The sequence below is a fragment of the Phyllobates terribilis genome, unplaced genomic scaffold (assembly GCF_046119375.1).
Source record: "Phyllobates terribilis strain yellow unplaced genomic scaffold, ASM4611937v1 Scaffold_56__1_contigs__length_8794411, whole genome shotgun sequence".
In the NCBI taxonomy this organism is placed as follows: Eukaryota; Metazoa; Chordata; class Amphibia; order Anura; family Dendrobatidae; genus Phyllobates; species Phyllobates terribilis.
In genome coordinates this window covers 6,884,800-6,956,888 of record NW_027362816.1, presented here as the reverse complement: position 1 = coordinate 6,956,888, position 72,089 = coordinate 6,884,800, and positions in this window count along the sequence as shown.

The following is a 72,089-nucleotide window of genomic DNA, read 5'->3' as shown; positions in this document are numbered from 1 at the left end:
AAAAAAAATTTCTATTCTTATTAATCTGTTCTCCTCTCCTTTTTTAAGAGGTCTCAGAGTCCTGCCAATATATTGCTTTGAACATGGGCACTGAATTAAATCTATAACTCCTTCACTTTCACACCTTAAAATGCACCCAACAAAAAAATGCAAGTGTATTTCTGCAATTGTCCCATCTTTAATGTAACGGCAGTTCACACATTCATTCCTAGTGCTGTATATGGGAATCACTGACATTTCTACAGTATGTTATATTTTATCTTGATTATCAATATTTCTTGCACGGGGTCCCCATGGTATCATATTACTGATTGTAATTTTTTTATGTGTAATAAATGATTATTAATAGGGGGATTTATATGTGCCTGTAATTATTTTTCTTCAATAAACATAAAGCTAGAATCGCTACAGAATGTGCCTCTGCCATATACTAGTCTGTAGAGTTTGAATACTCGTGCAAGAAGCATTTATCAGGTTTGAATTTTATGAGAAAGTTTGCAGATATATAATGAATATGTGTAAATCAATCTGTACCACTAGGTAAAAATCCTTACATCAAGGAGACCAAGTAGACAAAAGTGAGCACTTCAAGTTAGTGTGTATAAAAAACAAATGATTTTACTGAACAATATCATAGACATTACCAAACACATACATAAAATAAAAACAGATGCCTCTTGTTTGAGGGATGGTAAGAAATGCCAACCCAGTATGCATGAATATTATCTCCTGGTGCACCCCACAAAATAGCATAGAACAACCTAGCAGAGATAGTCACTGCAGAGTAACCTATACCATTACATAATCCAACGATTCCAAGGATTGAAACTATCCAAAGTGCATGTGCATGTCAAAGAAGGAAATTGTTCATTAATTGGGGTGGTCCAGTGGTTAAACAAAAACAAAATAAACCCTGCTTCAAAGTCATCAATCAAGAGATAAATACATAATAAACCCTTAAAGTGCATGTGTATGGAGAATTATAATGCTCAGAATTATAATACACCAATGTCTGGAAATGACAGGGCTACTACAGAGCATGTATATAACTTAGTGTTCACAGAAGCAAAAGAGTCGAGGTGAAAAGCAGTTTATATGCTTGTTAGAAACTCACAACATGTATGGCTATACATGCAATACCGCACGCCTGGAAAACATGGACTGCCTCTGATGTACAAAAGCCCTGCTAGATGCAATCAAAAATAGGTAAAATGCAGTGGTGTACCACTAATGGAGGCAGACCACACGACTGCTATGGGGCCCGTGAGCTGGGGGGCCCCATAGCAGTCCAGGGGCGGACATATCGCTGCTGGTGCAGCTGTGCCGGGGGGCCCGCCGGTGCAGCGTCTCCCTGCTCGTGGCGGGCAGGGAGCGATCCCTGCATCCCCGCTGCTGACAGGACAGAATGGCAGCGGAGCTGCAGAGATCCATCCTCTGCTTCCTGCCCGCCGCTTCCTCCCTTACACAGGCACGCGCTCCTTGATGACATCATCATGCAGCGCGGGCCTGTGTGAGGGAGGAAATTGCAGCGGCCTGCGGGGGCAGAGAGGTAAGTGTTTTTTTTTTTGTTTTTTTTTACTGAAACGCTGGTGAGATCAATAATGGGGCTGATGGAGCTGGAGAGCGCAATAAGGGGGCTGATGGGGCTGGGTAGAGCAATGGTGGGGCTGGTGCGGCTGGGGATAACAATGGTGGGGCTGGGAAGAGCAGTGATGATGCAGCTTGCGGGGGAACGGGCAGAGGGGTAAGTGTTTTTTTTTTTATTTTTACTGAAACGCTGGGGAGAGCAATAATGGTTATGACTGGGCTGGAGAGAGCAAAAGTGGGGCTGATGGGGCTGGTGAGAGCAATGGTAGGGCTGATGGGGCTGGGGAGAGCAATGGTGGGGCTGGGGAGAGCAATGGTGGGGCTGATGGGGCTGGGGAGAGCGCTGATGGGTCTGGGGAGAGCAATGGTGGGGCTGGGAAGAGCAGTGATGGGACTGATGGGGCGGGGAGAGCAATGATGGGGATTAGTAGACCAATGACGGGGATGGGGAGAGCAATGGTGGGGCTGGTGCGGCTGGGGATAACAATGGTGGGGCTGGGAAGAGCAGTGATGATGCAGCTTGCGGGGGAACGGGCAGAGGGGTAAGTGTTTTTTTTTTAATTTTTACTGAAACGCTGGGGAGAGCAATAATGGTTATGACTGGGCTGGAGAGAGCAAAAGTGGGGCTGATGGGGCTGGTGAGAGCAATGGTAGGGCTGATGGGGCTGGGGAGAGCAATGGTGGGGCTGGGGAGAGCAATGGTGGGGCTGATGGGGCTGGGGAGAGCGCTGATGGGTCTGGGGAGAGCAATGGTGGGGCTGGGAAGAGCAGTGATGGGACTGATGGGGCGGGGAGAGCAATGATGGGGATTAGTAGACCAATGACGGGGATGGGGAGAGCAATGATGGGTTGCTGGGAGAGAGCAATGATGGAGGTGCTGGGAGAGTAATGACGGGGGTTGCTGGGAGAGAACAATGATAGGGGTGCTCGGAGAGAGCAATGACGGGGTGCAGGGAGAGAACAATGACGGGGGTGCTGGGAGAGAGCAATGACGGGGGTGCTGGGAGAGAGCAATGATGGGGGTGCTGGGAGAGAGCAATGATAGTGGTGCTGGGACAGAGCAATAATGGGGGTGCTCGGAGAGCGCAATGACGGGGATGCTGGGAGACAACAATGATGGGGTGCAGGGAGAGAGCAATGACGGGGGTGCAGGGAGAGAGCAATGACGGGGGTGCTGGGAGAGAGCAATTACAAGGGTGCTGGGAGAGCAATGACTGGGGTGCTGGGACAGAGCAATGTTGGGGGTGTTGGGAGAGAGCAATGATGGAGGTGCTGGGACAGAGCAATGATGGGGGCGCTTGTATATTTTCCGTGTGCACATAGCCTTACAGTTAATTGGGGAGAGTCACAGAGACTGAATAATTTATATTATTGGCAGGTGGAGATTATAGTTAATGGGGGGCACAGTGCTGCTTATCACTTTATATTTTGATTACTAAGTGGCTACCCCTAGTATATTAATGGGGGATAACAGACCTGTATTCAGGGGCGCAGTGCAGGAGAGACACATGTATATATACAATATATGTGACCTTGTTATTATCTAGGCGGGAGATCATCATGACAAGACGAATCGTGACTGGGAGATGTCGACATGAAGGTCTGACCAGATGGAGAAGAAGCAGCAGAAACCGACTCTGATCAGGCGAGACGTCAGCGGTAAGTGCCTGGATGTAAATATTATTCTGTATCTGCGCTGTATGACTTGGAGTGATAATGTTACATGTAAAATCCCTTAGGCTGCATTCTCACATTTGTGTAAAATGTCAGATTTTTTTATCGGATGGTCCACGGACTTGTAGAGTTTTATAGATCACGGATCACGGATCTGAGAATGAGATCTGTGAGGATCAGAGAATGTCCTGTTCTGATCCGATTTTGAGGATTACAATAGGACATGCTCAATGCGTCTGTAAAACAGGGTAGCACACTGACACTGCACACAAATGCAGGAATATAGCCGTATTATGTATACCACAGTCCCTTTGTACATAGTGTAATCACTTATTATGTATAGCATACGCCCTTAGTATATAGTGTACTCGCTTATTATGTATAGCGCCGTCCTTAGTTATATAGTTTCATCTTTTATTATATATAACACCCTCCCTTTTTACCTACCATCCTCTCTAGTTCTAGAGCTCACAATTGGGGGATCATACTGTGTTGGGGTCAGCAAACTTTGCCCTGGTAGTTGAGGTGAGGTACAGTAGGGTCATTATACTGCGCATGTGGAGGAATTCACCATGGGGGTATCATACTGTGTTTGGGGGACACTTTTGTTGGTATCACACTTCATGGGACAATGAAAGAGGGGTCTAGGACGTCAGCAGGAGGAAAATTACTATGTAAAGGCTGGAAGGTTGTGTGATCTGCTCTTCTGTGACACCGACAATTATTTACATTTTTTTGGGGGGGGGGGGCCCAATTTGAACTTCTGCTATGGGGCCCCATGAATCCTATGTACGCCCCTGGTAAAATGTATTGCTAATAGCATTGTGCCACTTACACAGTGGAGTGTGAGACAGGGTTTGTCCTGCATCCCTCTTCCCCGACGCGCATTTTGTCCACACTTCCTCAGGGCCGTGTCAGAGGAGAGGGACGCTGGACCTTTTAAGTGATCACTGTACCAATGGTTGACGGAGGCTAGATATCACATGATTTAAACCTTCAGTGTTGTGAAGGATATGACGTGACACATCGTAGGATTTTTTACCTTGTACATTGATTTACAGTTGTCCCTGTGACACTATGTTTGTTTTCAATCATTTTTATTAATATTTTATAACAGTTCAAGGGGTAGGGATATGGTTAGGGAATAGAGGAATATATGGGGGACGGGAGAGTAATGGATAAGTGTGGGAAAATGGATAAGGGGAAGGAGAACTCAAAATTGAATAAACAGTAGAATATATAGTATTACAACAAGTAAATTAAGATGAAAATCAAAATTTGGTTATAGAACAACTTAGTCGTAATATAATAGATATCCAATTAAATCTAATAAGTATATGTATTAATAATTTAAGTAACAATCAGGAATATATTTCAGGCCACTTTGTTCATTTTTTGAAATATTTGTTAAGGTTATTATTAGAGTTTGCAAATCAGTATTCATATAATTTATGTAGAGCCATTTTTTCTTTAATAACTGAAAAGATAGGTACATCCGTTTTTTTCCAGTAAGATGCAATGGCATTTTTAACTACCATATTTTTCGGACTATAAGAGGGACTGGACCATAAGACGCACCTAGGTTTTAAAGGAGGAAAATAGGAAGAAAAAATGTAAGCAAAAAATGTGGTCCTGATGCCCTGTTATGGGGGAGGGGGTCTGCTGCTGACACTGGCATTGGGGTAATGTCCCTCAATTCTGTTAATATCCTCTATCCTGGTATGTATGGCCTCTCCTTCCTGGTATAAGTGGCCCCCATCCCATCCTGGTATGCATGGCACCCCTTTATCCCCCATCCTGGTATGCATGGCACCCCTTTATACACCATCCTGGTATGCATGACACCCCTTGAGCCCCCATCCTGGTATGCATGGCAACCCTTGAGCCCCCATCCTGGTATGCATGGCACCCCTTGAGCCCCCATCCTGGTATGCATGGCACCCTCTGAACCCCCATCCTGGTATGCATCTTGCCCCGCTTCAAGTGGACCGGGTGAGAGGCCCGAATCTATGAATGTAAAAGTGAACAGCTCTTCAGAGTGTCCATGTGTGGGATCAGTTGTCTCTGGGCGCTTGGCATGGTGGGAGGAAGGAGGATCAGGGTGAGGAATATGCGGTCCAGACTCACGGCTACTGAGACTTGACCGTGTGGAAGACAGGGTGGTGGTGGCGGCTAAGTGACTGGAAGCATTATCCGCTATCCAACCAACAACCTTTTGACACTGCTCTGGGTTCAATAGTGGTGTGCTGCGGTCCCCTAGCAGTTGGGACAGTAAGGTCGGGCGAGAAGATGTGGGTGTTTGTTGTGGCACAATTTCAGCTTGCCCACAGCCTTGTCCTCGGCCTCTGCATGCACCATCACCATCACGTCCAGTTCCCCGTCCCTTGCCACGTGCCTTGCCCATTTGTCTTGTCCTCGGCAGAGATGAGGGGGTTGGAGGGGGCAGTGGTGGGCAGAGGAAGGAGTTAAAAGTATTAAATAACCATTTGGACTTGAAAAATAAGGACAGGGTCGGACTGGCCTGGCGGAATGCCGGTGAAATGCCAGGTGGGCCCCACAGAAGGAGAGGAAAAAAAACTTTTTTTGTAAGGACATGGGCCTTTTAAAAGTGCGGGTGGCAGGAGAACGCGCATGCAGACCTGACCCGCCGTGATGACCATGGCCGGCGTCACCGCCACTAGGCGCACCCAAGTAAGTGTTGGGGCCCCGGGGTTGAGGGACACCGGCATGCTACTGGGCCTATGAGTCGGGGGAGGGAGAGCCCCCTACGGAGAGGGGGAGCGCCCCCTTCAGGAGGGAGAGCCCCCGCCCCCACCTCTCCTCCTCAAATACTTACCTATCCTCCTCGTTCCCTGCAGCTCCAGTGATGTTAGCGTCTTCTGATTCTGACGTCTCAGGGCAGAGGGCGAGGTGACATCACTACCGCACTCTGCTCTGAGCACTGCAGAGTCAGAAGACGACGTGCTGAGTACACCAAACCTGCAGGGAACGGGAGAGGTATTTGATTTTTTTTATGTATGCAGCATCATGGGGGCCCATATACTGTATGGAGCAGCATCATGTGGGCCCATATACTGTATGGAGCAGCATCATGGAGGCCCATATACTGTATGGAGCAGCATCATGGAGGCCCATATACTGTATGGAGCAGCATCATGGGGGCCCATATACTGTATGGACCAGCATCATGGGGGCCCATATACTGTATGAAGCAGCAGCATGGAGGCCCATATACTGTATGCAGCAGCATCATGGAGGCCCATATACTGTATGGAGCAGCATCATGGGGGCCCATATACTGTATGTACCAGCATCATGGGGGCCCATATAATGTAAGGAGCAGCATCATGGGGGCCCATATATTGTATGGAGCAGCATCATGGGGGCCAAATACTATATGGAGCAGCATCATGGGGTCCAATATATTGTATAGAGCAGCATCATGGGGGCCCATATACTGTATGGAGCAGCATCATGGAGGCCCATATACTGTATGGACAACAAAGAAAATGACGGCACTTCCACTACAAAAAATAGGTGTGAACAGGTGCTTACTAAGAGCAGCTACCTCCATATATAATGAACAAATAACACTGAGTATATAGATATGAAATATGAAATATGAATAACATAACTGCTGTAGAAAATAGAAATAAATGAAAAATTTTTTGAAAATTTTTTTTTAGCGCATGTAAATATGAAGTATGAAAAATGAATAGCATTACTGCTGTAAATAAATGAGAAATCTTAGCACATAAATTGGCCAATTCATGTGTCCCTGATAGCCGCGGTAAGGCGTTTCTCGATGTCAGGACCTACCAATGTGAATACCTCTCTAAGAGGTACACATAATCAGACAGAGGTCTCTTAGAGAGGTATTCACATTGGTAGGTCCTGACATCGAGAAACGCCTTACCGCGGCTGTCAGGTGCACATGAATTGGCCAATTTATACGCTAAGATTTCTCATTTACTTACAGCAGTAATGCTATTCATTTTTCATACTTCATATTTACATGCGCTAAAAGTAAATTTTCAAAAAATTTTTCATTTATTTCTATTTTCTACAGCAGTTATGTTATTCATATTTCATATTTCATATCTATATACTCAGTGTTACAGTGTGCTACTTTATTTGTTCTTCATATACTGTATGGAGCAGCATCATGTGGGCCAGTATACTGTATGGAACAGCATCATGTGGGCCAGTATACTGTATGGAACAGCATCATGGGGGCCCACATACAGTATGGAGCAGCATCATGGAGGCCCACAAACTGTATGGAGCAGCATCATGGGGGCCGATACAATGTATGGAGCAGCATCATGGGGGTCAATACACTGTATGGAGCAGCATTACATGGGGCCAATATACTGTATGGAGCAGCATTATATGGGGTCAATATACTGTATGGAGCAGCATTACATGGGGCCAATATACTGTATGGAGCAGCATTATATGGGGTCAATATACTGTATGGAGCAGCATCATATGGGGCCAATATACTGTATGGAGCAGCATTACATGGGGCCAATATACTGTATGGAGCAGCATTATATGGGGTCAATATACTGTATGGAGCAGCATCATATGGGGCCAATATACTGTATGGAGCAGCATCATATGGAGACAATATACTGTATGGACCAGCATCATATGGGGCCAATATACTGTATGGAGCAGCATTACATGGGGTCAATATACTGTATGGAGCAGCATCATATGGGGCCAATATACTGTATGGAGCAGCATTACATGGGGCCAATATACTGTATGGAGCAGCATTATATGGGGTCAATATACTGTATGGAGCAGCATTACATGGGGCCAATATACTGTATGGAGCAGCATTATATGGGGTCAATATACTGTATGGAGCAGCATTACATTGGGCCAGTATACTCTATGGAGCAGCATTACATGGGGCCCATAATTCTGTATGGAGGTGGTCACTGTATTACCTGTATATTTCTGTATTACAGCATATATAGGTACTCTGTATATGCTGTAATGTCTCTGGTGATCACTGTATTACCTGTACACCGACACTATATACAGAGCTCCTGTGTATTATGTCACCAGTGGTAATATTAATGTTATTAGTATTGTGTTTTTTATTAATGATCAGTATTGTATTATTCGGTCACTGAGGTGGTAATATATGATCTGGTAATGGTGTGGAGGTATTTGTTCCTTGTACAGTATGTGGTATTATTCGGTCACTATGTGGTAGTAATACATGCTCTGGTCATGGTGTGACAGTATTATTCAGTCACTATGTGGAGGTAATATGTGGTCTGGTCATGGTGTGACTGTATTAATTGCCTGTATGTGGTATTTGGTCAATATGTGGTCTGGTCATGGTGTGGCGGTATTTATCTCTTGTATGTGGTGGTATTGGTCTTGGTATAGTGGATTGTGTTGTGTATGGAAGTCACTTGTTCCCTTTGATATCAATAAGGGGAAGATTCTTGATTTCCAATGGAGATTAAATACTTGGATGTTTAACGCCTCCCTGTCCTGTGGCTATTGCACAGTAGCAAATATGCACTTACAGGGGTTCTACGGTGAAAACAAGTAATCACCTCTCCTAAGGCCATGTTCACATGTTCAGCATATGGTCAGTATTTTACATCAGTATTTGTAAGACAAAACCAGGAGTGGGTGAAAAATGCAGAAGTGGTGACATCTTTCTACTTTACTTTTCCTCTGATTGTTCCTCACAAATACTGATGTAAAATACTGACCAAATGCTGATCGTGTGAACGTGGCCAAAGGATAAATAAGTTATTGAATGCTTTGACCTGGAGAATGTGCAACCTTTATCCCCATTAGTATGGAGCGGCAAGTACGACTCAACCACTGATCCATTTATTCCCTAAGGGGCTGCACTTGGCTTTTTCTGGAAGCCCCCAAAGAGGATGAATGGAGCTACGGTCAGACATACCACATGCCGCTCCATTTTAAAATGGGGATAAAAGTGTCCTGTCAGGGATAAAAGTTCCCCATTCTTTCAATCAGTGCGGTTTGCAATGCATAAGGAGAAAGGATTACCAGCTTCATGAATAGTTCAAAAAATAGGTTTCTTTATTGTGACAAAAGCTCTTTAAAAACAGATTCCATAGTCACATAGTGTAGCCAGGGCAACGCGTTTCGAACGCTAAAGATGCGTTCTTTGTCAAGACTACAGTAATTGTACATCCCAGTTATGGTGGCGCACAGTAGATGTGCAGGAGCCGCCTGTGATTTACAGTCGACGCTCCACTATAACAGGGATAACGGCTAACAGGTATGTGCATATAGCTGTAGGGTGGGCCCCTAGGGTCAATTTCCCCTGTGGGCCCCAGACACCCCAGTGTGACCCTGGATAAGGAAGATACGAGGGTTGTGAAGTAAGCCTGTTTAGCAGAGGCAAGGGCTGATTTGAAAGCGAGTGTTGCTTGTTTGAATGCCGAGAAGTCATCTTGCGAATGTGTTTTCTTCCAATGCCGCTCCATGACCCCAGGGCCGCCATCAGGGCATTACTACCCTTACTACTGTATGGGGCCCAGTGAAAAGAAGCAAGAAGGGGGGGCAGGCACGCTGGCAGCCCGGGGCCCCTCTCTTTGCTTCTTCTTACCGGGCCTCAGGGGTAACAGTTAAATGCCCGATGCACCCGGCAGACGGAAATGGGTGCTTTACCTTTAAGCAGCGGCCAGGTGCATCATGGTCCTGACTCCAATCTCCTGACACACTGCATGCTCATCTTCATTCCTGAGCAGAGCAGCATGTCTCGGAGGCGGTGGCTAGTGTGTGAGTAGCAGGAGGAGGAAGCTGCTGCTGAGTTTGGTGGTGAGTGGGGCCTGGTGGTGCTCAGAGGGGCCTGCTGATGGTGATGAGGGGGCCTGCTGATGGTTATGCGGGGCCTGCTGATGGTTGTGGGGGGCCTGGTGATGGCAGGACCTGCTGCTAGTGATGGGCGGCCTGCTGCTGGTGATGCGGGGGCCTGCTGATTGTGGTGGGGGGGCCTGCTGATGACGGTGGGGGGGCCTGCTAATGGTGATGAGGGGAGGCTGCTGCTTCTGGTGGTGAGGGGAGGCTGCTGCTGGTTCTGAGGGGAGGCTGCTGCTGGTGCTGAGGAGAAGCTGCTGCTGGTGCTGAGGGGAGGCTGGTGCTGAGGGGAGGCTGGTGCTATTGCCAAGGGGAGGCTGCTGCTGCTGGTGGTGAGGGGAGGCTGCTGCTGGTTCTGAGGGGAGGCTGCTGCTGGTGCTGAGGAGAAGCTGCTGCTGGTGCTGAGGGGAGGCTGGTGCTGTTGCCAAGGGGAGGCTGCTGCTGGTGCTGAGGAGAGGCTGCTGGTGCTGAGGGGAGGCTTGTGCTGAGGGGAGGCTGGTGCTGGTGCCAAGGGTAGGCTGCTGCTGGTGCTAAGGAGAGGCTGCTGGTGCTGAGGGGAGGCTTGTGCTGAGGGGAGGCTGGTGCTGGTGCTGAGTAGAGGCTGCTGGTGCTGAGGGGAGGCTTGTGTGGAGGTTGCTGCTGGTGCTGAGGGGAGGCTGCTACTGGTGCCAAGGGGAAACTGCTGCTGGGAGGAGGCTGGTGCTGGTGCCGATGGGAGGCTGGTGCTGGTTCCGAGGGGAGGCTGCTGCTTGTGCCGAGGAGAGGCTGGTGCTGGTGCCGAGGGGAGGCTGGTGCTGGTGTCGAGGGGAGGCTGCTGCTGGTACCGAGGAGAGGCTGCTGCTGGTGCAGAGGAGAGGCTGCTGGTGCTGAGGGGAGGCTTGTGGTGAGGCTGATGCTGGTGCTGAGGGGAGGCTGCTGCTGGTGCTGAGGGGAGACTGTTGCTGGTGGTGAGAGAAGGCTGGAGGTGAGGGAAGGCTGGTGGTGGAGAGGGGAGGTTGCTGCTGGTGATGAGGGGAGGCTGCTGCTGCAGCTGCTGAGGTTAGGCAGCTGCTGGTGCTGAGGAGAGGCTGCTGAGGTGGTGAGGGAAGGCTGCTGATGTTGGTGAGGGGAGACTACTGGTGGTGGTGAGGCGAGGCTGCTGGTGATGAGGGGAGGTTGCTGCTGGTGATGAGGGGAGGCTGCTGCTGGTGATGAGAGGAGGTTGGTGCTGAGTGGTGGCTGGTGCCGAGAAGAGGCTACTGCTGGTGCTGAGGGGAGGCTGATGGGGAGGCTGGTGCTGGTGATGAGGGGAGGCTGGTGATGAGGGGAGGCTGCTGGTGGTTGTGATGAGGGGAGGCTGGTGGTGATGAGGGGAAGCGGCTGGCGGTGGTGAGAGGAGGCTGCAAGTGGTGGTGAGGGGAGTCTGCTGGTGGTGGTGAGGGGAGGCTGCTGCTGGGGGGAGGCTGCTGCTGGTATTGAGGGGAGGCTGCTGGTGGTTCTGAGTTGAGGCTGTTGCTGGTGCTGAGGGGGGCCTGTTTCTGAGGGGAGGCTGCGTCCGGCAGGGTGAGGCTGGTGCTGAGGGAAGGCTGCGACCGGCAGCGAGAGGCTGAGGAGGCGGTGGCGAGGACGACCAGGGCTAGTCGACAAGGATATGCCAATTGCATATCAAGATGATGCCAACCTCTGTGGACAGATAGGAGGAACAAGAGTAGTTGACAAATAGGGTGATCAATAGACCTTGGAATAATAATAACTTCCACAATTGGATGTGTTTAAATAAAATGTTCCTGTGCTGAGATAATCTTATACATGTGCCCCTGCTGTGTACTGTGTAATGGCTGTGTCTGACCGTGCAGGAACATGGTCTGATCACACCACATCTCCTGGGCAGGGGAGGAAGAAAAAGAATATACAGACATTACAGCAGGGGATCACAGCTGATTCTTTCTGTGAGGTAAAACATTTCACTGCCTGTTTTTAAACAATGTTTTACTTCAAAGAAAGAAACAGTTGGGATCCCATGCTGAAATGTCTGTATACTCTTTTGTTTCCTCCCCTTAGCATGAGATGTGGTTGTGGCACCCCAGGGGTCCGGTTGCCACAGTGGCATTGCCTCCCTCACAAGAGTTGATGCCATGCCTGGAAGCAAGCAGGAGTCCCCTAATCAGGTTTTACTAAGCATGCAACACTTTCCTGGCTCCAGACCAGCAAGGGGAGTCCCTCCCCTTGGCAACTGGGATCTGGGGGCGTGGTTAGTGAGACTTAGTGTGTGAGGAGTTGAAGTCAGGACATCGAGGAGAGAGGAGCTGGGGACTGGAGCTGCGCGGCAGCTCACCCCAGAAGAACCAGCACAGAAGAACCGGACACCGGAGTCCGAGGCTGTGGGGCACCGAAGGCCCAGCAGTAGAAACCGGAGGGCAGGAGACTGCAGGTCTCCTGGCCCCATCAGACGCCCAAAGGCTCAGCAGCACCGCAGGGTTCAGCACCGCCACGTGAGAGCGACGCACCAGCAAGGCCCGAGCTGCCTGCCATACGGGTGAGCACAGAAACGTTGCACTCAGGGACGAGGGCCGCGCACAGCTACAAGCAGCAGGGCCAAAGAGTTTAGTGTAAAGGGAAGGCCTCCAATTTCACCTGGCAAGGAGGATTCTTTACTTGCTTCCAGGATGCCCGGACTTCCACTTCTAGCCAGCACCCTAGTCCCGGCTTGTCTAATCACCACCAGTAAAGATAAGAGGAAACTGCCATTGAGTTGTGGATTATTGCTGCGCCATCAACCCCTGCACTACAACGTCCAGCATGACCCATAACATCTACACTGCCCTGGAGCTAAGTTCTACCTGTGGAGAGCCACACTATCCCTGCTGCAGTAACATCAGCTCCAGAGGACCTGCTCCGCAGCGGCGGCTCCCCTAGCCGCATACCACAGGTGGCGTCACAAACTTTATACAATCACCATAAATCCCCTATCAATAACCCCTGGGTCACAGACCGGGTCACCGCTACTGTGACATCCCCCAGCATTTACCGGCCCGGCACCGGGTACCCCACGGCCCAGAGGGCGCGTCATGGTATGATCAGACCGTGTTCTGTACACGGTCAGACACAGCCATTACATTATTCAAAGATCTATTGATTAAAATTAACTTTTGTTCGTGGGAAAACCCCTTTAAGTTCATGTATTAATTTGTCCACCATCTCAGTACATGATTATATGATACAATCATTCCCTCTGCTCCTGAAAGGGGGGAGGGGAGGGAATGATTGATATAAGTGTATACAGTGCATTGTGAAAGTATTTGGTCCCCTTGAACTTTTCTAACTTTTGCCACATTTCTGGCTTCAAACATAAAGATATAAAATTCTATTTTTGGGGGAAGAATCAAAAACAAGTGGGACACAATCGTGAAGTGGAACGAAATTTATTGGAAATGTTAAACTTTTTTAACAAATTAAAAACTGTGGGACTGCTGGCTTGTGGATTTAGACTGGACAACCCCTTTAAGGCTCCTTCAGCCATCAGTGAATATCGGTCTGTGCTCGGACCGCAATGCATGGACTTGCCGCGGGTCTCCTGACCTCAACTCAGCAGCCTCACAGCATGTATGAGGATGCGGGTCAGCATGATTGGTGCCCAGTCCAAGCACTGCAGACTGAGAGCAGAACGATTTCTCACTTCCAGTATTTACACTGTCATAATAATAAAGATGTTTCCCAATCATATACAGTGCATTGTGAAAGTATTTGGCCCCCTTGAACTTTTCTACCTTTTGCCACATTTCTGGCTTCAAACATAAAGATATAAAATTCAAATTTTTTGGAAAGAATCAACAACAAGTGGGACACAATCGTGAAGTGGAACGAAATTTATTGGAAATGTTAAACTTTTTTAACAAATTAAAAACTGAAAAGTGGGGCGTGCAATATTATTCGGCCCTCTTGAGTTAATAATCGCCATCTTTTGCTGCGATTACAGCTGAAAGTCGCTTGGGGTATGTCACTATCAGCTTTGCACATCGAGAGGCTGAAATTCTTGCCCATTCTTCCTTGCAAAACAGTTCGAGCTCATTGAGGTTGGATGGAGGGCGTTTGTGAACAGCAGTTTTCAGCTCTTTCCACAGATTCTCGATTGGATTCAGGTCTGGACTTTGACTTTGCCATTCTAACACCTGGATACGTTTATTTTTGAACCATTTTATTGTAGATTTTGCTTTATGTTTGGGATCATTGTCTTGTTGGAAGATAAATCTCCGTCCCAGTCTCAGGTCTTTTGCAGACTCCAACAGGTTTTCTTCCAGAATGGTCCTGTATTTGGCTCCGTCCATCTTCCCATCAATATTAACCATCTTCCCTGTCCCTGCTGAAGAAAAGCAGGCCCAAACCATGATGCTGCCACCACCATGTTTGACAGTGGGGATAGTGTTTTGAGGGTGATGAGCTGTGTTGCTTTTACGCCAAAGATATCGTTTTGCATTGTGGCCAAAAAGTTTGATAATGGTTTCATCTGACCAGAGCACCTTATTCCACATGTTTGGTGTGTCTCCCAGGTGGCTTGTGGCAAACTTCAAATGAGACTTTTTATGGATATCTTTGAAAAATGGCTTTCTTCTTGCCACTCTTCCATAAAGGCCAGATTTGTGCAGTGTATGACTGATTGTTGTCCTATGGACAGACTCTCCCACCTCAGCTGTAGATCTCTGCAGTTCAACCAGAGTGATCATGGGCCTTTTGGCTGCATCTCTGATCAGTCTTCTCCTTGTTCGAGATGAAAGTTTAGAGGGACGGCTGGGTCTTGATAGATTTGCAGTGGTCTGATAATCCTTCCATTTCAATATGATCGCTTGTACAGTGCTCCTCGAGATGTTAAAAACTTGGGAAATCTTTTTGTATCCAAATCCGGCTTTAAACTTCACCACAACAGTATCTCGGACCTGCCTGGTGTGATCCTTGGTCTTCATGATGCTCTCTGCACTTGAAACAGAACCCTGAGACTATCACAGAGCAGGTGCATTTATACGGAGACTTGATTACACACAGGTGGATTCTATTTATCATTACCAGTCATTTAGGACAACATTGGATCATTCAGAGATCCTCACTGAACTTCTGGACTGAGTTTGCTGCACTGAAAGTAAAGGGGCCGAATAATATTGCACGCCCCACTTTTCAGTTTTTAATTTGTTAAAAAAGTTTAAAATATCCAATAAATTTCGTTCCACTTCACGATTGTGTCCCACTTGTTGTTGATTCTTTCCAAAAAAATTGAATTTTATATCTTTATGTTTGAAGCCAGAAATGTGGCAAAAGGTAGAAAAGTTCAAGGGGGCCAAATACTTTCACAATGCACTGTATATGATTGGGAAACATCTTTATTATTATGACAGTGTAAATACTGGAAGTGAGAAATCGTTCTGCTCTCAGTCTGCAGTGCTTGGACTGGGCACCAATCATGCTGACCCGCATGCTCATACATGCTGTGAGGCTGCTGAGTTGAGGTCAGGAGACCCGCGGCAAGTCCATGCATTGCGGTCCGAGCACAGACCGATATTCACTGATGGCTGAAGGAGCCTTAAAGGGGTTGTCCAGTCTAAATCCACAAGCCAGCAGTCCCTCTGTGTCACTGACTGAAGACTTGTGAATCCACACATCGTAAGCACTGTGAGGATTCGCTGGTGTCAGAGCCAGGAATGGCAATCACTTGGCTTCAAGGATGTGAAATGCAGACTCCCAGCCAGAAGGGGGGGTGTGGAGATAGAGGGAGAACAAACAGGTGGGCAGGTGAATTTAAAGGGTTGGCACTGCCGTGAAGTACCGAGTGGTGGGACTTTATTTGAACAGTCATCCTGTGCTGACAGAGTCCCTTTAAACATAAGTCATACTCACCTTCTGGCGTCTTCATCAATTTTCAGCACTGCTTCGGTCTTGCGGCGCCATCTTGTGAACGCAGCTTCTGACTGACTGGAAGTCAGAAGCTATGTCACAATCTCTCAATGCAAGTCTGAAAGCCTGAACGATGCTCTCATAGACTTGATCTGGTCATGGTGTGACAGTATTTGTCTCTCGTATGTGGTATTATTCAGTCAGTATGTGGTGGTAATATGTGGTGTGGTCACAGTGTGGCAGAAAGTAGAGTTTTTCCAAGAGTGGTCGGTGGGACTGTGGAAGGTTTGAGGAGTGGAGGCGGAGCTGGGGTGAAGCCTGGGTGGAGTTTCAAGGGGGCCCCAAAATTTTGCCAGTATGGGGCACCGAAATTCCTAGCAGCAGCCCTGCACGACCCTGGACACTTGCCAAAGCTTTTTAGTGATGCTATTGTGCCAGTTTTGTCTATTGATTCGTCACACTCTGTCATGCATGAGAGGGGTAACCGAGTCAATAGCTGGTGCTATGCTAGAGTGGCACTGTAGAAGGCAGTGACACTGTCTGTGTCGTGGAGTGAAGATATGGATGTCAGTGGTAGAATAGAATTAGAGAGTGTGTGAGTGTGGAGACATGCAAGGTTTCTTCAAGGGTGTGCTATTTGCTGACATGGGTGACAGGTGAGGAGGACAGAGATGAGAAAGTGTTGGAATAATACATATTAATCTGTATGTGTATTGCAACAACTACTGTGCTGTTTCATATGTTGTGCATATTGTGAGGTTGTTAACAAAGTTTAGTTAAAAAAAAAAAAAAAAACTCCCACAGACAGGATGCCCCCTCCTTCTCTTCCTGTGTTGTTGTTATATATCTGATTTGATTTCCTCATGCTGCAGTAACATCATGCTGTGCCTGTGCTGGATATAAATAAACCTACATTCTGTGTTCTAAACTCTGGATGTCACGCGGATTAATCCTCTGCTAACAGGTTATGGGCCCAGATGTACCAGAGTCCCAGAGTCACAGATCCCCAGAACACAGAGGAAAGAAAAGAAAGAAAGACAGCAAACTGAGAAGAAGCAAAGATGGCCACCAGCAGCAGCTCCATGAAATTTACAGTGCCAAGTCTCACTAACCAGAATTATCAATCCTGGAAATTCAAAGTGAAAATGCTGCTAATAAGAGAAGGTACGTGGAAATACACACAGGAGCCTAAACCTGACCCAGTGCCACAGGAGTGGACAGAGATGGATCAGAAAGCACAAAGTACCATATCACTCAGTATAGATGATGACCAGATTGTGCATGTGTGTAAATGTAATACTGCAAAGGAAATGTGGGAGCAGTTGCAAAAGGTACATGAGAGGATAAATTTAAGCAATAAGCTCTATCTCATGAGAAAGCTGTACCAGTCTAAGCTACAGAAAGGCCAGGATATGCAGGATTACATAAGAAGTGTTCTGGAAGTTGTAGAACGCCTGAGAGTCATTGGGGAAGATCTAAAGGACTTTCATGTGGCCACATTACTGCTTAGTGGCCTTTCAGAGAGGTATGATACGCTTGTAACCGCACTAGATGCGCGTCCAGATGATGAGCTTACACTGGATTATGTCAGGGGGAAGCTCATAAATGAATATAAGCGAAAGGCAGAAGGTGTAAACAGTAGGACATGCAACACAGAATCTGCTTTACAGACACAAAACCTAACTGATAACAGGAAGCACATAAAAGAAACACGTGAATGTTTTGTTTGCAAGAAATCAGGACATTTGAAAGCTGACTGCAGAGTCTGGAAATCTAGAATGAATCAGCTGAAAAAGCAAAGCAGTCATCAAAGGGTTAAAAGTGCTGTATCTGGAGAAAATGATTCTGTGAATACTGAAACTGCATTTACTGTCAGTGCAAATACATCAAAGCATGCATGGTGTATAGACTCTGGAGCAGCTAGTCACATGACTAATAACAGAGACTTCTTTTCTAAGCTTAACCAAAGTAAATCAGAGAAAGTGATTATGGCTAATGGTCAGTACATGACTTCAGAAGGCATAGGAGATGGTTATATTGATTGTCAAATCTCACCAACACAAAGCAGGAAGATCCCAGTAAAGGATGTGCTGTATGTGCCTAGTCTTGAAAGTAATCTACTATCTGTGAAGAAACTCACAAAACAAGGAAATGAAGTTACATTTAAGCATGATAGCTGCATCATCTCAAAGGAAGGTCACACACTAGTAGAGGGAAACATCACAGATGAACTTTATCAGCTGAAATGCAAAGAGTGTGTGTATACAGCGCAACAAGAAGAGCATAAAAACTGTATTCATGTGTGGCATATGCGTCTGGCACACAGAGACCCAGAAGCAATAAGAAAGTTAGTCCAAAAGCAACTAGCTGAGGATATTACAATTGATCTATGTAACCAGACAATGAAGTGTACTAGCTGCATCAAAGGGAAAATGTCTAGGAAAGCTTTTCCTAAGAGAATTAGTACAACAACAGCACAGCCACTAGATTTAATACACACAGATGTCTGTGGTCCAATGAGCACTCTGACCCCAGGGAAGAAGAGATATTTTCTCACATTTATTGATGATCATTCAAGATATACAGTTGTCCACCTGCTTCACAGCAAGAAGGAAGTTCCAGAGAAACTTGAAATATACCTAGCTGAAGTATATAATAAATTTGGAAGAATGTCAAAGATTCTACGTGCAGATAATGGGACTGAATATACAAGTAATGAGACACAGAGCATTTTAAAGAAAAATGGAATCCTATTTCAGACCACTGTACCGTACAACCCAGAGCAAAATGGTGTCGCGGAAAGAAGGAACCGAACACTATGTGAAAGTGGAAGAAGCATGTTATTTGATGCAAATCTGCCCACAGTATATTGGGGTGAAGCAATCATGACAGCTTGCTATCTTCAGAACAGACTACCAGGTAAAGCTACAGACAAAACTCCATTTGAGCAATGGAATAGCAGAAAGCCAAAACTACATCACATAAGAATATTCGGAAGTAAAGCATTTGTACATGTTCCCAAAGAAAAGCGAACTAAGTGGGAATCTCACGCTAAGGAAGGTATCCTGGTAGGCTACAGCGAAACCCAGAAAGGTTATAGGATTCTACACCCAGATAAAATATGTGCAAAATACAAGGACCTAAAAACACAGATGTACTGTCTGTGATATTAGATAGCCAAAATACTTCCATGTATTGTTGCGTCCAAAGATATTTTCTTCATATTTCTTCATATTCCCCTTTTTTTTTTTTTTTTTCATAATTTCACCTTTATTTCCATTTTTATTTTCATAATAATTTTTTGTTTGGGCTTTAAGTGCGCTCTCGACCTGGGCCGTGGCACCACTGTGCGGTTTTGACCTATGAGGTATTTCCAGCTCATGAACCATTGGGGCAGAATATACGCGGTCAGTATATACCGCGGTACATACGGTATGTGCCTGGATGGGTGTCAGCTACTGTATAACTTGGACATTTGCCCTGGCCTGGGGTACTTATGGATGGGAGGGCTTCATGTCACCATCCAACACAAGATGTCAGTTGGTTACCTTGTGTGCCCCTTAATCGTCGCTCCGTAGTGTGCGGTTTTTCCTTGTCTGTGATGCGCACACCGGATGTGACGCTTGCGTGTCACGCCCGGCACCTGCGTTCCACATACCGGATGTCAGCTGACCGGAACCGGAAGTGACACGATCGCGAGTATAGCGCGACTAGGATTTAAAAGAGGACTTATCAGAGTGTCAAATGGCGCTGTCTGGTGAATGAGCTGCGCGATTGTGGGCAGCGTGCATACCGCATGTCTTCTCTTTTTTTCCCCTGATGACTAGCTAAGGCAAAGAAACGCGTCGGGAGCGGTATATTGTGATGGGCTGGTGACCCTATGAGACTTGGTCTGCCCCCATCATATGGAGCTATCTTGAAGTCTGAGAGCAGGAACGGATATCAAAATTGGTGAGGATGTTCCATTTCTATATATAGCAAGGTTAAATGGTTACCATTGATAGGGTTAATGTTTCTGCGTTCTCACATATTGAGACACAATAAGTTGTTATAGTGTCCCGTAGGCTCCATCATTTTCTTTTTGCCACACTTTCTTGGTTGCGTCAGAGATACAATATGCTTATATGACATATATCTATATCTTTGGACGCAACAATACATGGAAGTATTTTGGCTATCTAATATCACAGACAGTACATCTGTGTTTTTAGGTCCTTGTATTTTGCACATATTTTATCTAGTGGTAATAAATGTTAAGTTTTACATTTCTATAGCACTACACCTGCTTGTGTTTACATTTATTTTTTTGTGTAGTTATTTCTAAAACCCCTGCTGCTGCATTTTGATTCTACACCCAGAAACAAACTAGATCACAATAAGTAGAGATGTAGTGATTGATGAGAACTTTGTATCACCCAAGTTTTGTGACATCACGCCAGTAGTCCAGCTGAAGTCACAATTACAAGACAGCAACAAGGAGGATGTAGAGGTCTGGCTGGATTCTTCAACTAATGAAGGAACAACAGAAAAATCAGGTGAATCTGAAATCAGGAGATCGTCAAGATCAAGCAAAGGTATACCAGCTAAACGTCTATCCTACATTGTCAAGACACTACCTGAGTCAGAGCCGCAGTCATGGGATGAAATGCAAGCACTACCTGTCCATGAAAGAACAAAGTGGATCGATGCCGCTAATGAGGAAATCAAATCGCTTCATCAACTCCAAACTTGGAAACTCACCAAGCTACCACAGGGCAAAAAGGCAATCAAGTGCAAGTGGGTCTTCAAAACCAAATATGACTCTGAAGGTAAAGTCCACAGATTCAAAGCAAGGTTGGTCGCAAAAGGATATTTATTCTCAAAAGTATGGCGAAGATTACGATGCTACATTTGCTCCAGTCACTAAACAGACCACGTTCAGAGCTTTGTTAGCTGTAGTTGCTGTACAAAAGATGTATGTCAGACATTTGGATATAAAAACTGCCTTTTTAAATGGTGACATTGAGGAGGACTTATACATGACTCAACCTGAAGGTTATGTAAAAAGAGGTCAAGAGAATCTTGTTTGCAAACTACAAAAATCTCTCTATGGTCTTAAGCAATCAGCAAGAGCATGGAACACCAAGATGAATAAAGTCTTGTTGGAAGACAAAATATACAGATGGAAAGTGGATGTATATTCTCTTATATGTGGACGACGTGATTGTTGTTCATCAAGACGACGCAGAAATTGGAAAAATGACTGAAATTCTGAATCAGCACTTTGAATCAAAAGACCTTGGAAGTGTGACATATTATCTAGGAATCCAAATCCAGAGAGAGGAAGATGGAAGTTTTCTTCTAAACCAAAGTGCAAAAATTAATTTGATTCTGAATCAGTTTAAAATGTCGGAGGTCAAAGGTATATCAACCCCAATGGAACCATCCTACCTGAAGCTGGAAGGAGAAGATGACCTGTTGCCTAACAATGAGAAATATCGTCAGGCAGTGGGGACACTTCTATACATATCAACTATGACTCGACCGGATATCACAACAACAGTTGGAATCCTTTGCAGATATGTGGAAAAACCGCTCCAAAGAGACTGGAATGCTGTTAAGAGACTTCTCCGATATTTGAAAGAAACGCAAGATGTAAATTTAAAACTATCTGCAGCAGGAGATCTAGAACTTACCGGCTATGTAGATGTGGATAGGGCTGGTGATTCGCGTGATCATAAATCCACAAGTGGATACTTGTTTAAAGTTGGAGAAAGTTCAATCTCCTGGTCTAGTAGGAAACAAGTGTCTGTTGCCTTGTCATCTACAGAAGCGGAGTATGTGTCCGCAGCCTATGCAAACCAGGAGGTTGTTTGGCTAAGACAATTGATGTACGATCTTGGCAAACCGACAACTCAGCCGACGGTGATTTATGAGGACAACCAAGGATGCATTAAACTTGCATGCAGTGAAAAAATCAGTGATAGAACCAAGCACATTGACGTCAGACATCATCATCTACGTGATTTGATAGATCGTGGGATAATTCACTTTGTCTATTGTGAAACTGATAAGATGGTAGCTGACATTATGACAAAGCCATTGCCACGAGCTAGGTTAAAAGAATTGAGAACCACAATGGGACTAAGAGGATAAGTAGTTGTTGAGTGGGGGTGTTGGAATAATACATATTAATCTGTATGTGTATTGCAACAACTACTGTGCTGTTTCATATGTTGTGCATATTGTGAGGTTGTTAACAAAGTTTAGTTAAAAAAAACCTCCCACAGACAGGATGCCCCCTCCTTCTCTTCCTGTGTTGTTGTTATATATCTGATTTGATTTCCTCATGCTGCAGTAACACCAGACTCCATGCTGTGCCTATGCTGGATATGAATAAACCTACATTCTGTGTTCTAAACTCTGGATGTCACGCGGATTAATCCTCTGCTAACAGAAAGTGAGTAGATGGTGATGAGGTAGGGGGAGAGGGGAGGTTGTGAAGTTAGATAGGGAGCAGAGACGGGTGAAGATAAGGTCTAATGTATTTCCGTCTGTGTGGGTGGCTGAGGAGGAACATTGAGTAAGTTCAAAAGATAAAGTAAGACACAGGAGTTTGGAGGCTGCTGACTGGAGGGTGTCAGTAGGGATGCTGAAGTCACCCATTATGATAGTGGGAATGTCAGCGGAAAGAAAGTGAAGAAGCCAGGTGGAGAATTAGTCAATATAGGTAGTGGCCGGGCCCGGAGGTCGGTATATGACGGCCACTTGGAGGTAGAATAGATGCGGACAGAGTGGACTTCAAAAGAGAAGATAAGGGAGGTTAGAGGTGGGATTGGATTAAAGGTGCAGTTGGTAGAAAGAAGAAGACCCACTCCTCCGCCATGTATGTTGCCAAGGAGAAGAGTGTGGGCAAAGTGGAGGCCATCATAACACAGCGGAGCAAGGGAGGCAGTGTTGGAGGGTGTCAGCCATGTTTCGGTGAGGCCCAGGAAGGAGAAATTGTGAGAGGTAAGGAGGTCATGAATCACATGGAGCTTATTACAGACAGAGTGGGCATTTCAGAGTGCTCCAGAGAGAGGGAGCAGAGGGGTGGTCGTCAAGGACACAGGTTTTACATAGGAGAGATTGCGGTAATTCATATTAGGATGAGAGCGATAAGAGGGGGAATAAATGGGAAGTATCAGATGTGGGCAGGCTGACATTATGGGGAGGCAAACAAAGCAAATGCCTGGGGCCCCCACTCCCTCAGGGGCCCCCAGTGGGGGCATAATGGTTGCGGTCACACTGGGGGCTGTGTTGGGGGCTCCTTTCCAATTATCAATGAGACAGGAGCTACGTCGTTCCTGCACTCTCAATAGAAACGGCCAGGCAGCGCTCCATCCCCTCCAGCCCCTGCCAGTGACTTTGGTCTGAGACTGAGCTGGGTTTTTTCTGCGCATGTGACAGGATGCTGAAGGAATCAGGTGAGGCGCTGACACGTACAAGTGTGTGAGGCAAAACCTGTGCCTCGTCCCAGCACTGCAGCCTCTGTCTGTTCCCTCTGACTCCCAGCTCATGGTCCGTGACTTGAAGCTTATCTTTTAATGTTCCATGCTATTATGGACAACAGCAAGATATCTTACTGAAAAGTGCAGCCGGCATTCCAGGCTGTGCGGTGGGCTGCCTTTTCTGCAATATATCTTAGTGGAAACTGTCAGACTGATGTCAGCTGAGCTCACCAAGCAGAAAACACTTTGGTAACTAGTAGCTGATGGAGCGGGGATGAGGGAGGCTGGGAGATAGGAGAGTGGGGGGTTGTCAGCAGGCTCGGACAGGCCTGGCGGGGTGCCAGGAAATGTCCCGGTGGGCCCCGGCCCCCTGCAGAGAAGGCAGAGGAGAATTTTAAAAAAAAAAAAGTGGTCGCGGGCCCTTTAAGGGCGCGCGCACACACTCTCACCGCCGCCGCGATGCCCAGAACAGTAGCGGGAGTGGCCTGGGAGCAGGAGAGCCGAAGAGCAGAGCAGGGGCTGTACTGCAGCGTCACATTTAGCAGACAGCGCGCCCTGCACTGCAGTCTTCCGCCTTAGGAGCGCTTCTGTACTGTACAGATTGTGTAATATAGTGTGTGTTTGTATGAATTTTTATGTATATGCTGCCTGCCTGTGTGTGTATATGCCTGTGTGTGTGTGTGTATATATCCCTGTGTATGTGTATATGCCTGTTGTACAGTCATGGCCAAAAGTTTTGAGAATGACACCAAAATTATATTTTCCCATGATCTGCTGGCCTCTGGTTTTTATTAGTGTTTGTCTGATGTTTATATCACATACAGAAATATAATTGCAATCATATTATGAGTACAAATAGGTTATATTGACAGTTAGAATGAGTTAATGCAGCAAGTCAATATTTGCAGTGTTGCCCCTTCTTCTTCAAGACCTCTGTAATTCTCCCTGGCATGCTCTCAATCAACTTTTGGACCAAATCCTGACTGATAGCAGTCCATTCTTGCATAATCAATGCTTGCATTTTGCCAGAATTTGTTGGTTTTTGTTTGTCCACCCGTCTCTTGATGATTGACCACAAGTTCTCAATGGGATTAAGATCTGGGGAGTTTCCAGGCCATGGACCCAAAATCTCTATGTTTTGTTCCATAAGCCATTTTGTTATCACCTTTGCTTTATGGCAAGGTGCTCCATCATGCTGGAAAAGGCATTTTTGGGCGCCAAACTGCTCTTGGACGGTTGGGAGAAGTTGCTCTTGGAGGACATTCTGGTACCATTCTTTATTCATGGCTGTGTTTTTAGGCAAGACTGTGAGTGAGCCGATTCCCTTGGCTGAGAAGCAACCCCACACATGAATGGTTTCAGGATGCTTTACAGTTGGCATGAGACAAGACTGGTGGTAGCGCTCACCTCTTCTTCTCCGAATAAGCTGTTTTCCAGATGTCCCAAACAATCGAAAAGGGGATTCATCAGAGAAAATGACTTTGCCCCAGTCCTCAGCAGTCCACTCCCTGTACCTTTTGCAGAATATCAGTCGGTCCCTGATGTTTTTTCTGGAGAGAAGTGGCTTCTTTGCTGCCCTCCTTGGAACCAGCCCTTGCTCAAAGAGTCTCCGCCTCACAGTGCGTGCAGAAGCACTCACATCAGCCTGCTGCCATTCCTGAGCAAGCTCGGCACTGCTGGTAGTCCGATCCCGCAGCTGAAACAGTTTTAAGATACGGTCCTGGTGCTTGCTGGTCTTTCTTGGGTGCCCTGGAGCCTTTTTGACATGCTTCTCCTTGAAGTTCTTGATGATGCGATAGATTGTTGACTGAGGTGCAATCTTTGTAGCTGCGATACTCTTCCCTGTTAGGCCATTTTTGGGCATTGCAATGATGGCTGCACATGTTTCTTTAGAGATAACCATGGTTAACTGAAGAGAAACAATGATACCAAGAACCAGCCTCCTTTTAAAGTGTCCAGTGATGTCATTCTTACTTAATCATGACTGATTGATCGCCAGCCCTGTCCTCATCAACACCCACACCTGAGTTAATGGATCAATCACTAAAATGATGTTAGCTGCTCCTTTTAAGGCAGGACTGCAATGATGTTAAAATGTGTTTTGGGGGTTAAAGTTCATTTTCTGGGCAAATATTGACTTTGCAAGTACAGTAATTGCTGTTAAGCTGATCAATCTTTGACATTCAGGAGTATATGCAAATTGCCATTACAAAAAATGAAGCAGTAAACTTTGGAAAAATTACTATTTGTCTCATTCTCAATACTTTTGGCCATGACTGTATGTGTATATGCCTGCGTGTGTGTATATTCCTGTGTGTGTGTATATGCCTGCATTTGTGTGTGTATATGCCTGTGTGTGTACAGTGTGTGTATATGCCTGCCTTCATGTGTGTGTGTGTATGCCTGCATGTGTGTACAGTGTGTGTGTATATGCCTGCATGTGTGTGTGTATATATACCTGCATGTGTGTGTATATGCCTGCATGTGTGTGTGTGTATGCCTGCATGTGTGTGTGTGTGTATATGCCTGCTTGTGTGTGTGTATGTATGCCTGCATGTGTGTGTGTGTATATGCCTGCATGTGTGTGTGTGTGTATATGCCTGCATGTATGTGTGTTTGTGTATGCCTGCATGTGTGTGTGTGTATATGCCTGCATATGTGTGTGTGTGTATATGCCTGCTTGTGTGTGTGTGTATGTATGCCTGCATGTGTGTGTGTGTATATGCCTGCATGTGTGTGTGTATATGCCTGCGTGTGTGTGTGTGTATATGCCAGCATGTGTATGTATTTGAGTGCCTGCATGCCTACGTGTATATGTGTCTTCACACGTTTGTGCGTGCTTCCCTGCTTGTCTGCATTTTTGTGTGTGATTGTCTGAGTGTGTCTGTGCATGATTGCGTGTGCATTTCTGTGTGTGCTTGCCTGCGTGTGTACGTGTCCCCATTTCTGTGGGTATGTGTATCTGCGTGTGTATATTAGGGCTCTTTCACATGTCCTGATATTTACGGGACTGGAGATATGTGTCCACCTGTGTGTCATCCGTGTGACACATACCAGTGCTTGGGAATCAGTGTACAGTTAACGCTGTTCCCAAGAGCCGGGTGCTGAGCGCTTGCCCTCATCATGGATCCCTGCCGGCACTGCGATCAGCAGCAGCAGGGTCAATGATGAGAGTAGTAGTCAACTCCCGCCGTGTCCAACTGTAAAAATAGGAATAAAATTAAAAAATCCTTGTACTCACCTCTCCTAAGTGTCACCCGCTGTAATCTGTGCGAGCGCTCACGCCGAAGAGAATGACTTCTGCAGCGAGCGGGCCTCGGAGCTGCACTCAGTGATTGACAGGGCACCGCTTGTTGAGCGCAGCTCCGGGGTCCACTCGCTGCAGGAGTCATTCTCCTCGGCGTGAGTGCTCGCACGGATTACAGCGGGTGACTCTTAGGAGAGGTGAGTATAAGGATTTTTTTTATTTTATTCCTATTTTTACAGTTGGACACTGCTGGAGTAGACTACTACTCTCATCATTGACCCTGCTGCTGCTGATCGCAGCGCCAGCAGGGATCTATGATGAGGGCAGCGCTCAGCACCCAGTGCTTGGGAAGAGCACTAACTGTCATCAGTGTGTGGGACGTTTTGCGGCCTGTGCAGCAGGTAAAAAACAGACGTGTCAGCGTGTTTTGCCCATGGACACCACATGGTCTGTGGAAAGTGGAAACACACTGACGTGTGCACATTCATTTGAATGGGTCTACGTGTACCAGTGTCTGTGGTACATGAGGAAACTGTCACCGCATGTACTGACGTGTGAAAGAGCCCTTAGTATGTGTCTGTGTGCGCTTGTTTTCGTGTGTGTAAGCGCGCTTCTGCATGTCTGTGTGGTCTTCCGATGATTTATTATATTTGGGGAGAGAAATTTTAGGAGACAAAATGGGGAGATGTGTGAAGAAACGGTATGGTGAACTAGAGGAGGGGTGGGAATGAGTGCAGGAACAGAATGGGGAAGGGGGATGTATAAGGAAACAGTATGGAGAGTGGGGGAATAGTGTGAGGAGATAGTATGGAGAGAGAAAAGTGTGATGTGACACAGCACAGAGACTAGGTAGTGAGGGGGAAGGTATAGAGATGCGGCAGTATAGGGGAAACAGTGTGAGGGCACAGAAAGGAGGTAACAGTATGCTGAGGAGGTGGAGTGTGATGAAGGGGCACAGTATAGAGACTGGGTAGTATAGGGGGGACACAGTGTGAGAGGACAGTGTGAAGAGGGGGCCCAGTATGGTAAGGAGAGGACAGTGTGGAGAGCATGTACCCTAACAGTGGTAGAGTGTATGTCATATTTTGTGCAGGGAGCATTGTAAGAGTTAGGTTTATTTAGGGGCTCAGTGTAGATATTTTTATTCAGGAGCATCATAATGACACTGCCATCTTTAAGGGCATCATGTGGGGATGTGCTGCAGAAGACCGGAGAAGATGGAAGTCTGCGGAGACGAGCTGTGGAACTCATCATGGAGTCTGGACAAGAGGAAGAACAGAAAGAGAACGACTCTAATCAGAGAAGCCGTCTCAGGTAAGATACCTGCATGTAAATGTTCATTTGTGATCCTGCCTGTGTCTCATCAGTAATGTGGTTCCTGTATGGTCTGCAGTCTGATGATGACTGATAACTCCCAGTATCTCTATTGTTAATTACATACTGGGAGTTGTAGGTTTATGCGATACAAAGATATATGGGTCTGACCTGACATTACAATTGATGGTGGTTCAGATGATGTATTCGTGTACTGATGTGTATGTGCGCGTCTGCGTGTTTGTGCGCGTCTGCGTATCTGGAATAATATGTATTTTTGTAAGATGCGTGTATGTAACTGTGCATTGTGGTGTGTAATAACATTCATATGCTTGAGGCACCTTTACTAAATCTGTTAGGACTCACTCACATGTGTTAGGGAATTCCATTTGTCTTTCCACATTTAGGAACAGACAAGTGAAATATGCTAACCCTGACAAAACTGTCACCATAGGGATGTGCTTGTATGGACACGGGTTCAGGAGCTGAGCCTGCTCCATACTGGGCAGATGTCGGCTGTGTTACATAGCCGGCGTCTGCCTGTAACAGCAGTGATCAGAGCTCGCCTTGATTGCTGCTGTTTTGAGTATTTAAGTGCCCTTGTCAATCACTGACAGCGGCATTTAGATAGCACAATGGCCGGTGCATGCAGTCACCTGTTCCCTTCAGCCCCCTGTGACGCAGTTGCAGGTTGCTGATGGGTTGCCAGTAGTGCTGAGTGCGCGTGGTCGGATAAGAGACATTACAGTCACCGCGAGCTACAAAGTGCTGCAATAACGTCAGGCACCTTAATTGTGACACTTCCATGGAGCCCAACCTCAGGCTGAGCGTTATTGAATGACTAACATGGCAGCAACACCTGGCAACTAGTGCTGAGTGAGTGTGGTTGGATAAGGTGTGATCCCAGCATGCTCAGGTGTTATCTGAGTATCTTGTAGTGCTCTGCTAATATGCTCGAGTCCCCGGGGTAGCATGTTTTGCGGCGGTAGACAGAAGCAACACATGCAGGGATTACCTAACAAACAGGCAATTCCTGCATGTGTTGCGTCTGTCTACTGCCGCAAAACATGCTACCCCGGGGACTCGAGCATATTAGCAGAGCACTACAAGATACTCAGATAACACTTGAACATGCTGGGATCACACCTTATCCGACCACACTCACTCAGCACTAGTTGCCAGGTGTTGCTGCCATGTTAGTCATTCAATGAAGCTCAGCCTGAGGTTGGGCTCCATAGAAGATGTCACAATCAAGGTGCCGGACGTTATTGCAGCACCCTCACTTTGTAGTTCGTGGTGACTGTAATGTCTCCCTCCTTGCACCGACCCAATAACAGGAAGCGAGTGGCGGCAGGGAGAATAAAATGTAATTTTCTCTGTGTAGCCAATGCTTTTCCAATAAGCCGTCTAACCAGGCTTTACACCCTATTTACCTGCAGATTACCCTTTTATCTGCAGATAAATAGCGTTTTTCAAGGTGACAAGTTACCATTAAAGGGACTCTGGCAGTACGGAATGACTGTTCGAATATAGTCCTGCAACTTGGTGCTCCACAGCGCGGCCAATCATGTAATTATAGAACATTATAGAAAAGCATAACAAGTAATAAAACCGTTTATGGTGGGCTGTAGTGTGGGCCCCTAGAGTCAGTTCCCCTGGTGGGCCCTAGCCACCCCAGTCCGACCCTGGTTGTCAGCCTGCAGAATCACATCAAGTGTGTGATGACAGGGGGAGCATCTGGAGCAGTTCAAATTTGTTGAAGAGGTCCTGTTTACTGTGCTTATTACACAATAAGAAGATTTGATAAGTCCTGGGCGGGAGCTTTAAAGGGAACCTGTCACCAGAAAAAGCACTATTAACCTGCAGATATGGGGTCAATCATCAGGGTAATAGCGTTACTAACCTGCCTGGTGCCTGCACTTAGCTGAACGCTGCGAGGAGAAAATGAACTTCATTCCTTCCAGCAGTGTTCCAGTTTCAGTCACGGGGCGGTGCCGGCGCGGTTTCAGTCACCGGTCTGAAAATACAGAGCAGTGGCTGTAACTGCGCCCCCGGCCCTGACTGACAGTCGCTCTGCATTGGGGCCGGCTGTCAGTCAAGGCCAGGGGCACGGTACTGTAAACTCAGATCGGTGACTGATCCTGTGCCCCCATGACTGAAACTGAACGTTGCTGGAGTGAATAAAGGACATTTTCTCCCCATAGCGTTCTGATATGTGTGGGCACCGGGCAGGTTAGTAACGCTATTAACCTGCAGATTAAGCCTATATCTGCAGATTAATAGCGTTTTTTTCTGGTGACAGGCTCTCTTTACAATACCCAGCTGACTTGACTTGAGCAACCAATAGTTGCTGTAGAGGGTGAGGGGAGGAGCGCAGAACCACTGTGCAGAAAGGAGACCAGCCATTGGCAGCATTTCTCAAAGGTGCACAAAGAAAAGTTTAGTATTTTGTTGTGTCATATTCAACCTCAGGTAATGGATTTAAAGGGGTTGTCAACTACTAGGGAAACCCTCTCAAAGGGTTTATCTAGAATTATATTAATTTTTTACTATGGGCATAAGTGCTGACAGGCAGGTGGTTACTAACTACCTGCCTATTCTACCCAGCGCAGATCTCTCCTAGCACAGAGTGGTCACAGACCATTCCTGACGATCATTCTGAGACTTCCGCTGACGTCACATTGTCGCAACAGCTTCTCTTCCGCTCTGTAGCCAGGGTGTAACTGCTGATGTCATGCTGACAGCCAGCTCCTCGCTGCCTCATTGCGGGGAGCCGTCTCTCAATTAGCATGATGTTGACAGTCACATCCTGGCAACAGAGCAGCCCAAGTTACACCACTGACACCAAACATCTACTGCAAAAACTACATAATAGCTCTGCGTTATCAATACAGTTGTTGGGACTGCTTAAGGATCTTTGATGACACCACAGTCGTAACCATGATATCATCACAGGTCCTGTACTGTGCAGGAGTTTAGAAGAAGTGAAGAGGAAGAGACAGACTGGTAAGTATTGTGCATATATACAGTACAGACCAAAAGTTTGGACACACCTTCTCATTTAAAGATTTTTCTGTATTTTCATGACTATGAAAATTGTACATTCACACTGAAGGCATCAAAACTATGAATTAACACATATGGAATTATATACTTAACAAAAAAGTGTGAAACAACTGAAAATATGTCTTATATTCTAGGTTCTTCAAAGCAGCCACCTTTTGCTTTGATGACTGCTTTGCACACTCTTGGCATTCTCTTGATGAGCTTCAAGAGGTAGTCACCGGAAATGGTCTTCCAACAATCTTGAAGGAGTTCCCAGAGATGCTTAGCACTTGTTGGCCCTTTTGCCTTCACTCTGCGGTCCAGCTCACCCCAAACAATCTCGATTGGGTTCAGGTCTAGTGACTGTGGAGGCTAGGTTATCTGGCGTAGCACCCCATCACTCTCCATCTTGGTCAAATAGCCCTTACACAGCCTGGAGGTGTGTTTGGGGTCATTGTCCTGTTGAAAAATAAGTGATGGTCCAACTAAACGCAAACCGGATGAAAAAGCATGCCGCTGCAAGATGCTGTGGTAGCCATACTGGTTCAGTATGCCTTCAATTTTGAATAAATCCCCAACAGTGTCATCAGCAAAGCACCCCCACACCATCACACCTCCTCCTCCATGCTTCACGGTGGAAACCAGGCATGTAGAGTCCATCCGTTCACCTTTTCTGCGTCGCACAAAGACACGGTGGTTGGAACCAAAGATCTTAAATTTGGACTCATCAGAGCAAAGCACAGATTTCCACTGGTCTAATGTCCATTTCGTCTGTTCTTTAGCCCAAACAAGTCTATTCTGCTTGTTGCCTGTCCTTAGCAGTGGTTTCCTAGCAGCTATTTTACCATGAAGGCCTGCTGCACAAAGTCTCCTCTTAATAGTTGTGGAAACGATGTGTCTGCTGCTAGAACTGTGTGTGGCACTGACCTGGTCTCTAATCTGAGCTGCTGTTAACCTGCGATTTCTGAGGCTGGTGACTCGGATAAACTTATCCTCAGAAGCAGAGGTGACTCTTGGTCTTCCTTTCCTGGGGCGGTCCTCATGTGAGCCAGTTTCTTTGTAGCACTTGATGGTTTTTGCAACTGCACTTGGGGACACTTTCAAAGTTTTCCCAATTTTTCGCACTGACTGACCTTCATTTCTTAAAGTAATGATGGCAACTCGTTTTTCTTTACTTAGCTGCTTTTTTCTTGCCATAATACAAATTCTAACAGTCTATTCAGTAGGATTATCAGCTGTGTATCCACCAGACTTCTGCACAACACAACTGATGGTCCCAACCACAATCATAAGGCAAGAAATCCCACTTATTAAACCTGACAGGGCACACCTGTGAAGTGAAAACCATTGTTGGAAGACCATTTCCAGTGATAACCTCTTGAAGCTCATCAAGAGAATGCCAAGAGTGTGTAAAGCAGTCATCAAAGCAAAAGGTGGCTACTTTGAAGAACCTGGAATATAAGACATATTTTCAGTTGTTTCACACTTTTTGTTAAGTATATAATTCCACATGTGTTAATTCATAGTTTTGATGCCTTCAGTGTGAATGGACAATTTTCATAGTCATGAAAATACAGAAAAATCTTTAAATGAGAAGGTGTTTCCAAACTTTTGGTCTGTACTGTATATATATGTGCTTAATAAATATATATATATATATAAACACAAGTCTATATCTATGTGCTCATATATACAGTGGGGAAAATAAGTATTTGATACATTGCTGATTTTGCAAGTTTTCCCACCTACAAAGAATGAAGAGGTCTGTAATTTTTATCGCGGGTACACTTCAACTGTGAGAGACAGAATATAAAAAGTAATCTAGAAAATCAGACTGTATGATTTTTACATTTTTACATAATTAATTTGTATATTATTGCTTGAAATAAGTATTTGATATAATAGAAAAACTGAACTATGTGTATGTAGCATCCACAGTTATAAATCCCGGCAGCACAAACAAAAGTTAATAAGTGTAAAGATTGGCAATTGCCCAATGAATGAGCAAAATGCTGCTCATTCATCGGGTGATTGGATTGTTTATGGCAGAACAAAAATCATTATTCTCAGCAGCACATCACTAGTAATTGTTCATCACTGTTCATCATGCGCTCATCATTGTTAGTCAGCCTTTCTAAAGACGCCAATATCAAGCACAGAACGACTTGACAATTGCACTCGCTTAACGGCCTGAACTCTGTGCATGTAAATGCAATTGAAATGTTTCTGTGTGATGGTACAATATATGAGCGTTTGGTGCCCCACTTTAAACTTTTGCCCAGGGCCCCACTTTGGCTAAAACCGGCCCTGGATGTGGGGGGAACAGGATTGGAAGATATGTCGCCTGCAGTGAGGAGAAGCAGAGAGAGGTAGAGCAGGTGGGAGAAGGAGAGTGACTGTTTTTTCATGTTTTAGTAGGATAGATCTGAGGTTGAAGAGCAGTATGGCAGATGAGGACAGGTGTGGAGATAAGAGGGAAGGAGAGATAATTATTTGGTTAGAGGGTGCTGAGGTTTGGGGATAGCGAAGGAGACTGAGGATTAGTGGAGCCAAAACTGTGAGCATATGTAAGCATGTTGAAGGAGTAGGAGTAGGTTAAAAGAAAAGCTAGGTACATGTAATAAGCAGTGCTTACTGTTCCCTTCTGGTTTATTCCTGGTATACAGTGGGTATGGAAAGTATTCAGACCCCTTTAAAATTTTCACTCTTTGTTTCATTGCAGCCATTTGGTAAATTCTAAATAGTTCATATTTTACTCATTAGAGTACACTCTGCACCCCATCTTGACTGAAAAAAAACAGAAATATAGAAATTTTTGCAAATTTATTAAAAAGAAAAATTTAAATATCACATGGTCATAAGTATTCAGACCCTTTGCTCAGACACTCATATTAAAGTCACATGCTGTCCATTTCCTTGTAATCCTCCTTGAGATGGTTCTACTCCTTCATTGGAGTCCAGCTGTGTTTAATTAACTGATAAGACTTGATTTGTAAAGGCACACCCCTGTCTATATAAGACCTAACAGCTCACAGTGCTTGTCAGACCAAATGAGAATCAAAGGAACTGCCCAAGGAGCTCAGAGACAAAATTGTGGCAAGGCACAGATCTGGCCAAGGTTACAAAAGAATTTCTGTATTACTCAATGTTCCTAAGGGCACAGTGGCCTCCATAATCCTTAAATGGAAGAAGTTTGGGACCACCAGAAGTCTTCCTAGACCTGGCCATCCAGCCAAACTGAGCAATCATGGGAGAAGAGACTTGGTGAGAGAGGTAAAGAAGAACCCCAAGATCACTGTGGCTGAGCTCCAGAGATGCAGTAGGGAGATGGGAGAAAGTTCCATAAAGTCAACTATCACTGCAGTCCTCCACCAGTCAAGGACTCCCAGACTATGAGAAATAAGATTCTCTGGTTTGATGAGATGAAGATAGAACTTTTTGGTGATAATTCTAAGCAGTATTTGTGGAGAAAACCAGGCACTGCTCATTACCTGCCCAATACAATCCCAACAGTGAAACATGGTGGTGGCAGCATTGCTATGGGGGTGTTTTTCAGCTGCAGGGACAGGATGACTGGTTGCAATTGAAGGAAACATGAATGTGGCCAAGTACAGAGATATCCTGGATGAAAACCTCTTCCAGAGTGCTCTTGACCTCAGACTTGGCCAAAGGTTCACCTTCCAACAAGACAATGACCCTAAGCACACAGCTAAAATAACAAAGGAGGGGTTTGAGAACCACTCTGTGACCATTCTTGACTAGCCCAGTCAGAGCCCTAACCTAAACCCAATTGAGCGTCTCTGGAAAGACCTGAAAATGGCTGTCCACCAACGTTCAGCATCCAACCTGACGGAACTTGAGAGGATCTGCAAGGAAGAATGGCAGAGGATCCCCAAATCCAGGAGTGAAAAACTTGTTGCACCATTCCGAAGAAGACTCATGGCTGTACTAATTCAAAAGGGTGCTTCTACTCAGTACTGAGCAAAGATTCTGAATACTTATGACCATGTGATATTTCAGTTTTTCTTTTTTAATAAACTTGCAAAAATGTCTACATTTCTGTTTTTTTCAGTCAAGATGGTGTGCAGAGTGTACTTTAATGAGTAAAATATGAACTATTTAGAATTTACCAAATGGCTGCAATGAAACAAAGAGTGAAAAATGTAAAGGGGTCTGAATACTTTCCGTACCCACTGTATTACTGCAGCACACTTACAGAGCAACACAGAATTCGTCACCAGACCTGTATCTACACATGTAAACCTACATAAGAGATATCACTAAAGAGAAGTGTGTTGTACCCCTAAGAAGATATCAAAACCAAAAAGAAGGGAATCCTAGTCAAATACCGCTCAATATATATAATGTTAATAAATATGGAGGAGACGGAGACCCAAACGAAAACAAAGGTTTGTTAAATATATAAACCATTTTATTGTACATCAATTATAAATATAATACCAATAATACAACAATACAAGGTAAGGGGGAGAAGTGCAATTAAAAAACAGGGAGGATGGAAACAATCCCTGAATATAAGGATAGAACCAGATAATGAGGAGCTCCTGTGAGATGAAAAATGCTCTAGAGTTCTAGGGGCAAACACAATTAAGGTGGGCTAGTAATTACTGCAAACTGCGAGACTAAGAAATATGATGAATAGTCTATAAAAAACAGGAAAAAATATGAATATACCTGCAAAAGAAGTATACTAACAAGTAGAATATGCAAGCATATAAGCCGGTATAATTAAATAAATTAAATATTAAAACCTCACAGCTAACTGACAATTATATAAGGTATAAATATCAGAGAGTTTAGCTGATCAATTGTGAGTGGCCGTAGTTTTAATAAGAACCCGGAAAAAAGGCTCGATGTTTATAATACGTTTTAACAGTACGCAAAATATAGGTGAAGCAACCCTGATGTTCTACAGCACTAGTGTCTTATAAGTGGCGTGCATTGCAGTCAGTTAAATAAATACATAGTAGAGAGCAGGAAGGCAAAACTTTAAACTTTGCCTGTATAATACCCCTGCAATATCTATATAATAATCAGAAGTTGGTCAAAAGACGAGATGGCCGCAGTAGATGATAATCCCCAATATGGGGTGCAGGTGAAAATAATGAAGCCAATTAACCCTGGTAGATATAATCATAACAAGAGCATAAAGAGATAAACATATGATGGTATCAGGAGAGCCCGAAGATAATCAGTCATAAAGTATGTGCACCAGTACCATGTCTCACGAGAAGCACAGGAGCATCCAGATGGTGTGTGTGAGCCTCGACATGCATTTCACCAACTGCGGCCTCGTCAGGCTCTCCGGACACCGTCATATGTTTATGTCCTTATGCTTTTGTTATGATTATATCTAGCAGTGTTGCTAGATATAATGCTATGATTTAACAAAAAAAAAAACCTGGCCTCCTCCACCCCTTAATAGCCAGCCATCACACACCTTATTTCCCCCGTCGCCCAGTACAGCTCAATGAGTTGTTATGGAGGAGGGGGAAAAGTGTAACTATAGTCACAGGTAAATGTAATTATTTTACATAGCAAAGCAATACAGCTTTAAATGCTATGATTTAAAAAAAAAAATCTGGCCTTCTTCCACCCCTTAATAGCCAGCCATCACACACCTTATTTCTCCGTCGCCCAGGACAGCTCAATGAGTTGATATAGAGGAGGGGGAAAAGTGTAACTATAGTCACCAGTAGTCACCGGTAAATATAATTATTTCACACAGCAAAGCAATATAGCTTTAAATGCTATGATTTAAAAAAAAAAAAAACTGGCCTCCTTCCACCCCTTAATAGCCAGCCATCACACACCTTATTTCCCCGTCGCCCAGGACAGCTCAATGAGTTGTTATAGAGGAGGGGGAAAAGTGTAACTATAGTCACCGGTAGCCACCGGTAAATATAATTATTTCACACAGCAAAGCAATATAGCTTTAAATGCTATGATTTAAAAAAAAAAAAAAAACTGGCCTCCTTCCACCCCTTAATAGCCAGCCATCTCACACCTTATTTCCCCGTCGCCCAGGACAGCTCAATGAGTTGTTATGGAGGAAGGGGAAAATTGTAATTATAGTCACCGGTAGTCACCGGTAAATATAACTAGAATATTTTTTCTCTTATGTACTATATACATAGCGTAACACTATACATATAGTATCATAAGGCTCTTATTGTCAGGGGCATGTAGTGTGCATGGTATTCCCAGGCACACCATAATGCCACACATAACCCTACTGGGCACTTACCTCCCTTGCCTCATCCATCTTTATGGCCATCCTTTTGAACAGGAATATCTTCTGTGTTCTTCTGGGGTCCTGATCCTGGCTTGAGTCCTGACACGCTTATTTCTTGCTTGTCCAGGTCCTGCTTGCCCTTCCGGATCTTCTTATTTTGATGTTCTTCTTGGGGTTTAGGAAGACAGCTTGCTCTGATGATATTAAAGAGCCGGTGGATGGTTTGGGGTTTTCCAGCTGATGTTGGTAAATGAAAACCCCGTGAACAAGGCCTGGTGGTCTGCTGAGAGGGCTGAGTTGTTAGCCTCTGCTGCTTACAGAATTTGAAGATTGAATGGTCTGGAGCCGCGCTGGATGTTACTTGGCTATAAGAGAAAAAGAAAACACAAGAAGGTGATTACATAAGAACAGTATATAGTAAAGTTCAGGAAAGCTAGAGGCTCTCTACATATGTCAACCAATGATCGGCAGATTTTGTCACTATCTGCTGATCATTTAACATGTATGGGGGCTTACAATCTCACCACTGACAAATCAGCGACCTTCACTGTTATTAGTAATCTGACGAATTTGGAAAAAGTGATTAAAGCTATGTGAAACTATTCATAAATGAGTCTGTATAAAACATCTCCTCTAATACTTACTGGCACAGGAACATGTGGGGGACACATTCTAAGGGCTTCCACCGAGTCCCAGTCAATACGCTGGAAAAACCTATGGGCTCTGATGTTACCATGGACTCCGAGGCGCCTGGCAGGATCTTCCCGGAGGAGCTGCAAAAGAAGAAAAAAAAATGTTTATATTTATATAACAGCTTCATAAATAAAATGTAACTAAAATAAATAAATATTATATATATTTATGAAAAAAAAAAGCCTAATATTAGTGTTTTTTTTCTGACATCTTCAATAATACATGACAGGTAATATATACCATCACGTCACCCCTACAAGTGTTTACGTGTTATATTGAACACGTAAACACTTGACCTAACATGAGATTCCACTCCCACCAATGGAGCTGAATATAATAGTAAATTACCGCTAACATCACAATAAATCACACAATAATATAAAAGTAATACAACTTATATCATGTACTGACCTTTTTAATGATGTTCTTCGCCTCCTTGCTGGAAGCGTTGAATAGTCCTCGATGGTATTTGGACCTGCTGGTAATCATGATGTTCAAAATGATGCCAAATGCATACCAGTCTACCCCAGCATTGTACTCCTCCGCAGCCAGCATCTCAGGAGCCATGAAGCCTGGTGTCCCAGCGTATTCGGTGGCTGTCCGGTCTCCATAGATGTTCTCAAGTGCCAGACCGAAGTCGGCAATCTTTATATGGCCCGTCGCAGCCACCAAGATGTTAGAAGGCTTGAGATCTCTGTGAAGAAGACAAATGGATTCTTATCAGTGTCCGCTGTATAATTCTCAGTATTGCTGTGTATAGTTATAGGCATCACTGGTGGTGGAGGATTAGATGTATTTCTAGTTACCGGTGGATGATGCCCTTAGAATGCAGGTGTTGAATTCCACACACAAGTTCTGCGGCGTAGAATCTGGCCGAAAGAAAAGAGGAGAAAATAGTTTTTAGTGAATCAGAAACTCAGAAATATATATTGCCCAAAAGACTAGACAGGCAGGACTTATCAGGATTTTATATTTCTGGTTATTATATACAAGTATTTATATTATTATAATGGTCTAGAAGGGCAGTCGCACATATCGTATTGATTATAAGGCACCTGGACCTGCTCATCCTAAGTATAGGACATCAATGTTAAAGTAGTGGATAACCTCTTTAAGTTCCTTCTTGCCTATAGGGATACACAATTGCTACTATTACAATGTATATTCATATGGTGTTAAAGGATTATCCAGGATCAGAAAAACATGGTGTCTTTCTTTAAAAAATAACGCCACATGACTAATGTGAATGAGGATGAACTGCGATGCCTCACACAACCTGTGGACAGGTGCGGGGCTAGTTTTGGAAATAAAAATTAGAGCTGTATTTTTCTAAGTGTTTCCCTAATAACATCCCTGTGAATGGGAGATATGAATTTACGTGAACGTTAGGGCTAACAATCGAATCAATCTAGTCAGTCTCATTTAGAAAATACATAGCTGTATGGCTTAGACTGTGAATACTGTACCGTGCACTGGGGATGTCAAGACACCCCTTCCTCATCAGGAGATGGTGGAATTCGCCACAGGTGACATACTCCATCCCAAGAAGCACAAGCTCCTGTCAGACAAGACGTAGAAATCAGTCGTATGATAAAGTCATTGTAGCAGTCATACATTTACTAACACTCAATAATCAGTGATTTCTTCTGCGATTTCTTCTGTGATTAATCTCTGTTCCACTTACTCGTGGAGATATAGTTGCATAATAATAGCAGTAATGATACTTTCTTCTTTTACTATGTGTTTATTAGTTATTCTAAGTATATACATATAGAAGATATATCTACATATGTAGAATGTGATGTGCTAAATGTACAGCATTACTTTTCACTGTAATGTTGCCTTCTGCATTTCTCACCATTATGAAGTACTCATTAAGAATGACATCCATAGGGGTGGACAAATGACTTCAGATATTGGGAGCCAGTTGAACCACTCCAAGACTTTCCATAGACTTCAATAGAGAAACCCCAAAAGTTAACCGTCAGCATCATATTTCTAGGCACATTGCCTGGTTCCCAGGGTTTGTCCAGTGTTCCCACAGTAGGTGACAGCTACACATACAAGGAGCAGGACATGAAAATGTTTCCAATGCTGAAATGTTAACAAACACCAGATATAAACGTGGACATATCCTGTGCATATAGATGAGTGCACTTTATTCTTTATCCAATATTAATGAACAGGTCACAATTTTACCTTGGTCTGAAAGGCGAATGTGCCATGAAGAAGGAAGGGGCTGCCAGATGCAAGTTGTAACACACGCCGCTCCACCAACGCGCGCTCCTCTCCTTCAGCTAGCAGGTTCCTCTTTGTGATGACTTTTACAGCAAATTGCTGGCGGGTATATCTATCTTCCGCCAGCACCACCTAGAAAAAAATGGTCATTAGTTGATGATCTTCATTAAAGGTGTTGTCTGGCCTTGGGGTACAAGTCTGCAGACACTTTATGTGAGTGTAGACTCATGAGGATTCTCCAGTGATGGGAGCAGATGGTCATTTATCCGGCCTCACTCAATTCCCTTGTATTGAGCGAGCCTGTGTAAGGGGGTGTTGACTGGACCGTCGCATTCATACCCCTGAAGACACCAATCGTGTTGTATTGTAGTGCAGTTTTCAGTATATATGGTGTAATTACATAGTTACAGCATGTCATATTATGTGAATTGTAATATAGAGTGTGATATGGTCATATGTATAATGTATAGTGTACAGCATAGGATTGCGCAAGATAAGACATAGTTTAGGACTTAGGAGTTGACATAGGTAGGATGAGAATAGTGTAAGAAAGTGTTCATGTTTAGGACTAGCTCATAGTGGGAGGGAAAAGTGCCAGTTAAAGGAGACTGCTTCCTGTTTGTAGAGCGTTCGTGAGTGATATAAGATCAAATTCAAGGGCAGTTGGGGCTGATATCAAGAGTGAGTACATATTGTTCTGGGTGATATGAGGCCTTACAAAAATTCACTGCAGACATTCCTGCAATGTCCGGAGATCAGGGCTCGATTCAGGTGCTATGGCAAGCACCTCACCCCTTTACATACAGAGGAAGATGGACGTGCAATTGTGTATGGGAAATGTAACAGATCTCGGGTGTATTGTGGAACTCAACTGGGAAATCCTGGGGCTGACAGGATCAGTGAACGTAGGGATAGTCCAGTTAGAACGTAAATAAATGCTGAAAATGTTCTGTACTATGGAAATAAGAAATGGAGAATGTTGTGCCCGATACTGTGTATTACAATCTGATGCAATTGAACTGTCGAGTAAACTTCTGTGTGTTGAAACGAACTGAGTGTTCCCTAATCTATGTGCGGCAGCTCCTTAAGTTGAAGACCTGGAGACAGCTGGGGCCTGTGGCCTACAAGTGAGTGTAACGCACCCTACACGCAACAGCACATTTGAACTGGCACACAATTTTTCTGTAAAGTGCCAGGGCGACATGGACAGCTGCACATGTCTCGTCGGCACATGACCACATGTATGCAAATTGCATACCTGCAGTTATGCTCCTGCCCATTCCTGGCACCGGCACTGGAGAACCTCAACAGCACACACACTGCACACTGTGAGGACTCACAAGTCTGTAGTCACATAGTTACTGCAGACTTGTACCCTAAGGCCGAACAACTCATTGAAATAAGTGTGGAGGGGAGCAGGAAAGTGACACCATTGCTATTTCTTTAATAATTATTTTATATTTCTACAGTTTCTTACTAGCTTACATACAGGAGATCTAATAGCTATAAACATGGGCACTAGGAAATAACCCCACTAGAATTACCCATTAAAGCTAGGAGGTTAAAGGATTACTTCAGTCTTAGCCATGCATGATTGAGACAGGAATAACTACAACTCCAGAGCTGGTCGGCATTATTCCTGTGTCAGCCATGAAAAGCTGAGATGAGAATCAATATAAACAGACTTTGTTGGGGTGCAGAGCTCAGCTGTACATAGATGCTGGCATCAAAGACCATGCTGCAAATGTATGCCTATCTATACTAGGGTTATTTTGTGCAGCATATATACTTTATCACATTTGGCGTCTATTACACTTTATATGTGTGTAGGAATTATTTCCACCCAACATACCTTTTTCTAATAGCCTATTATGTATACATTACTTAATATTGCTGCATATTCTTTTGTTATGCACCATGGGGTTTGCCTGTGTTTTTAGCCTTATCTGATTTTCTCTTTTTTCATCAGATTTTATCATGTGTCTAAATTGTACTAATAAAATATATACCTTTTATGCTACCTTGGCTATTGCTCATAGTTTTTTGTATAGGTTATTTCAAGATCGATAAAGATTTAAGCAAAACAAAAGATCATTTTACCCTATGAAAGACCACTTTGCTTGTTTGTCGGGCGAACGTCAGCCTGTTTCTACTGGTTTCCGATAACTGCGCAGTGTGAATGCACCTTAATCTGCAGCACAGACCTGAGACTACATTTGCAGACACTTTGTCCTGATCCTAAACTCCTTTTCACTCCACAGCACCTCTGGTGTCAGGTTTTATGTTGCAGTGATGCCAGGAGTTAGGCTATGTGCCCACGATGCAGAAATGAAGCAGAAAATTTCTGCAGCATTTTTGCATCTCCCTGGCAGAAAAAACGCATGCAGATTGTACATGCAGATTGTGCATGCGTTTTTCCTGCAGAATACATGCGGATCCACATGCGGATTCACATGCGTTTCCGCATGCAGATTGACAAGCGCTTTCCAGGCGATAGCATCACTTGGAAAGTGCTTGACAACTAGGTCACACTGTATAAATCCATGCAAACAGCATGGATTTATACAGTGTGAAACGTAAAAATAAAATAAAATAAAGCTATACTCACCCCCGATGCCCCGGCGTGGCTGCAGCGCTCCTTCCTGTCTAGTTCCCGGCTGCCGGCATATCGTGAGACAGAGCGGTGAAGGGCCTGCGGTCACATGACTGTGACGTCACCGAAGGTCCTTCAGCGATGCCGGCATGCAGAGAAGCCTTCGGAAAGGTGAGTATTAACTTTATTTATTATTTTATTCTTTTTTTACAGGAACAATGGTACCCAGATCTGGATGAGAGTCTTCTCTCCTCCTGAACTGGGTACCATCCGTACATAGAGACGCATAGAATTCACTTGTAGAAATGTACAGACGCACATTCTATGCGTCTCAATGCAAGTCAATAGCGGGGCTTCCGCTGCGCTTCCGCAAAATTAAATGACATGCTGCGGATTTTTGTACGCAGCATAAACGCTGCGGAAAAATCCGCAGCATGTGCATAGAACATGCGGAATCCCCTTGGGGACCATGGGGTGCGGATTACCTAGTGTTTCACAAGCGTTTCCGCTGCGGAAATTCCGCATCATAAACGCTTGAAAAACGCTACGTGGGCACCCAGCCTTATAAGAATTGCAGAAAACACGAGAGGTGAATATATTGTGAAGAGTATGCTTTGGGATATTTGCTGGCTTCTCTGGTAATCAAGGAGCTCTCTCCTTTTCCCAGGAATGTCCTAAAAAATCAGAGAGTTGTCTGTAATAGTATTAGGAGGCTTGTCCTCAATTCCATTTTTGTCCTAACTTCAGGGAGTAGTATGATTAAAAAAATAAAACGATACTACCCTGATAAATCCTTTGCTATTCCAGAGCCTGGCACAGTAGTCCAAACCTGCACTTGTTTACCTTGCTGCAGACAATCACTGGTCTCATTGAGGATGTCTCTATTTATTGGACAAAACCATTGAGACGAGTCATTGGTTAGCAATCAGGAGAATGTATGAGACGTCACCACTGCTGACACGGAATTTTTTGAATTATTACTTTTTAACTGTGGACAATATCTTTAATAAATGTCATTCTCAGTACACACACATATATTTACTCATACTTATGTAGCTACGTACATGCAGATGTACAATGTAGTGCCTTGAAAAAGTATTCACATCCTGTGAACTTTTCCACATTTTTTCAAGTTACATGCAAAAACTTAAATGTATTTTATTGGAATTTTATGTGATATACCAACACAGAGTACAAGTATTTGTGAAGTGTAAAGGAAATGATACATGTTTTTCTGAATATTTTAAAAATGTAAATCTGAAAATTGTGACGTGCATTTGTATTCAGCCCCTCTGAGTAAACACTTTGTAGGACCACCTTTTGCTGCAATTACTGCTGCAAGGTATTTTTCTACCAGCTTTGCACTATAGGTTGAAATTTTTGCCCACTCTTCTTTGCAAACTAGCTGTGAGATTGGATAGAGAGCGTTTGTGAACAACAATTTTTAAGCCTTGCCACAAATTCTCAATGAGATTTATGTCTGGACTTTAACTGGGCTATATAAACACACGAGTATGTTTTTATTTAACCCATCTTATTGTAGCTCTGGAAGTATGTTTAGAGTCGTTGTCCTGCGGGAAGGTGAACCTTCATCTCTGTTTCAAGTTTTTCCAGCCTCTAACAGGTTTTTCCTACAAGATTGTCTTGTATTTAGCTCCATCCATCTTCTAATCAACTCTGACGAGCGTCCCTGTTAAAGAAAAGCATCCCCACAGCATGATGATTCCACCACCATGTTTGACGGTGGGGATGGTGTTTTCAGGGTGATCTGCAGTGTTAGTTTTCCTCCACACTTAGTGTTTTTCATTTAGCAAAAAATTTAAATTATTGGTCTCATCTGACCAGAGCACATTCTTCCACATTCTATGTGGGTGACACAGCTAGCATGGATAAAGGTGGATGAAAGTGCTCTGGTCACATATTTGCATGTAGAGTTTCTACGGCAGCTGTCACTTCTGCATGATGTTGTCTATACAGGTGTCTGGCCCACACTTGCACAGCCAACAGGATCGTGCACCTGTATTGAAAAATAGATGTTGTTATCTGCTGGCCATCCAAGTTTCCAAGGTGCAGGCATGTGGGGAAAACAGCAGCACCTGCAACTTCCTAGTGCAGAAGTTAGAGGCACCAGAAAAATACTTTAACCCACTGTAGACTATCAGAAAACACTATTACACATATATAGGTAGTAACACATTTGGAAACCGCCCTGCATCTGCCTTTGTCAGAAACACCTGAATTTGGGGATCTAAGATGGTTATTAACAGTGTTATTCTCTACTTCATTCATGATCTTATATTGTATAGCAAACAATATACAATCTGGGCTCGTAATGTTATAGGTTCTTACCTTTCCAAAACTCCCCCGGCCAAGCACTTGATGAAAATCTAGTCTCTTGATGTTGTCAGAGATTGTGCTGCCGGGGAGAGATGGCCGCACACCACTGTCTCCTAAAATGGCAAACAGAAATAAGACGAGAAATTAGAAAAAGAATTTACTGTCCATGTATAAAGTGTTGGTTATTTTGTAACCTTAGCAGAGAATTCAGTTTTGGTCAGCATTGGAGTGTTCATCTTTGTAAACATATTGCTTTATGCTGTTAATTGAAAAACAGACTATAATTTACTATTCAGTTTAGCACAAAGGGTTAATTATGTTATTACAAAATGGAGAATCAGTATCATTTATGTGCGGAATAATACTGGTAGCACAGTGATTGTCCTATATTAAGTGTACTGCCTTAGAAAACAATTACAGCTCAACGCTAATATTGTCCTGCAACAGTGTTAAAGGGCCCCTTCCCCTGGGACTGAGAAGTGGGTATACGTTTCGCATGTATAGGCACTCTACCTGAAGCCCTCCATTAGCTCCCCGATGCCTCCTCTGCTGGGATAGGCGTTCCTTTCCTCCTGCTTCCAAGATGACGGTCATAGCAGCATGGAGTACACTGGTAAATCTAAACCTCACCTCTCCTGCCTTTCCTTTCCCATCCCACAGCACAGAAAAGACAGGGAAGATGTGGTTTAGACTTACCAAACTGGTGGCCATCTTGGAGGTAGTAGGAACAGAACACAGATCTAAGCAATGGAGGTAGCGGGAGGCAAAAGAAGGGCGTCAGGAAGGATGACTGTATATTTACAAAGTGTAGTAACTTTTCAGTCTCAGGGTATAAGGTTGCTTTAATATACATTTTTTCCTATACTCAGTCACTAAGTTGCAAAGAGGGGAATTTATTAAATATACATAAAAAAACAAATACATTTTAATCAGATTGATTCTTCCTTGTTCCTCCATATTTTTGCCATTCTGCTAAAACGACTCAACACCGGTATGACATTCACTTCTATATAGTCCACCATCTTATGTGATATATTTAATGCCAAATATTTCAAACTGTTGCCCTCTTGGATAATAAGTATATCACCATCTGTAATTTGGAAATTCTTGTCCAATAATGATATCTGACTTATTCCAATTAATCTTCAATCCAGAAAAAATACCAAATCCATTCACCAATGTAATATCTGTCCTTAGATCTTCCTTTACATTTATTAAAATAATAACAAATCACCTGTGTACATCGCTAATATTTCCTCCTGAGTCCAAAACTGAGAACCCCTTATTCCTTTACAACCTTAGGCTGTGTGCCCACAATGCGTTTTTAATGCGTTTCCGCAGCGTTTTTATAGCTGCTGAAACGCATTAAAAACGCATGGTAGAAGGGCAGCAATGTTCCCCAATGATAATCCGCATGTGCTGTGCACATGCTGCGAAAATTTCCGCTGCGGAAAAAAACGCAGCGCTACCAATTATTTTGCAGAAGTGCTGCGTCTTCGCCGCCATTGACTTGCTTTAGATCACATGGATTACGCATCACTGTATATGTAGATGCGTAATCCACGCGTTCCAATGTGCAGATGGTACCCGGGTGTAGATGAGAGGAGAGTCTCCTCCACACCCAGGTACCATTAAAAAATCTGTAAAAAAAGAATAAAATAAAAAATAACTGTCTACTTACCTTCTGTCGGCCCGCGCTGCGCTCCTACTTGCTTCCCGGCACTTTGCAATGAATTGAAGGACCTGCGCTGACGTCAGAGTCATGTGACGGGTCACGCGATGCTGACGTCGGCAGGTCTTTCAATTCACTGTTGCCGGCAAGGGAGAACGGAGTGTAAAGCAGGACACCGGGGGCCATCGGAGGGTAAGTATACATTTATTTTTTTATTTTTACCACTCTCTCGGGTCACACTATATAAATCCATGCAATTTGCATGAATTTATATAGTGTGACCTAGTTGTCACAAGCACTTTCCAAGTGATGCTAATCGCTTGGAAAGCGCTTGTCAATCCGCATGCGGAAATGTCAGTGAATAAAGCTCCATTTCCGCATGTCCCTGGCAGGAAAACGCATGTACAATCCGCATGTACAATCCGCATGTACAATCCGCATGTACAATCCACATGTACAATCCGCATGCGTTTTTTTCTGCCAGGGAGATGCAGAAACGCTCAGGAAAAAATCCTGAGCATTTCTGCATTGTGGGCACATAGCCTTATATATGGTCAATAAGTAGGGCAAAGAGCAGCTTGGATTAGGAAATCCATGTCTTGTGCCCATAAAAAGGACAAAAAGCTGGGACATAACCCCATGCACCTACTACTTTAGGAGGGCACCATCTAATAACTGGGATCTACCTGCCACATGTCATACAACATCATACGAATTTCAAAAAGAAAAGAAGACATGCACCTAAGCGGTGATCACCTGAAGAAATAATCACGGAATATTTGAATATAAATTACATCAATTTATTACAGTATCTCCTGACACATATATAAGAATACGCACAAAAAAAATTATTTTAAAACACCATTAAAAATAGTGGAGGAATCCACTGCTTGAGGAACCCACTACTTTAAAGACCTTCCCATATTATAATGACAGAAAATACAATAAAGTGCAGTCAAATAGATGAACTCTAACAGGCTATATAGAATATCTATGATGGTCAATATTGCACAAGCCCAAAGTATTCTATATAAATAGAGAATACACAAAAAACAATATGTATATAAAGTGCAACAACAGGTATCTGTGTGAAAATCAATATGGTGTCCCTGTATACAGGGTAATAGGTCTATAGAACAGTATAATTGTAAACTGGCGATTGCCAATAGACCCTTTCACCTCACACTGGAGATGACTACTCCATAACCACTCCATCACATACACTCAATTGTGGCCACCCGTGCTGCCCCAGCAAAAAATAATAGTAGAGCCAATTAAACAATATGATCATAGAAAGCAAATACTCAATCAAATCAGCCTGTAAATGGGAAGGTGCAAATGGGACCTCAGTGCCCAGTGCGTGTCGCCACACACGGTGGCTTCATCAGGGGCATTTAAAGTACATATCCTCGTGTCCCGGTATATATGTAGCCTAGAATCAAAATAATTACCGAGAAAATGTTTAATTTACCTGGAGAGTGCAGTTTATGAAGTCCGAATAAACCCACCTTGGACATTTTTAAAGAAACTGACTCCTGTGACTATCTTAAAAGTGGCTGAGTGAGTACCAACCCAGTCACAATTAGTGGAGAATGTGGGCAAGATTCCAGGAAAACGTGTACCTGCCACAGAGATCGATGGATGTCCTGGGTAAAGGCCGCCAGCCAGCCAGAGATGTCCGGCACCATGAAAGAGCCACTCAAACACCTGCTGCAAAGCCAACAACAGCAGCACCGGCAGCACTTGCAGAGCCAGCAGAGCCTGCAACAGCAGCACCGGGAGCAGCAACAGATGCAGCAAGAGACTAATAAACTTCTGATGCAGCAGATTCAGCAGCAACAACGGCAGATGGAACTTCTAGCGGGGAAAGTTCGCAGCAGAGAGGCCGTCCCTCCCTCAACTCCAGGTAATGATTCACACGTCAGGAAGACGGTAAGAAGAGCATTGCAAAAGATTACTCCGGGTGATGACGTCGAGGTCCTAACGTTCTTTGGGAGGGTGGCGGAGCGGGAGAGATTGCCTCCAGAGCAGTGGGCGGAGGTGCTGGTGCCATATTTAATGGGCCAGCCTCAGAAAGCCCATTATGACTTGTTTGGCCCTGCAGGACGCAAAGGAGTGCGCCAAATTAAAAACAGAAATTTTGGCGCGCTTGGGAGTGACTCTGACTGTTAGGGTGCAACGGGTGCACCACTGGGCCTATTGCAGTGACAAACCTCCCAGGTCCCAAATGTTCGACCTCCTACACTTGGTTCAAAGTGGTTGTAACCTCAATCTTCCTCCCCAGTACAGATGGTGGAAAAGGTCATCATGGACAGGTTCATCCACTCCCTTCCAAAGTCGGTGCAAGCCTGGGTTGCCCAGGGAGATCCCCGTAAAAGCTGCTGAGTGAGTATCAACCCCCTTAAAGGAGTTTATACAAAATTTCTCCATTGCCAAAAACCATATCAATAGGGAATCAGGATTGCTAAGTCTTAGAGTAACATGAATCCTGATAATCCTTGGGATTAATAAGCCTCTTCCCCAAAAAATTCTTCCAGAGGATTGGAAAAGATGTTGTATCACTAGACTTTGACGCACGTCTACATGATTTTCTATTACAGGTAAAGTCAATTACAGTATTAAAATCTCCTACAATCAAAATCGGATATTGCAAGTTTTCACTTTCTTCATAGTGAAGCTCAGATTTATATGGGAGAGGAATACAGGTGTTTGCAATTTCTAACCTTATGTTGTTAATTTTACATTTCAACAGTTTATATATATCTTACTTCTACCCTGTGTAATACATACTTATATTTACACCCCTTTGAACAAGGATAAAGACCCTCGTGAGTAGATATTATGTACAGCATGATATACATGTACTTGACAACCCACTTTTAGCTACTTTCTTGAATCACTATCTGAATGTGTCTTTTGAAGACATATCAGAGACATCAGATCTCTTCTCATCCAAGCAAAGAAATACCATTTCAACTTATCTTAAACCCTTCTAACATTAAATTAGATAACTTTCACCATATTAAAATAATAATTAAGTTAAAATATCCCTCCTCTTCTGATACCTCCCCCACTCCACCTTCCACTTCACCCCTTCAAACCATCTCCCACTCTTAGCTCCCCAACTACACGTTAGGCCGGGTCACACAAGTGTTGATTCTCTCATGTGAGAGAATTGGATCATTTATGCTAATGACACTAGGCTCAAGCTCTGACCAGAGTTTGAGCCGAGTGTCAGTTTACTGGGATCCGTTTCTCTTGTTTGAGACAATCATATTACAGGTGCGGAGAAGATGGAGAACTTCGTTTCTCCAACTTTTCCATCGTCTGTGTCTGCATAAATCAAACTGCACTGGGATGAAATCCAAGTCTGGGCCAAGGTTTTACACGCACCCATAGACTTGTATGGGTGCATGTGATCCGATTTGCTGAGCCACTCTCAGCGTGCTGCAATTGTTTTCCCATGCCGAATCGTCATGAGCAAAAACATTTCAGATCTGCACTGCCCCATAGTATAATATTGGGCTGAGTGCTGTCTGATAAAACATCAGAGAGCACTCTACTATGTCATACAGCAGTGTGAACGAGTTCTTAGAGAACTCCTCAACCAGACATCCACCCACCCTCCAACTAACCTGCCTTAAATAAATGAATCTTCCATAATCAATTGTAAGGGAGAATATCTCTCTATTTACATCTCAAAAACCCTTAGATTAGCCACTGACACAGAATTTAAGAAAACAAATAGTAAGATATTGTATGGTAATTCAATAGTGTATTAAATAATGTTTAAGTGCATTTATAAAATGACCCTAAAAATTCTTTATTAGATGTAGATATTTGAGTCTTAAAAGAAGTAGTAATAAGATCTTATTAATACGTATTTTGTCTCAAACTCTGTTTGCAGTTATGAGGAAATGGAAGGTAAAAGAACAACCTGAATTAAATTAATTGATAAGCGAAAAAAGAGAAAGTGGTCTACGATAATAAAAATCAGACAACTGTTTATGAGCATATCTGGGAAGAATGGACAGGTGTAGAGCAATGCTAGTTATGGGGTGAAGGGTTTTCCTTGTATCCTCCCCTTCAGTTTGGGGGTGCAGGTGGGGTTTGTTTTGATTCAAGGGAGGAGGGATGATGGAATAATATGGAAGGGTTAATATTTGTTCCATTTTGTTTTTCTTAAACAGATGATTGAAGCGTATGGATATTTATTGTATATGAGAGAATATAAATAAATGTTATATGTGAAGTACTATAACTGCATTAAAATAAATGAGATTATTGCAACATATTACTATTTAATAAACTATTTGTAATCTTTAAGAAAAAAAAATAGCAAGGAGGGGAATTTTATATGCATTTGTTGGAAATGTGTTTTTTGAGTATAAATGGTGCAAGATAAAAGATCTTCACCCTGAGGTTTCTGCCCCCATAATCAGTGCAGGACAGCAAATGCTATGCAAAACCATGAATCTGCAACAACAGTAGTGGATTTTCTGTTTCCCATTTTGCTACAATGAATAATAATGGTACATACCCTCAAAATGGTACTTACCACACTAAAGAAATAGAGGCTACATACACATGCATCTCACTAAATTAGAATATTATCAAAAAGTTTATTTATTTCAGTTATTCAATACAAAAAGTGAAACTCACATATTATATAGAGTCATTACAAGCAGAGTGATCTATTTCAAGTGTTTATTTCTGTTAATGTAGATGATTATGGCTAACAGCCAATGAAAACACAAGCGTCATTATCTCAGTAAATTAGAATACTTTATAACAACAGCTTGAAAAATGTTTTTAAAATCTGAAATGTTGGCCTACTGAAATGTATGTTCAGTAAATGCACTCAATACTTGGTCGGGCTCCTCGTGCATCAATTACTGCATCAATGCGGCAATGTGGCATGGAGGCGATCAGCCTGTGGCACTGCTGAGGTGTTATGAAAGCCCAGGTTGCTTTGATAGCAGCCTTCAGCTCGTCTGCATTGTTGGGTCTGGTGTCTCTCATCTTCCTCTTGACAATACCCCATAGATTCTCTATGGGGTTAAGGTCAGGCGAGTTTACTGGCCAATCAAGCACAGTGATACTGTTGGTTTTAAACCAGGTATTGGTACTTTTGGCAGTGTGGACAGGTGCCAAGTCCTGCTGGAGAATGAAATTTCCATCTCCAAAAAGCTTGTTAGCAGAGGGAAGCATGAAGTGCTCTAAAATTTCCTGGTAGACGGCTGCGCTGACTTTGGCCTGGAAAAAACACAATGGACCTACACCAGCAGATGACATGGCTCCCCAAACCATCACTGATTGTGGAAACTTCACACTAGACCTCAAGCAGCTTGGATTGTGGCCTCTCCACTCTTCCTCCAGACTCTGGGACCTTGATTTCCAAATGAAAATTGGAACTCTGGGACCTTGTGGGGTGTGTCAATGACTGCCTTCTGGACATCTGTCAAGTCAGAAGTCTTCCCCATGATTGTGGAGCCTACTGAAACAGACTAAGGGACTTTTTAAACGCTTAGGAAGCCTTTGGAGGTGTTTTTTGTTAATTATTCTAATTTACTGAGACAATGACTTTTGTGTTTTCATTGGCTGTAAGCCATAATCGTCAACATTAACAGAAATAAACACTTGAAATAGAAAGGGTGCTTCTACTCAATACTGAGCCAAGGGTCTGAATTCTTATGACCATGTGATATTTCAGGGTTTTTTTTTTAATAAATTTGCAAAAATTTCTACATTTCTGTTTTTTTTCAGTCAAGATGGGATGCAGAGTGTACGTTAATGAGAAAAAAAATGAAATTTTTAGAATTTACCAAATGGCTGCAATGAAACAAAGAGTGAAAAATTTAAAGGGGTCTGAATACTTTCTGTACCCACTGTATGCCCACATACTGTCCCTCTCCAAAATGAATGAAGGACCCCCCACCACAATTGTGCCCCCTTTGACAATTGTCACCCTCATTATGTGCCCTCACTGTAACATTAGCCCCTTCCTTCCTCATCCACAATGATATAATTAATTTAATCTTTGGCTCCTTGACTTACTATTGGCTGTGCCATCTCTTCTCCTCTGAGGTGTTTGGGTGCCGACAATAGTGTGATGACGTCAGCAGCGTGCCGAGCAGCAGCATGTCGAGGCTGGGACTGACGAGCGCTGTTTTACCCTGGTCCCGATGACAGTGTTCAAATATGTTTGCGTCTGAAACATTTGAATATAAGAAGATGGGAGCTCCATATCCTGGACGGCTCCATGGGCTGCAGCAAAACTTTGGTGGGCTGCATGCGGTACATGAGCTGTTTGTTGTGCAGGTCTGTTCTAAAACAACACTACATTGTATAACACCTGCACCAGATTGTGCAGTTACCTCAGCCCCGAGCCTACCGGTAGTCACAGTCGGACTCCCTATAGAGAAGGTAGAGAGGATTTATTACCATCTCTGGCTTTTCAATTACTGTGATAGATGTTAGAAATGCATTGGGGAAATATTGGCTCATTTTGAAGCAAGACCTAGTCCTTTCCAAATGTACTACACCAGTCCCTTCCACCACCTATAGAAGGGCGATGAACCTGAGGGACTTGCTGGTACATAGTTACCATAAAGATCCGGGACCAGAGAAAGCCTTCAGCTCAAAAGGCCCCAGATGGGGCTTCTATCCATGCAAGAACTGTGCGGCCTGTGTAAATCTGGTGCGGTGTACATCCTTCCCATCAAGTGATGGTCATAAGGAGTTTCAAATCACACAGCATACATCTTGCAATACAGAAGGCGTAATCAACCACGCCTTGTGTCCATGTGGCCTCATCTATGTGGGTCTTACTTTTCGCCAACTGAGAGTGCGTGTGAGGGAGCACGTGCAAGATATTAAGAATGCATCAGAATCTCTTGCCGATACTGTATTGAAGCCTATCCCAAGGCATTTCAAGTTAAAACATGGGTGTGATGCTAGCCTCCTCCAAATTCGGGGTATTGACAGGATATTAATTGACTAGGGGGGGGGGATTGGAGAAAGACCGTTGGTGGATTATGATAATTGATTGCATATGCCCCAAAGGCCTCAACGAGGTCCTCAGTTTTGTCCCTTTCTTGTAATGTGCTATTGTGTTTAGGTTTTACTTATGTTTTATGCTGTTTATAACTTCTCACTTTTTTATTTACATGCAGGGTATCCAGTATTTTTGTACACTCTACTGTGAGACAGATGCTGGACCACCACTCACTTGGAGGATCTTCTTCTCCCTTCCCTCCCTCCCTTTTTCTGCCCCCCTCGGGGACCGGGTGCCTGATCGTCCTTGCGGGCCAGCGCTCCACGCGTCTCCCTTTTTATGGATATGTACTCACCTTTCAGCAGCATCCCGCCCTGCTGCTCTCTCTTTTTCGGACCTGTCTATTTCCTGTGCGGTGTGCCACTAATTGATTCCATCCGCTATAAGCATTTTTTATAAAACATTTTACTCACTATTGTTATTCATCGGCTTTTACTCTTTGTTTATTGTTGCTTTAAATCTGTGATTTTGGATGCACAAAAAAGGGCACTTTAAGATGCACTTCCTGTGTCACACTGACACGTCAGTATTCCTATCACTTGTATATTTTTTATTTTATTTTTTCGATTCCTCTTGCCCATTGTGGCTTATAATTTTCTGATTTTTTTATTGTACATTTTCCATTATACTGATGTCAGTAGCTATGTTACTATATAACACATGTCTATGCTCACTCGTATGTGAAGGGCACACATACATTTGTATTGTGACATTAACTATCTCTTCATACTATTGTTATTTATTATATTTATTTTACCTGTGATTGGTCTCACTAGTAGTGATGGGCGAGCGTGGTTTGTTAACCCTTTCAGCGAGCATGCTCGGGTGCTCGCCCAGTATCTTCAGCGTGCTGAGGTGTTATGTTTGAGTTATTGTGTGTGCATGATTTGCGACTGACAGCTTTAATACATGTGAGGAAAGCCTAACAAACAGGCATTCCTCACATGTGTTAAAGCTGTCAAACAGTCGCAAATCATGCACACACAGTGACTCAAACATGATATTCAAGTACACTGAAGATGCTCGGAAAACACCCGAGCATGCTCATAAATCTCGAGTAACGAACGTGCTCGCTCATCACTACTCACTAGTGTAACACTTTCACGTAACATATGTGGTTTTTCACGTTGCTGTGATTCTGGTTGCCATTGGATGCATCCGACATCTGCACCACATGGGCTTGGTCACGAAATAATAATAAAAAATATTCACACAATTCGTGCACTCTCTGTTTATTATTGTTTCCATGTTTTCATTCACTTGTCACATCTTCATTTTTTCTTCCTTTTCCCTTTCCCTTCCCTCCCCTCTTTTTTACCACCATTAGTTTTGCACATTTATGCACAATTTATAACTTTGTTCTGTTGATACTCATGGTATTCCCATATTCTCTGTACCATATTGAGTACATATTATATTATATTGTCTCATGACTCTCTCTATATATACTCCTTTATATTTAATAATGATACTTTGGGTATTACTTGGTGGACATTATACTTTATACACATATGTTGTATATAATTCTCACAATATGATGTCTATATTTTCCTGATTGTGTGTTTTCATATATTATTTTCCCTCTTTTATCTACATCTTTGTATCTTTGTGTATTTATATATATATATATATATATATATATATATATATATATATATATATATAGTGGTCCAAAAGTAGGTGGACAGAAAATAATAACATTTATTTTGATTTATATATAAAATTATATTTACTAACACAAGCATAACATTGACAATTACATTTTATTCTGAACAATAACACAAAAGCCCTTAAATGTTATCAGCGCAGGGGCTCAAACTGTTTTCCATTACAATTTGCACAGCTTTGAAGTCGCCTCTTGCGCTTCAACAAACTTTTTTGCACAAGTCTCTTTGGGTATTAATTTCTTGAAGTGCATCTCTTATGTCATTTTTCAAGTCACTGACACTTTTTGGTTTTCGACTATAAATTTTGTCCTTGAGTACTCCCCAAAAGAAAAAATCCATTGGGGTCAAGTCTGGTGAACGTACCGGCCAATCAAGTGGGCCTCTTCAGCCAATCCATTTATTAGGAAATGTTTCATCAGGATACTCGCGGATTACTCTTGAATAATGTGGAGGGGCCCCAACTTGTTGGAAATAGACTTTTTTTTTCAAAGAGTCTGTGAGGTATGAAAAGTGGAATCTGATTGGTTGCTAAGGGCAACTGAGCCAGTTTTACTTTACACCATGTTTGATAAATCTCCCCCTTCATAACCTTATTACACTTTCTGTCCACCTACTTTCGGACCACCCTGTATATATATATATATATATATATATATATATATAATATAACCGGGGATGCATCCCTCTGTCTGAAGCCTCGATAGACTGCGCATGCGCGACGCACAGTCTGGCTTCAGACAGAATCATGCATCCAGCCGTTACAGGTAAGAGGAGGTGTATGGCGCCGGAGATCGCGGTATGCGTAGACACTGAACGCATACCGCGTTCTCCGGCGCCATACTTGCATACTTACCTGACCGGGAGGAGCGTTGCCACGGCACCTCTCTTCTGGCCGGAGACCGGGGGCAGGAGTGAGGCGTCGGATCGGCGCATGCACATAGCGCTATCCTTTGCCATTTTACTGAAGACACATTTACAGTGTGTCTTCAGCAAAATGGCGCCGGACAGCGCAGTGCCCCGGCGCTGCTCTCCTCCCCCGGCCTCCGGCAGAAGAGGACGCAGCAGCGCTGGAGCACAGAGAACAAAGGTGAGTATAACTCTTTATTTTTTTTTGTATGTGTGTACAGTGTGAAATGGATGAGGGGGCCACACATATCAGGATTGTGGGGTGAGGGGACCATGCATATACCAGGATTGTGGGGTGAGGGGTATCACGCATACCAGGATTGGGGATGAGGGGAGCCACGCATACCGGGATTGGGGATGAGGGGTGCCACGCATACCGGGATTGGGGATGAGGGGTGTCACGCATACCGGGATTGGGGATGAGGGGTGCCACGCATACCGGGATTGGGGATGAGGGTTGCCACGCATACCGGGATTGGGAATGAGGGGTGCCACGCATGCCGGGATTGGGGATGAGGGGTGCCACGCATACCGGGATTCGGATGAGGGGCCATGCATACCAGGATAGGGATGAGGAGTGCCATGCATGCCAGGATAGGATGGTGCGGATAGGATGGGGGCAGCACAAATACCAGGAGGGGGGCAGCACATACCACACATACCAGCATGGGAGACCATATACCAATAAAAATGCTCGCCACCTGGGCATAGAACGGCTTCAATAGCTAGTATATATATATACATAGAAAGTCATGATTAACTTACACCAGGTATGGGCCGGTAATGTTCTCCGCAATTTCTTTCTCTCCCTCTAAGTATGTCTGCATCTCTTGGCATCCTGATGATTGTGCACATTCTGCCAGCCGGCAAGAAGCACCTGGTTGCCATGAATACGTGTCCCTATGACGCGGCACTTCGGGCCCTCCTTACTGACGTGTTAGCGGGAGGCGGGCACCTGCTGCGTTGGACACTGACTCCCTGGCTTCCGGCGCTGGCTTCCGCCACTGGAAGCGTCGCTGTACCCCCACTACACGTGCCAAAATACTTTGGATATATATACCCCCCTGCCTGTCACCCATACACAATCGCCCCCTGGAGAAGCAGGACTTGAAACGCGCGTCAGGGCTGCTTTCATGCCATCTACAGGTTGTAACTAGGCTGTACTCTCATTTTATGTGGGACCATAACTTTCTATATGTGTCACTGTGTATTACTCTCACTAGAAGATATACTTATGTTGTGACATCTGTGTCATAGGCATGATTCTTCTCCTTATTTGGATATTAGCAACTTGTACTGTATAACTAGTTCCTGCTGTGCACTCGTACTTTATATGCTTTACTTGTGATCTGGACTCTGATACATTCTTTTCCAGTTGCTCTATGTCTTATCCCTAATTTAATGTATCATTAACCTTTGTGCATGGGATGCAGTAAGTATGTTAATGAATCAATTGAACGTATTTATTGATTTTTCTCTGCCTCCCTTGGGACGAATCATGCCTTAATAACACTTGTTGATTATTCCTTCTTTATAGACACTTAACTGTATGTATATATATATATATAAAAAGTTATAGATATATATTTTTACATTATGAAATGGTATTCCTACTTATGGAGGGAATTGGATTGTAATGTATTCCCAATTAAACACCTGAGATTGGGAAGGAGGTGGAGACCTGTTGAGGGTTCCTCCTCTGACCTATTAATCTCACTCCATGGATGAACCTAGGAATAGGGAATTCCATGGAAGGGTTTTTGGGTTATGTAATAAATATTATCCCTCAGTTCATTGAGGCTGAGTGCCCACGTAGCGTTTTTCAAGCGTTTATGCTGCGGAATTTCCGCAGCATAAACGCTTGTTAAACGCTAGGTAATCCGCCCCCCATGGTCCCCAAGGGGATTCCGCATGTTCTATGCACATGCTGCGGATTTTTCCGCAGCGTTTATGCTGCGTACAAAAATCCGCAGCATGTCATTTAATTTTGCGGAAGCGCAGCAGAACTCCCGCCATTGACTTGCATTGAAATGCATAGAAACCGCGACTGTACATTTGTACAAGCGGATTCTATGCGTCTCTATGTGCGGATGGTACCCAGTTCTGGAGGAGAGGAGACTCTCCTCCAGACCTGGGTACCATTGTACCTGTAAAAAAAGAATAAAATAACAAATAAAGTTATATTCACCTGTCCGGCGTCTTCTCTCTGAATGCCGGCATCGCTTGAGGACCTGCGGTGACGTCACAGTCATGTGACCGCAGGCCCTTCACCGCTCTGTCTCGCGATATGCTGGCAGCCGGGAACCAGCCAGGAAGCAGCGCTGCAGCCACACCGGGGCCTCGGGAGTGAGTATAGCTTTATTTGTTTTAATTTTTACGGTTCACACTATATAAATCCATGCTGTTTGCATGGATTTATACAGTGTGACCTAGTTGTCAAGCACTTTCCAAGTGATGCTAAAATCGCCTGGAAAGCGCTTGTCAATCTGCATGCGGAAACGCATGTGAATCCGCATGTGGATCCGCATGTATTCTGCAGGAAAAACGCATGCACAATCTGCATGTACAATCTGCATGCGTTTTTTCTGCCAGGGAGATGCAGAAATGCTGCAGAAATTTTCTGCTTCATTTCTGCATCGTGGGCACATAGCCTTATGGACACAGGAATCACTATTTGAATACTGTCATTGCAATGCAAATATATTGGGAAACTGCTAACAGAATGTTGTCCCTAATAATGAGAAATAGTGCGCTTTTATTATAAATAGGGGATAAGAGAAATCATTAAAGCACATACGTTGTTTACATTTGAAGAAAAGCTTTTGGTGGGGCTTGCCAATTTAAAAGATGGCGATCGTAGCATTAGAAGTGTAATGCGCATGCCCGGTGACGTCACGAAGCGGGCGGACCAGGTTTGCCCCGATCATGTGACGAGATAATGGGGATTTCCTGGGAGACATGCGCAGATGGGATTTTGAGACGCCGAGGACAGCGTGGAGGAAGTAAGAAACGTGGTCATGCATGATTGCTGCAGTGTGAGTCGCAACCTCAAATATATTATGATTTATAATGTACACCTGGCACTGATAAATACTAATCAAAGCACTTATCACTTTATGAGAGTTATGGATACTGTAATTGATGATAATAATATATCTGTCTAAAATTTTATCACTATGTATGTAACTGAATAATATTTTGTGATATGCACTACTGCACTTTTCTTATGTAATCATGGTTTTGTATCAATTAATTATAATTATGGAATCACTGTTTGTAACTATATATATTGCACTATATGCACTTGAACTCTGCTTGAGAAAGGTTCTGTGAACCAAAACGTTGCCTTTGGGCTCATTAAAGTCCATTTTTCTATAATATTTTTGGAGTGCTGCCTCTTGATATTCTTTCTTTCTATATATATATATATATATATATATATATATATATATATACATAAATGTATACACAGGGTGGGCCATTTATATGGATTCACCTAAATTAAATGGGAATGGTTGGTGACATCAACTTCCTGTTTGTGGCACATTAGTATATGGGAGGGGGAAAACGTTTCCAGATGGATGGTGACCATGGTGGCCATTTTGAAGTCGGCCATTTTGGATCTAACTTTATTTTTTTCAATGGGAAGAGGGTTATGTGACACATCAAACTTATTGACAATTTCATAAGAAAAACAATGGTGTGCTTGGTTTTAACGTAACTTTATTCTTTCATGAGTTTTTTACAAGTTTATGACCACTTATAAAATGTGTTCAAAGTGCTGCCCATTGTGTTGGATTGTCAATGCAACCCTCTTCTCCACTCTTGACACACTGATAGCAACAACGCAGAAGAAATGCTGGCACAAGCTTCCAGTATCCGTTGTTTCAGATGTTGCACATCTCATATCTTCACAGCATAGACAATTGCCTTCAGATGACACCAAAGATAAAAGTCTAAGGGGGTCAGATCGGGAGACCTTGGTGGCCATTCAACTAGCCCACGACGACCAATCCACTTTCCAGGAAACAGTTCATGTAGGAATGCTCTGATCTGACACCCATAATGTGATCGTGCACCATCTTGTTGGAAAAACTCAGGGAACGTGCCATCTTCAGTGCATAAAGAGGGCAACACATCAACATGTAGCAGTTTCAGATATCCAGTGGCATTGAGGTTTCCATTGATGAAGAATGGCCCCACTATCTTTGTACTCCATATACCACACCATACCATAAAGATACGAGATGTGCAGCAACTGAAACAATGGATACTGGAAGCCTGTGCTAGCATTTCTTCTGCGGCATTGCTGTCAGTGTGTCAAGAGTGGGAGAAAAGGGTTGCATTGACAATCCAACACAATGGGCAGCACTTTGAACACATTTTATAAGTGATCATAAACTTGTAAAAAACTCATGAAAGAATAAAGTTACGTTAAAACCAAGCACACTATTGTTTTTCTTATGAAGTTCTCAATAAGTTTGATGTTTCACATTACCCTCTTCCCATTGAAAAAAATAAAGTTGGACCCAAAATGGCCGACTTCTAAATGGCCGCTATGGTCACCACCCATCTGGAAAAGTTTTCCCCCTCCCATATACTAATGGGCCACAAACAGGAAGTTGATATCACTTAGGTGTATCCATATAAATGGCCCACCCTATATATATATATATATATATATATATATATATATATATATATATATATATATATATATATATATATATACAGTGCTGGCCAAAAGTATTGGCACCCCTGCAATTCTGTCAGATAATACTCAGTTTCTTCCTGAAAATGATTGCAATCACAAATTCTTTGGTATTATTCTCTTCATTTAATTTGTCTTCAATGAAAAAAACACAAAAAGAATTGTCCTAATGCCAAATTGTATATAATTCCACACCAAACCTAAAAAAGGGGGTGGACAAAAGTATTGGCACCCTTTGAAAAATGATGTGATGCTTCTCTAATTCGTGTAATTAACAGCACCTGTAACTTACCTGTGGCACCTAACAGGTGTTGGCAATAACTAAATCACACTTGCAGCCAGTTAACATGGATTAAAGTTGACTCAATCTCTGTCCTGTGTCCTTGTGTGTACCACATTGAGCATGGAGAAAAGAAAGAAGACCAAAGAACTGTCTGAGGACTTGAGAAACCAAATTGTGAGGAAGCATGAGCAATCTCAAGGCTACAAGTCCATCTCCAAAGACCTGAATGTTCCTGTGTCTTCCGTGCATAGTGTCATCAAGAAGTTTAAAACCCATGGCACTGTGGCTAACTTCCCTAGATGTGGACGGAAAAGAAAAATTGACGAGAGATTTCAACGCAAGATTGTGCGGATGGTGGATAAAGAACCTCGACTAACATCCAAACAAGTTCAAGCTGCCCTGCAGTCCGAGGGTGCAACAGTGTCAACCCGTACTATCCGTCGACATCTGAATGAAAAAGGACTGTATGGTAGGATACCCAGGAAGACCCCGCTTCTTACCCCGAGACATAAAAAAGCCAGGCTGGAGTTTGCCAAAACTTACCTGAGAAAGCCTAAAACGTTTTGGAAGAATGTTCTCTGGTCAGATGAGACAAAAGTAGAGCTTTTTGGGAAAAACCATCAACATAGAGTGTACAGGAAAAAAAAAGAGGCATTCAAAGAAAAGAACACTGTCCCTACAGTCAAATATGGCGGAGGTTCCCTGATGTTTTGGGGTCGCTTTGCTGCCTCTGGCACTGGACTGCTTGACCGTGTGCATGGCATTATGAAGTCTGAAGACTACCAACAAATTTTGCAGCATAATGTAGGGCCCAGTGTGAGAAAGCTGGGTCTCCCTCAGAGGTCATGGGTCTTCCAGCAGGACAATGACCCAAAACACACTTCCAAAAGCACTATAAAATGGTTTGAGAGAAAACACTGGAGACTTCTATGATGGCCAGCAATGAGTCCAGACCTGAATCCCATAGAACACCTGTGGAGAGATCTCAAAATGGCAGTTTGGAGAAGACACCCTTCAAATATTAGGGACCTGGAGCAGTTTGCCAAAGAAGAATGGTCTACAATTCCAGCAGAGCATTGTAAGAAACTCATTGATGGTTACCAGAAGCGGTTGTTCGCAGTTATTTTGGCTAAAGGTTGTGCAACCAAGTATTAGGCTGAGGGTGCCAATACTTTTGTCCGGCCCTTTTTTGGAGTTTTGTGTAAAATGATCAATGATTTGATTTTTGCTTCATTCTCTTTTGTGTTTTTCCTTGCAAGCAAATTAAATGAAGAGAATAATACCAAAGAATTTGTGATTGCAATCATTTTCAGGAAGAAACTGAGTATTATCTGACAGAATTGCAGAGGTGCCAATACTTTTGGCCAGCACTGTATATATACATATATATATATATACATATATATACAGTAGATATATTGTCTCTTGCCTTACATTGGTTTATTCCTGTGGTTCCGTGGCACTTTGTTGTCACCTCTTTCCCTTGGATTTTTTATCTCTTTTGATTATGTCTGATTTTACTTACATTTTTGCAATAAAAATGTAACTTTTATTGGATTTGCTCCTGTTTCCATTTTTCTCTTTTTGGGTTATATAGTTATGGAAGAGCATTTATAGGGGCCGACTCTTTTCTTTTTGGATACTCCCTATAGAGAAGGTAGAGAGGATTTATTACCGTCTCTGCCTTTTCAATTACTGTGTACACAGCTCTGAACAAGTGCTGTGTATTCAGTATGGTAAGCGCAGATAGCGCTTCCTGCTCCAGACCCAGAGATCATGTGATGGCCGGGTGTAGAGAAAGAGCAAGAGCTTCTGGGTCCTAGGAGACCCAGTCAACCCTGCTATATAGGCAGTAGGTTGAATGTCCCCTGTAACTAGGATCAATATACCAGCAGATGTGTTTGGGACACAGGTTTATTAACAATTACTATTATATAAGTATGGCAGGTTCTCCTCCTGCACTTGTTAGTTCAGCTTTCCTCACATACTGCACAGCTCTCCAGTCCATACAATGGTCACTGATGGAGGAGCATGTAACCAGACCACTCCATCAGCCTTGTCCTATTGAGAACCTCCCATGAGAAAGATGCTTTTATAGTGAAGTAGACTGACGGACAGGTCTGGTCACTGCTCCTCCACCAGCAGCCATATTATAGACTAGAGAGCTGGGCAGTCTGTAAGGAAAGCTGCAGTAACAAGAGCAGGAGGAGAATCTGACATACCTACAGTATATCATAGTAAATGCCACAAAATCATGTCCCCAACACATCTGTTAAAGTAAAGATAAAATGGTCAACCTCATTAACTAATTCTGCAGCCAGCAATAGACAGCGCAACACAAAGACTATAGGAGGCAAACGACTCAATTTTATTTTAATGAAACCATATTGCAATTTTTTTTATCCATTCAAGCAAGAAAAAAATCAAATGTTTCAAAAGTTAAGACAACACCTGTGTAAAATCATTGAAATAAAGAGCAAAAAAACCAGGAAAAAATAAATAAAAAAACAATGACTATCCAAATTGCATTTACAAGCCCCATCCCTAACAAAAAACCATGTAACTAATATATAAAAATAACACAAGCACAGAAATCCTTTATTTACTACAGATATTACCAGAAAAAAAATAAAATAATATTAAAATATTGTAAAATTTAGACTCGATGTTTCACAAAAAAATATTTAAATATCCAAACATTACAATTTTTTACAGTTTTTTAAACCATATGTATGAAAATAAGAAAAAAATGTGCCTTGGCAAGAATGGGGAAAAATGGCCTGATCATGTAGGGGTTTAACAAAGTACTGAATATATACATATATATAAATGGACTGGGGAACAGTTCTACAACCCTCCAGCTTCAGATCTTGCTCATGTATCACATCCTCCACCTGTCAGATTTAAAAGATGTGTAACTTGTGTAAAGTGACAACATTGCCCTGATCTGTAAGTGTGGGCATGAGAAGCTACATGTCATGGTGCTCCCTGTGGTAAGCTGATGTATAGTATTACCTGTGCCCTTGGTGGTCTTCTGCCCTTCTTCTTCTTTCTTGATTGAAGAGCTTTCATGTGATGAGCCAAAGATTTGTCTTCTCCTCTTGGCTCCACTTCTTCTAGCTAGGACCTCCTGATGACATTCCTGTTCTTCTTTCTGGCCTTGGTGATCAATCTTCTGAGAGACGATCTCCAACTCTGAGCCATTTCTCTTCTCTCCTCTCCTATGGCTCTTCTTGATGGACGGCTTCTCATCATCCGATGAGTCCAAAACATTTCTTCTCCTTTTCTTCCCTCTCATCCTAAAGTCCTCCTCTTTAATCTCCATAATGTCGCTTTGCTGAAGGCAGCTCCTCCTCATCCGCATGCAAGCCAACCGCAACTCTCCAACTGCCAACCGGCAACATTCCAATGTGCTCACTGGTCATGTGATAGGAATTGACCATAAGCAGTCATATATATGAGTTATCAGATATTGGTGTTTTTCTATTTTATTCTCATCATATCACATAGTATTAGGCCAAGCTCACAGATAGAGGTTTATTTTAGCTTTTCTGCTGCCTTTTTTCCTATAGAAAGACTCAAATATCCAGATCTTTTTCACATTTTCAGGTTAAGACTTGAATATACTTTGCAGCAATCTCGATAGTAATATTTACACGTAATGACAACTATAGGTTTCTAAAGAATAATTTCTAGTTACTATAATGGCTTCTTAGAAAACCCACATGTGTGAGTTTGCTGTTTTGCAGAACGCTCTTTGCCACCATTTTCCTTCTGACGCTGTTTTGCAGCATTTAGGGGATGTGCACACGGTTATTATTTGTAGAGGAAAAGAAATACTAGAGTGTTGGCGGGTAAAATGCTGCCTAAAATATGTGCAAAAACGCTTCAAGAATTGACATGCAGAAGATATGAAACTTCTTCAAATCTGCAAGGAAAAAATAAGCAGAATGTACATGAGATTCCATAAATCTCATTGACTTTGCTAGTACATTAAAACACTGCGTTTTTTCATGCAAAGAACGTGCGGAAATAACTTTTGAAAATACGGCAAAAATGCAACATGTGAACATGCCCTTGGCTTCTAGTCCATCAAAAATAGTGTAAGTCTGAACTTGAGATGCCGCTGTGGATACTCATTCTGGTGTTAATACTATAGGAAATGACAAGGCAATGATCGCGCTTTTTATTAGTGTAAATAGGGAAATACAGCCCTCCTAGACCGGACACAAGGATTTTATTTGCCAATAGTAATAATATTGGTGGGTTATATTTTTTACACTATACTACATACTTTTTTCACATATAACTATTTTCCTGTGATAAATTGTATTATCAATATATGGACTGGAGTTATTTGTAATTTAATTCCATATTTGGTGCACACAGATTGTTCTTTCTGCTGAATTCTAGATTAGTCATTGCTAGTGTCTCGGCATATTAGCATGTTTTTGTAATTTTTTGCTAAACCCTAATGAGGATTATTTGCTTATACTTGATATTCGCTTCTCAATAGTATTCGCTTATTCACTATATTCTAGATTATACATTTTGTCTTAGATGTATATTGGAAGTTCTTCATATTTTTTTCTTATGTCACATTATTATTTTTCACAGTGAATGTTTGATAAAGATCATGTTGACGCTTTTGTATTATACATTTTACTTTGACTTAAAAATGATACTTAGTACAATTTTAATGGAAACAATTTGCTTCAATAACACAGACCCTTATTAAATGACCCAGCATGCCACTTCTGGCCTGAGCTTTCAATGTAGAATTACATATTTGCTGTGTAACTAAATAGCTGTAATGCATAGAATAATTGGGCTTACTACAGAAGGGATAGATGCTCTTCTAGTGAAGCTTCATGATGTCCATTGCTCCAGAGTAGACGACCTTCTCTATGAACACTAAATGCCTGTAAGGCACAGTGTGATTATGGGGTGGGAATGCTTTAGGACATTTCTTTAGGATACAATGACATTGGTGGCAGACTGGTATCTGGTGTCACCACTAAAGGACGGCAGAAGTAATTCAGGCACATACTGGTGACAGTTTAGGATAATGTTACTGAAAAGAGGCAACAAGCTTACTGGTCACAGAGTCTCCGAGACGCCAACATGCTTCATAACTACAAATACTCTTAAATAGGGGAACAGCTTCACCACAGATAGATGACTGGCAAAAACATTTACGCTGGGCTTCCACTTTCCAAACTTTACACCACCTGCTGGAAGGCTCCTCCGCAGTATCTCAAGCTGTCTCGGTGTCCGTCCTCTTACAGAACAGCACTCACACGTTCAAGCAGTTATATGACCAGGTTTCACAAAGCAAACTGTAAAAATACTATTAATCAGATCTCGGACCAGATGGGGCTGATGTACGTACTCTGAAAATTCACATCAGGATGGCTGTGCAATCCTGATGTTAAGAGGAGCATTGTATCCTTATTTTAATGTGATAAAGGAAAAGTTTCACAAAGGATTATACAGCCATCCTTATGCATATGCTGACAAGTACACCAGCCTCATCTGGGCTAACAGATTTGTATAATAATATATAATAATATAAGCAGTATGTATTGTAAAATCAGTGCTTGGATGTGGCATGAGGCATCGGAGGAGCTCAAGGACCCTGAAGGTGGCTGAATCCAGGTATCTAGACAGCTTCTCAGCAGCACTCACAAGCTCCATGGGAAACAACTTATAAGCGCTGTCCTCTGTAGCGCCGGCGTCCCTGCCCTCTGCTAGGCAGGGACGCTGTTCCCCTCACCTCCCTGCTCCGTGCCCGGCGTCCTCCTCCCGCTCTGCTGGCAGCGCGCGCTCCTTCCCGGCCACTGTGCTTAGGGCGCGCGCGCTCTCCCTCCCTCTTAAAGGGGCCGCGCGCGCCGTCCTAAGGAGTCCCTGGCCAATGGCCGGAGGACTTCACCATATATAAGGCCCCTCCTCCAAAATGGAGGTGCCCGAGCAATGTTGTTGCACTGTTCACTACTCTGCTTCAGCCCTCAGGTCCCGTTGCCAGTTACCTGCCAGTTACCTGCCTGATTTCTGCCAGAGTCCTGCCAGTTTGCTGTCTGTTTCCTGCCTGTTGTTCCTGCTACCTGCTTGCTAGCCTGAGGTCCGACGGTCTGCCTTACAACTCCTGTCAGTCTGTCTAAGGACCAGCTTGCCCGCTCACCTGGGAGCGCTTCTCCGCTACCTGCCTGCTTGCCTACCTGGAGGCTCCGCCGTCACGTGCTGTGACCACCAGCTATTCCAGAGACTCTTGCCCGCTCACCTGGGAGCGCTTCTCCGCTACCTGCCTGCTTGCCTGCCCGGAGGCTCCGCTGTCACGTGCTGTGACCACCAGCTATTCCAGAGACTCTTGCACGCTCACCTGGGAGCGCTTCTCCGCTACCTGCCTGCTTGCCTGCCCGGAGGCTCCGCCGTCACGTGCTGTGACCACCAGCTATTCCAGAGACTCTTGCCCGCTCACCTGGGAGAGCTTCTCCGCTACCTGCCCGCTTGCCTACCTGGAGGCTCCGCCGTCACGTGCTGTGACCACCTGCTATTCCAGAGACTCTCGCTTGCTCACCTGGGAGCACACATCCTCCATCTGCCTTGCTAGCCTACCTGGAGGTTCAGCCATCACAGGTCGTACCTACCCTTTACCTAGAGACTGCCCCGGTCACTTGCCGTGATCTCCAGCCCGTTCTTCCAGAGACTGCCCCGGTCACTTGCCGTGACCTCCAGCCCGTTCTTCCAGAGACTGCCCCGATCACTTGCCGTGACCCCCTGCCCGTACACCCAGAGACTGTCCCGGTCACCTGCTGTGACTGCCTGCCTGGTCGCCACCCGCTCCCTTACAAGGACCGCCCCCTTGTATAGTAGCCCAGAGGTTCCGCCTCCCAGACCCGTTACAGTTTGCTCGGGCCATGGAACCCGGTGGCACCCAAGCTCCCTCGCTCTTGGACCTCTGTCATGAACTGTCCCGTCAGAGGTCCCAACAGGAGTCCATCCTGGGTCACCTGCGGAATGTCAATTCTCGCCTGGATACTCTGACTGCTCCACCAGCAACCTCCGCCAGTGCCATGACTCGCAACCCGGCAGCTCCGCTGCCCACCAATACCATGGTATCCTACCCCGGACCCCGGCTTTCTGCACCTCCTCGCTTCGGAGGCGACTCCTCCCAGGCTCGGGGCTTCATAAATCAGTGCACCCTGCACTTTGAACTGTTGTCCCACCAGTTTAACTCCGACCGGGCCAAAATTGCCTTCATCATGTCCCATCTCACCGGGGAGGCCCTGGCCTGGCTAAATCCTCTATGGGAGAGAGGAGACCCCCTGGTGTCCGACTTGCCTGCCTTCCTCACGGCTTTCCGGAAAGTCTTCGACGAACCCGGACGGAAGACCTCATCCGCATCATCTCTGCTACGCCTCCGTCAGGGAAGTCTCACCGTGGGCCAATATGCCATACGGTTCCGTACCCTTGCCTCGGAGCTGGCCTGGGATAACGACGCTCTGGTATCCGTCTTCTGGGAGGGTCTGTCCGGCCGTATTAAAGATGAACTTGCCGGTCGGGACATTTCTACCACTCTCGATGACCTAATAACTCTTGCCACCCGGATTGACCTACGGTTCCAGGAGCGTGCCAAAGAGGTCACCCGTGAGAGGAGGTTTCCACGTCTAGCTCCTTCTTTTCAGAAACCCGTCACTCCCTCCGTCTCTCCCCAGGTACACTCTCCTGAGTCTATGCAGGTCGACCAGACCAAGATGGTCAAAACACGTCAGGACTTACGCCGTGCCGAGGGGAGCTGCTTCTACTGTGGCAGTAAGGAGCACCGGATCCGTGCCTGCCCAGAGAGGTCGGGAAACGCCTGTGTCTAGGTTCGCTCAGAGAGGTCGACCTAGACAAGAATAAATCCTCTCCATCTCTGCTGCTGTCAGTTTCAATCGTCTGCGGTGAGAACCGTTATTTCGAATTAGCCCAACTGGACTCTGGAGCAGCCGGGAATCTTATTTCACAGTCCCTGGTAGAGAAATACCGCATCCCCACCAAACCTCTGGCTGTACCCTTGTCTGTTGCTGCCGTGGATGGGGGTCTCTTACCACGCCCCATCCAACTCATCACCGAATCCATTACTCTACAGGTGGGAATGCTGCATTCTGAGAGTATCTTCTTTCATGTTCTGCCTGGACTCTCTCACGCCCTCCTGCTAGGTCTACCTTGGCTCTAGAGACATGCACCCGTGCTTGACTGGCAGACCGGAGAAGTCCTTCGCTGGGGACAGGACTGCCATAAGACCTGTCTGGTTCCCGTCCATCCCGTCCGTCCTTCTCCTACCCCAGCTAATCTACCTGGACTTCCGATTCCTTATTGGTCTTATGCTGATGTCTTTAATAAAAAGGAAGCAGAGACACTACCCCCTCATAGACCATACGACTGCCCTATCGACCTGTTACCCGGTACTACTCCTCCCCGTGGGCGTATTTATCCATTATCCGCTGCTGAGACCCGGTCGATGTCCGAATATATTGAGGAGAATCTGGCCAGGGGATTCATCCGGAAATCTACCTCCCCGGCGGGAGCAGGCTTCTTCTTCGTAAAAAAAGGACGGCTCTCTCCGTCCCTGTATAGACTATAGAGGCCTAAACCAGATCACGGTGAAGAATAAGTACCCCCTTCCGCTCATTCCGGAGTTATTTGATCGTCTGAGAGGGGCTAGAATCTTCACCAAACTGGACCTCCGTGGGGCGTACAACCTGGTTCGTATCCGTCAGGGGGATGAATGGAAGACGGCATTCAACACCCGGGACGGCCACTATGAATATCTGGTAATGCCCTTTGGTCTCTGTAACGCTCCTGCCGTCTTTCAAGAGTTGGTCAATGACATCTTCCGGGACCTTCTCTACTCCTGCGTAGTGGTGTACCTGGACGACATCTTGGTCTTCTCTCCGGATCTCCAGACTCACCGGAGGGACGTTCGTCAGGTCCTGCTCAGGCTCAGGCAGAATCACCTCTTCGCTAAATACGAGAAGTGCCTCTTTGAGCAGACCTCGCTTCCGTTTTTGGGCTACATTATTTCTCAGACCGGCCTACGAATGGATCCAGAGAAACTGTCTGCCATCGAGAAATGGCCTCGACCGGAGGGGTTGAAGGCCATTCAGCGGTTCCTGGGCTTTGCCAACTACTACCGCCTCTTCATACCACACTTCTCTTCCCGGACTGCCCCAATTTCCGCGCTCACCCGTAAGGGTACTAATCCCAAAGAGTGGCCGCCCGAAGCAGAGGAGGCCTTTCTTTCCTTAAAACAGGCCTTCTCTTCCGCCCCGGTGCTGCATCGCCCGGACGGCAACAAGCAGTTCTTCCTGGAAGTTGACGCCTCCTCCTCTGGAGCCGGAGCGGTACTTACTCAAAAATCATCTTCCGGGAGGATGGTAACTTGCGGCTTCTTCTCTAAACTCTTCTCCTCCACAGAGCGCAATTATTCCATAGGAGACCGAGAGTTATTGGCCATCAAACTGGCATTGGAGGAGTGGCGTTACCTGCTCGAGGGGGCTCTTCACCCGGTAATAATTTACACTGACCACAAGAACTTGGCTTACCTCCAGCATGCCCAGAGACTTAACCCGCGCCAAGCCCGGTGGTCCTTGTTTTTTGCTCGCTTTGATTTTGTTCTTCATTTTCGCCCGGCTGACAAAAACGTCAAGGCAGACGCCTTGTCTCGATCCTTTCTGGTGTCTGATCTCGAGGAAGATCCGAAACACATCATCGATCCCGCCAGAGTAATGCAGGTGGCTCGGTGGTCCTTGTTTTTTGCTCGCTTTGATTTTGTTCTTCATTTTCGCCCGGCTGACAAAAACGTCAAGGCAGACGCCTTGTCTCGATCCTTTCTGGTGTCTGATCTCGAGGAAGATCCGAAACACATCATCGATCCCGCCAGAGTAATGCAGGTGGCTCCCGTGAGTCTAAATCGTCTCCCTCCCGGAAAGACGTTCGTATCAGTACCTGATCGGGAGAAGATCCTTCACTGGGGTCACTCGTCTAAACTGGCTGGCCATGCCGGTCAGAAAAAGACCCTCCAGCTTATTACCCGGCACTACTGGTGGCCTACCCTGCACAAGGACGTAATAGACTTTGTTTCTGCCTGTGTGTCCTGCGCCCGCAACAAGGTTCCGAGACATCTGCCAGCCGGTCGCCTCCTTCCGCTCCCAGTACCTGCTGCCCCCTGGCAGCATATAGCAATGGACTTTATAACAGACCTCCCAGTCTCTGCCGGTTGTACGGTCATTTGGGTGGTCGCTGACCGCTTCTCCAAGATGGCTCATTTCGTTCCCCTGCCAGGCCTCCCGTCTGCACCCGAGCTAGCTAAAGACTTTATTCGTCACATCTTCCGTCTTCATGGCCTGCCCCTCCACATCGTGTCGGATCGTGGGGTACAGTTCACCTCACGCTTCTGGAGAGCCACTTGTAAACTGCTAGACGTCACCCTGGACTTCTCTTCCGCTTACCACCCACAGTCCAATGGTCAAGTGGAGCGGATCAATCAGAACCTGACCAGTTACCTCCGGCACTTCATTAATGCCCATCATTCAGACTGGGTGGATCTCCTACCATGGGCCGAGTTCT